Source organism: Gossypium arboreum, chromosome 13 (assembly GCF_025698485.1).
Source record: "Gossypium arboreum isolate Shixiya-1 chromosome 13, ASM2569848v2, whole genome shotgun sequence".
In the NCBI taxonomy this organism is placed as follows: Eukaryota; Viridiplantae; Streptophyta; class Magnoliopsida; order Malvales; family Malvaceae; genus Gossypium; species Gossypium arboreum.
This window is the reverse complement of record NC_069082.1, coordinates 11,138,665-11,210,753: the sequence shown is the minus strand read 5'-3', so window position 1 is coordinate 11,210,753 and position 72,089 is coordinate 11,138,665. Positions and strand designations below refer to the sequence as shown.

Sequence of the window (72,089 nt, the reverse complement as noted above, 5' to 3'; positions counted from 1 at the left end):
CATTCTTAACAAAATTTTATCAAGCTTAAATCTCCATTCCATTATTTTAAAATGCAAACATTACTCAAATGTTATCTAAATTCACATTCGGCAACTACACATACACACAAGCTGATTTCCCCTTATCATCTAATCCACCTATATGAACATTTAACTAGCTCAAACTTCACCTATCCACAATTACTCATTAAAACACAAAGACAACAAACATTCCTTTCAAATTCTTCCATGGTCGATTGCTCATATCACCACAAAATTCAAAATTTTGACATGGGCTAAGTAAGGGACTTAGTAACTAGCTTAAAATATGCTAAAATTTCAAGAACTAACATGAATTACTTACCTTAATTCAAGCTTAAAGGTGACCGAATGGTTTAGCTCCCTTTTCTTTCTTTAAATTCGCTAAGAAGAAACAAAGATGAGCACTTTGTTTTCTTCACCCTTTAGCTATTTTACTTATCTTTATTTTATATTATAAAACCATTTAGTTATTATAATACTAATATAAAATACATATATTTTGTATCAAATATCATCATGGCCGGCCACTATCTCAAAAGTGGGGAATTTGACATGCAAGTCCACATTTTTTTTAAACCATGCATTATTTGACCACTACAATTTAACCTATCACATTTTCAAAGTTTCACACATAAGTCCTTTTTAAAAATTTCACATCCAAATGACAAAATTAAGACATGATACTTTCACACATGATACTTCACATATAATAAACATAGAAAAGAGCATTTAAATAATTTTGTGACTCAGTTTTGTGGTCCCGCAACCACTTTCCTACTAGGGTCAAATTAGGGCTGTCACAATTTCTTTGTGTTTTCTATTTTTTCCAAATCCGTGCCAAAAATGAGCATGTCATCTACATTTAAGCAAATTATGACACCTTTTCCATTTTCAAATTTGCTATATATACACTTATCGGATTCATTTATATTTATTTTATAGCCATTAGCTAAAACAACATTGTCAAACTTTTGATGCCACTGTTTTGGTGCTTGTTTAAGTCCATATAAAGATTTAACAAGCTTACAAACCTTATGCTCTTGTCCTTGAACAACAAATCCTTCCGGTTGTTCCATGTACACTTCCTCTTCCAATTCACCATTTAAAAATGCAGTTTTAACATCCATTTGGTGAACAACCAAATTATATATAGAGGTAAGTGATATTAAGAGTCTAATTGTATCAATTCTTGCTACTGGAGCATAGCTATCAAAGTAATCAATACCTTGTTTTTGTGTAAAAAGTTTGGCTACCAACCTTGCTTTAAACTTATCAATGGTTCCATCGACCTTCATTTTCTTTTTGAATATCTATTTACAACCTATTGGTTTGGAACCCGGTGGAAGATCAACTAAGATCCAAGTTTGATTTCCCATTATTGAATCTATCTCATAATTTATTGCTTCTTTCCAAAAAGCAGAGTCTTGAGATTTCATTACCTCTTCAAATGTCATAGGATCAAATTTCGTATTGTAACAATAAGGTATCTTATTGCATATACTTTCACCTTTTCCTTCTACAAGAAACATAATGAAACCTGGTCCAAAATCTTTGACCTTTTTAATCCTCTTACTTCTTCTTAATTCTTGACAAGATTCATCATTATTATCAATTTGTTCCAATGGAATCTCATTCTCATTTGAAAAATGAATCAATTGTTGTGGCTGTAATTGTCTTGATATAGAATTAAATCTATTTTCATCAAAAATAGCATCTCTTGATTCAATAACAGTATTAATTGAAATTGAATCATTTGGTTCAATTACCATGAACCTATATGCCTTGCTATTATGTGCATATCCTATAAATATGCATTCAATTCCTCTTTCACCTAACTTTTTACGTTTAGGTGTTGGGACTTTCACAATAGCTCTACAACCCCAAACTTTCAAATAATTAAGGTTTGGTTTTCTTTTTTTCCATTGTTCATAGGGGGTTTTTTTAGTTTCCTTATTAGGAACTCTATTCAATATATGACAAGCTGTTAGAACAGCTTCTCCCCAAAAACTTTGTCCAAGACCTGAATATGATAACATTGAATTTACCATTTCAGTCAAGACTCTATTTTTCCTTTCAGCTACACCATTTTGTTGTGGTGTGTAGGGGGCTGAAACTTGATGGATAATCCCAATGGATTCAAAATAACTTGGATTATAGTATTCTCCACCTCTATCCGATCTTAAGCACTTGATAAATGATTCATACTGAAGTTCAACTTCAGATTTATAAACTTTAAATTTATCAAGTGCTTCATCTTCTGAATGCAATAAATATACATAACAATATCTAGAACAATCATCAATAAAAGTAACAAAATATTTCTTTCCACCTAATGTAGGAGTATTATGCATGTCACATAAATCACTATGTATCAAATCAAGCAATTTTGTATTTCTTTTAACCTTAGGGAAAAGGTTTTTTGTAATTTTAGTTAACATACATGTATTGCATTTTCCAATATTATTATTAAAAACAGAATTAAATCTAACTTATACATGTCATTCAATTTCTTATAATTCAAATGACCTAATCTATAATGCCATAAACAAAAGACTCAACCATATAAGCATAAATAGTATTTTTATTCTTATTAATAATATTTAGTTTGAACATACTCTCATACATATACTCTTTCCCTACAAAAATTCCTCCCTTAGACAAAATAAACTTATCTGCCTCAAAAACAAGTTTGAAACCAAACTTATTTAACAGACTTCCAGACACTAAATTCTTTCTAACTTCTGGTACATAATATACATCATTTAAGGTTAAAACATTTTCGGAAGTGAATTGTAGTTCAACAGACCCTTTGCCTTTGATTGCTGCGGTGGGAGAATTTCTCATGTACAAGACATTGTCATTTTCCCATTTTGTGAACTTTGTGAACATGCTTTTGTCTTTGCACACATGTTTGGTTGCTCCGGTATCAATCCACCATGTATTATCATCTTGAGTCATATAAATTTCAGATATTATTGCAATGAACTTTTCGTTATTATCAGCCTTAGAAGATGATTTCTTCTTTAAAAATCGACATTCATTCTTGAAATGTCCCTGCTTACCACAATGATAGCATGAGCCCTTTTGTTTCTTTTTGAACTTAGGTGCTCTATCAGTCTGTTTGAACTTTCTCTTGAATGGTTTGTAGTCTGTACTTCCTCCGTAACATGCACTTTGGCATTTTTAGAATTTAGATTCTGATCTTACTTTCGATATTCTTCTTCAATACGTAGATGATTTGTTAAAGCCTCAAGAGATATTTCCTCTTTCTTATGTTTTAGACTTCTTTTAAAGTCTTTCCAAGATGGAAGAAGTTCGTCTATTATGGAAGATACAACAATCATTTCATCCATTTTCACATCATATTGCTTGAATTGATTCAGCATCTTTTCAATATCACGGAATTGTTCTATAACAGAATGACCATCAACCATTTGATAATTATTGAAACGACTGACAAGAAATTTCTTACTTGTAACATCCTCGATCATGTATCTTGTCTCCAATTTGTCCCATAATTCTTTAGCGGTGACCTTGTTTTGGTAGGTGTTGAACAAACCATCAGATAAACCATTCATATGTGGCCCAAGCACATGTAATCAGCATTGTCCCATTTTTGTCTTTCTCGAGTTGCAGCAGCAGATTCGTTTTCAGTCTCGTCAGGTCTTGGAGTATCCAAAACATAAGCAATCTTCAAAGTTGATAATAGGAAGTGCATCTTTTTCTGCCATCGTCGAAAATTGACACCATCAAACCGATCAAGTTTGACAAAATTGGAAGCCAACTCCCTTAGTGTTCCACTTTCATGAGTTGTGGTAGTCATCATGAATTATAACCTTAAAATTGTTAGTACAAAACTTCGGTTAGGAAAATCTCGAACACACGAACGGAACTCAAATAGACGAAGAAATAGGACAAGGCTCCAAGACGTGCATTAAGCCACTATCTTTAAGGTTATATTTGCCCCCACCTATCTTCGATGTGCAAATAAGTTCCAAGCAAATTAACCTCGAGGATACAATGAAGCCAATGACTATTTGCGTTTTGCACTGATGAGAATAGTCTACTACACACTGAGCAATATATGACAAGAAACTCAATTTCTATAAAGAATTTCTGCAGTAATACTTTATAGAATAATCTAATAATATTAGATAAGGAAGGAAGGAAAGAAAGAATCTTAGAATTTGATGGTATGATTTCCAAATGAAATCTCATTTCTATTTATAGGAATTTTCCTGTCTCTTCATAGAGACATCTTTCATCAATAGGTGTCTTTCTGAATAATAATGTATTTAAAATTATTCATTTAATTTTAACTATTCAAATAAATTTATTTAAATAGTTATAATTCTTTTCAAAAATCAAACAATATAATCTTTTAATTAATTACACCTATTCATTTATAATTATTGGAACACTATAAATATTTGAAAATGTTCCAACAATGATTGGCTAATAATAAACATGACACGTGGATAAATAGGGGACCAACATGTGTCTTCCTCTTTAAAAGTTTTATAATTTTTTAGAAAAACTAAAACATTTAAAAAGTCTATAAAATATATTATAAATTTTAAAAATTAAATATGTATAATTCAGAAATAAAAATAAAAAGACTTCATAATTTTTTTTAAAATTAAGTTTTCACAAAATATAAAAGATTCACGAAATATTTAGAAAATTTTAAATATATATAGCTAAAATTTTAGAAAGTTAAAAAATTTGAAAATTTAAAAATAAAAAATATTTAAAAATAAAAATATATATTTTACAAATCTAAAGCATAAAATTGATCAGTCAACACCGATCAATGCCTAATCAATGTCGATGATTTTTGAATTTTTATATTTTTCCATTTGTTTTAATTTATTGTAGTTCTTTGAAATGAAACAATTATTTTGAACTTAAATTTTTATATTTTTTATTTTCTAAAATTTTACCTAATTTTTTATTTCTTAACTTATTTTTAAATATTTTTGAATTGTTTATATTTTTCGTGTTTTTATAAATTTTGAAATCTAAACTAAGCTTTTCTTAGAAAAATGTATTTTTATATTTTTAAATTTTGTTCACTTTTTAATTTTTTTAATTCTAAGTTTTTTTATTTTTAGAATAATTAAAGAGAAAAACATGTCATTCCGTTATTTGTCCAAGTGTCACACCCATGGTTGACTTGTAGTTCAAAAACAAACGGTGTTAACAGTAAAAACCAATTTGTATAACGAATGCCAACCTTATGGACTAATTTGATCCAAAAGAAAGTTTAAAACTCAATTTGAAAAAATTATCAAGTTCAAAGACTAATCTATAGCCAAAAACAAATAAACATGTTGACTAAAAGTACAAATAATCATTAATCCTATTTTCATAGAATAAAAGCTATTTGCAATGACCAATTTTCATAAAATTAAAACTATGAAAAGTTAAAATACAAATATTATTCTTTTTAAATCTTAATTTATATGAAATAATGGTTAAAATTTTATTAAACATTCGCTTAATTCAATTTAAATCGTGTGATTCCATCCATGCACCCAAAAGATTTAATTAAAACTTTGAAACATTGCTTGTAAAGAACATAAGAAACAAATGATAATGATGGAATAAGAAATAAAAACCAAAATGTATACAATTTGAAAAGAAAAAGAAAACTTTACTAAATAATTGTGACAAATACTTTGGAGAAATGTAGTAAAACTATTACCGTGTATATTGTAATTTAAAAGAGTTTTTATTGATATTTTTACTCCAATATATATGGTAACAATAGTATGGTAATTGCTTTATATATATATATATGGAAATATGTGAAATTGAGGTGGCATACTTTTGGAATGGTTCGGACGGCACTATACTTGAAAGATTGAGCTATGTTTGTCGTGACCTTGATAAGTGGTTTAAGTGGGTTCGTAGAGAAAAAAGAATTAACGTGTCCTCTTTACGCTTTCTTGTTGCTCACTTGTGTTTGCTAACCTCGTCAGATGATGTGTTGGAAGAGATGGTGAATGCTAAATTGCAGATGAATATGGAGGTTGATAGAGAAGAGATTTATTGGGAACAACGGGAAAGAGCAAATTGGTTAAAAAATGGGGATAGGAACACTGCATTTTTTCACAAGTTCGCATCTCAAAGGAAGTGGTTGAATCATATTAGTTGCCTTGAAGATAGTGATGGTCGAATTGTTGAAGGGGATGTGGGAGTGGGAAGGATTGCACATGATTATTTTGTTAATTTGCTTTCAACGCAAGGTGTCATTGATGAGGAGGATATTCTCTTGGGCGTTGAAAAATGTATCACCGACTCCATGAATGCTGATTTAGATAGACCATTCACTAAAGAGGAGATCTTCGGTGCTTTGTTGTCGATGTCGCCTCTAAAAGCTTCGGGTGAGGATGGTCTAGAAATGGTTTTCTATCAGCGTTTTTGGCCTATCTTGGGAAATGAAGTGGCTTGTTATTGCATCGACCTTTTAAAAGGTGAAGTTCCTATAAACTTTATTAACCATATGCATATTGTATTATTTCCAAAAGTAAAGAATCTTCACAGTACGATGAATTTTCGTCCCATAAGCCTTTGCAACGTAATTTATAAGATTGCTTCAAAGGCTTTAGTGAACCGGTTTTAAGAAGTTCTTTGATTTTGCATTGATGAGGAACAAAATGTATTTGTGTCGGGGTGTCTCATTTTTGATAACATTGTGGTCGCTTATGAAATTCTCATTTCCATGAAAAACAAAATACTGGGAAAAGAATGGCCATTTGCTCTCAAGTTGGATATGAGCAAGGCATACGACCATGTTGAGTAGCAATTTATTGAGGTGATGTTATTGAAAATGAGTTTCTCGTTTGATTGAGTGGAATGAATTATGTAATTCATCATGTCAGTTACTTACTTAGTTGTGTTTAATGGGAGGATGGGGGATGTAACACCCCCTAACCCCAAACCTTCATCGAAATAGGGTTACGAGGCACTACCGGACTTATACACTAGCATTTATACAAAACCGAGTCATAAATTTGCATATTAAATTAAAACTTCTCAAATTACACTATAAAGTCCCTAATATGGGTTTACGAGGCCCAATACATACTTTAAAAGTAATTCGGGATTAAATCGGCAACTTTAGAAATTTTACCTTGAAGATAGGGGCACACGCCCATGTGGCCTGAGACATGGCCGTGTGGCCAGCCCTAGGGTTCCCATGGCCGTGGGGCCAGGCCGTGGGCAGATCTGACTTGCACACACGATCGTGGGAACAGCCCGTGTGACATAAACAGAGAGCCACACAGCCAAAGCACACGCCCATGTGACTTGGCCGTGTGAGAACATGATTAGTCACCATTTTTAAGCTATTTTCACATGCTAAACACATCTAATTCATGCCCAAACATTTACTAATAGTTCTGAAATCAAATATCATTCATTATACTATTCAAACTTAGCAAATATTCATTCATTCACTTCAATACCTCATAAGAATTACGTACCACAATTCATATCGAAATTATACTAAATTATCATACTAGTCGAACTCATGTAAGTTTAACTTCCAAAATATGCATATTCCATATCATGTTTCAACATCTTTCATGCTCATTCTTATCATTTAAAAAATAAAATCTTATCAGCCTAGGTACATGCCAATTTACCAAAAGAAAGGTACTTCACCATTTTGAGTTCGAGATTGGCTTGGATGCTGAGTCCTTAACTTTCTTTCGTACCTAATTCTACGTACGGAAAAACAAATCGTACGCTGAGTATACACTCAGTGGTATTTCTATAAACCAATACTTAACATGCATTTAAAACATAACTATAAATTCTAACAATAAGAACTTTATAAATTACCATTCAATTAATCTTAAATTACAATAACACTTATTAATAAAATCGTATTCAATAAGATCATTTTAACAGCCCGTTTTTACGATTAACCGAAACAGTGGTTTCGGGGCCACCAAATCCGACGAGTAGTTTGTAAATATTATATTTAATATTTACGAGTTAATTGTGATTTTAAAAAAATGTTTTTGATATTGTGTTATTTGTTTTATAAGTGATTTATTAAGTTTAAGTGGTATGACCTTAAGGTCAAGTGGGTTTAGGAAATGAGGTATCGGGACCTCATTTCTATAAACCGAGTCGTAAATATTTTTATAAATATTTACGGAGTGGCAAAAAGATGGTATTAAAGTTTCGTTGAAAAATTTTATGATTTCGATAGTTAATTAAGCAAAAAAAGACTAAATCGCGTAAAATGCAAAAGTTGCATTCTAATTATTTAAGTGTTTATTTTCCATGTTTTACTAAAGTAGAAGTCCCTATTTATCAATTAAACCATTACTTTATGATAGTGGAGATTGGTGGTTTGGCATATATGAAATTATGTATTATTATAAAGGACAAAAGGTAAATGGAATATTAAAATGTATTAAATAAAAATAAAACATAAAATGGCCACGCAAATTTTATTTCTTGGCCGAATATGGAGGAGAAAAAGAAAGCCATTGAAGCTTCCTTATTTTCAGCACTTGCATGAAGTGATTTAGGTATGTTTTGTGTTCGGTTTTTGATAATTTTTATGTTTTTGAGATCGTTGCTTCTAGCTAGCCCGTATCTCTGATTTCAAAACTGTTAAAGTATTTGAATGTTTCCATTGTTGAATGCATGAGTATTTTGATAGTTGATGATGGAAAATAAATTATTGTTGTTGGATATACATGTTTTGTAAAGTGAATTTTGGTAAAAATGTCAATTTTGGATTAAATTGTGAATTATTGAAATTATATGGTTGAAAGTGTGAATAAATGAAAATATGGGCTGTTATGAAGTTGTAGTAAATTTGGCTAGGCATGGGTTTGGCCAAAATTGAATGAATTTAATTTTTCGAGCTTAGGGACTAAATTGTAAAGAAGTTGAAATATCAGGGGCAAAAATGTAATTTTACTATAAAATAATTTATGGGCTGTTTTAATACCATGCATATTTGGTTAAGCTTAATTATGGTTAAAAATGGTTAATTTGCATTTTTTTAGCTCAAGGACTAAATTGAATAAAAGTGAAACTTTAGGGGTAAAATAGTAATTTTACCAAAATATGAAATTGAGTTAAAATGAATAGAATATGAATTGTAATAGTTGAATTTGATTGATTAGATCAAGTTAAGCCTCGTACGAGTCTATATCGAGGGAAAAACGAAGTATCGGATTCGTCGATCTAATTTGTTGTTACCGCGAATGAGGTAAGTTCGTATGCAATAAGCATTGTTAAATTTATGTCTCTAATGCTTTAATATTGCATAAATTGTATATACGTGAATATTTTAATGTCTGATGACATATCGACAAAATGTGGCACTTAGTGTGCGGGGCAATCAAATATGGTACTCAGTGTACGAAATATTGAGAATGGCACTTAGTGTGCGAGATATTGAGAATGGCACTTAGTGTGCAAAATATCAAATGATTCAAAGGGAAATTATAAATTGTGATTAAATGATTAAATAAAGCAAAGTGAACAGGTATACATGCTATATTATATGAATTGTTTATGAGACGACTTTATAATGGTGATATTCGAGCTTTGAGCCTAGCAAGGTTTAAGTCGGTGAATAATATTATCAGCTTCGGCCTAGCAGGCTATAATGTTTGGTGAAATGATATCGGGCTTCAAGCCTAGCGTGCGTAAATGCCGGTGAATGAGTTCAGACTTAAAGTCTAGCGTGCTTTGTGCCGTTGATGAATTCGGGTTTAAAACTAGCAGGCTAAATGCCGGTGATTTGATAAAAGTCTAAGACTATGAGACCTTGTGTTAAATCGGCAATTGAATTCGTTCAATACATTAAGTTGGCCAGGTATGTGATATATACTTATGCATGTTAGATCGATTGGAATTGAATCATGAATGTGAAATGAGAAGCATAGATGAAAATGCCTATGTCATATATGTGAGTAAGGGTAAAACCATCGTAAATTATCGATAAGGGTGGGCTATGTGCTGAACCATCTTATAATTGCTAATTTGAACGGTTGTGTGCAAATCATTGAGCATGATGTATTGTATTGAGATTATGCTTAAGCGAAATTATAGAATTGTGATGAAATTGATTGGTGATATACATGTTTAAATAATGTGAATGCAAAGAATGTGTGAAAGAGTAAATTTGTAATAAATCTGTTTGGGACAGCAGCAGTAACATGATTTTGGAAAATCACCATAAATTGTGGGAGTTGATTTAGAAGCTGAATAAATTATGTAATTAAATCTTAATGAGTCTAGTTTCTTATAAAATAAACTGTGTAAGCAAAAGAATTGCTGATAATGAGATATTTGAAGTGGCGTGGGATAGAGTCAAATGACTTTGGGGTCCCTTATTTTGTATTTAGAAAATCATTATAATTTGTACAAAAATGTTTATAAGATAAAATTTATATGCTTAGACTCCTTAATTAGTCTTGTTTCAAATGAAATCAACGAGAACATATTTTGAATTTTGTACAATGAGAAATTTGATTCGTAGTGAAGAGTGGTTAGATTAGTCAAACAGTGAAATAGGGGAAACTTTAAGAAAAATCTGGTATTGATTGGAAAAACCAAAAATTATTAAAATTTTATGGATGAAAGATATATGAGTCTATTTTCATGGAAAATTAACGGCAATTGATTTGAAGTTTCGTAGCTCCAGTTATAAATAATTTAGTGATTGTTGCTCTGGAAGACAACTTGTAGTGAATTTGTGATTATGTTGTAAACATTGATAAAACTTGTTAATGAGTTGCTTATTGTTTTCTTATGAACTTACTAAGCATAAAGCTTACTCCCCTTTTCTTTCCCATATTCCCTAGGGTTGCCAGGTTAGCTCGGGTTGGAGGCCGTCAGAGATATTATCACACTGTCGAGTTAACGCTATTGGTGTAAGTAAATCCTAGTGTTTCGAGTCTATGGCATGTATAGGGTTTTAATGTTGAGTATGTGATATTATGATTTAGCCAAAGGTGTTGGCTTGTATTGATAAAGTGTTGTAGCCATGTGAATTGGCCTATGTTGGCTAATGATGTTGTGGGCCTAAATGTTTATTCATATATATGTATGATACTATATCTTGTGATGTGGCTTATAGTATGTATGCCTAGAGATTGAAATGAGATTCATTGATGAGTTAGTAACTGGTGTAAGATTTGGTGATTGGTAAATAGTTAATAATTCCTCATGAATGGTTTGTGGAAATGATTATGTATGCTTAGTGATGGACATGAGGTTCGTGATGTAATGATAGTTATGACTAGTATGTGGTAATGATGTGGGCAAATTCTATAATATTTATTGCATAAGAAAATGACTTGAGCACAACATGTTTGTAGATGTTTAAGAGCTCATTTATGCCATGTTGTATGTTATTGGATAAGTATGTATCTATGCATGTGGTGTGAGAGTGACAAAAGGCTTGGTAAATAGCCTATTTCTGGCCACACAGCCTGAGCATACGGGCGTGTGAAGCCTTAACGCAAGAGTTTTTTTCTAAGTTTTTCATGAGTTCTCGGTTGGGTCCTGAACCACCCCGGATGTATGTTTTGGACGTCGTAAGCCAGTATATGGGACAGATTGCATGCAAAAAGAAAAGTTTTTAAATTGAACAAAATTTTATGGCCCGATTTTTGTGTGATTGATTGAGTTTTTAATTATTTGAGATTTCATGGCCCTGTTTAGTATGGAAGTGTTAGTAAAAGTCAGGTAGCACCTTGAACCCTGTCCCGGTTTCGGATACAAGCGAGGGGTGTTACAATCATGCAATAACAACTGTATCTTTTAGTGCTCAGTACAGTAGTTTTTCCCTTACATTCATTTTACATCTCTTCCTTGTAGTTAAGCAATTCATATATATTTATATTTCATGTCTTTTGATAACTTAAACATTTGTAAACCAATCACAGTCACTTAATCGATATCAGACAGTCTTCAGTACTTTCATTTACCCCTATTAACATTACTCGGACTTAAACGGATACGCAGATCCAACCCACACACCGGGGATAATATACAGTGTTTCATCGACCGAAATCGGAATACACCGTAGGGTAACAGTAACAGTAACAGTCATAATTAGGTACGAAGTACCTCTTCGGAACGAATCTGGAACAGACACAGTAGTCGACACATATAGTGTCTCATCGACGCACAGTCAAAATAACCCTGAACACTTCCAATCTTATGGCATGCCAATTGTATCCGACTAGCCCGACACTATTAATAGGGTATTCAAATTGTTTCATTTCAATACAGAAGTAGTGATAGTTTCCATCATATCATTCATTATACATTCTAACTATTAAAAATAACAATTACATTGTATCAAATCATTAAGCATAGTTTATAGAAATCCAAACCAAAATTCTCGGGTTTATTCGATATCCTCGTTCACTTTCTCCTTTCCCTTTTTTGATGACGTTTCCGTTGCTACGTTGGCTACATAAAATTTAACATTTAAAATTATCAATATATGTTATATAATAACACACTCTTTAATTTCCATGTAACTTTTACTATATTTCCAATTAGGTCCTACCACCATAACCATTCTTTTTCTTCAAATAACCTTATAAATTTAATTTTATACCTACTTTAAACAAGTTTCAACTCTTACTATTCAATATAAAACATCAATTCTACAATTTAAACAATTTAGTCCCTACTATAACAAAACTTATATCTATCTTTACAATTCAATCCTTCTCCCACTTCTAACTTGAATTTCTATCAATTAAACTAATAATTCTTCCATTCATTCAACTTAATCAACACCTAAAATTTCAATAACTTTCTAAATTTCAACAAAATTCAAATAGTATTTCTTCCTAGGATTCCATAGACACCAAAATTACAAGAAAAGGGATTAAATTGACTTACCACTTAAAGCTTGAACCTTAAAACCCTATTTTTCCTTTCTTTTTCTTTCTTTCTTTCCCTACTATTTCGTCCTTCTTTCTTTCCTTTGTCTTTATTTTATTTACTTTAGGCTTTATTATATTATTATAATATATATTTTATATATTAAATATCTTATACTTAAAATATAAGTAAATATATATATACATACATTTGTACCAATTAAAATAACGCACTTGTATTTATACTTACCACACACTTGTCACATAAGGCTTATTTGCTAATTTAGTCCATTAAATTTTCTCTATTCCACAATTCAATTTTTATCCTTTATTCAATCTAGTCCTTTCACTAACTTAGCCTTAAATCAAGCTAAATTTACTTAATTAAAATCTAATTAACCTCTGACTTAACTTCGTAAATATTTCTAATAAATATTTACGAATCTAATTTTCAGAATCAAAGACTCAAAAACTCATTTTTCCAATGACCTTAAAATTTGGGTCGTTAGAGGGGATAAGTTTACACCATCTCGAGGTCTTAGGTAAGGAGATCTTTTGAACCCATACCTTTTCTTAATTTGTGAAGAGGGCCTTTTAGCTTTGCTTAGGTTGACGGAACGTAGTGGTGTAATAAGGGGAACAAGAGAGGTGAGAGGTACTCTACGAATTACTAATTTATTGTTTGTAGATGATAGCCTCATTTTTTTGGGATGCCACAGAAATGGGAACATCGAATGTCTTGAAGGTGCTTCAATCATACGCTAAGTGTTCAGGTCAGCTAGTCAATTTTGAAAAATTCAGTGTTTTCTTTAGTTCAAATGTTGACATGAGGAATAGGTTGGATGTGGAGAAAATTATGGGGATTCGTCATGCTGACAATTTGGAGAAATATTTAGGTCTACCATGTATGGTAGGTTAGAATAAGAAGCGGGTCTTTGCTAGCCTAAGGGATAAAATTCGAAGTCAGATATCTTCTTAGAGTATGAGGCTGTTATCTATGGGTGGCAGAGAGTTATTCATAAAATCTATTCTCCAAGCAATCCCAACATTTGCAATGATGTGTTTCCTCTTGACACAAACTTTCTGTAAAGAAATTAAAGGCATCCTAGCTCAGTTTTGGTGGTAGAAGACGGCTGACAAGAGAGGCATCCATTTTTGTAGTTTTTCGTTTTTTAGCAAACTGAAGGATGATAGAGGGATGGGGTTTAGGATCTTACAAAGTTTAATGTCGCCATACTAGCGAAGTAGGGGTAGAGAATCTTAATGCATCCTACATTATTGATGGCACGTATCCTAAGGGCCAAATACTTTTTCAATACAAGGTTTCTTAGTGCTCAGTTAGACTTTAATCTATCACTCATTTGGAGAAGCATCTGGAGTACCCAGAAATTAGTTGAGATGGGGCTTAAATGGAATATAGGGACGGGCAACAGCATTAACATTTGGAAGGATTGTTAGGTGTCAAAGTCTTTACCTAGAAGAGTTCAAACTCCTAGATCGGGTAACATTAAGAGGGTGTCTGAGCTAATTTTGCCAAATGGAATGGATTGGAATCGAGATTTGGTTGACTCGTTTTTTGTAGCTAATGATACAATCCTCATTCAAGTATTCCTTTACCGTCCGTTCCTCAAGAGGATTGTCTCGTTTGGGGCAATGAACGCTCGGGTATCTACTCTGTTCGTAGCGGATATAGTTAATTACTCCAACCGCCAACTCCTTTATCATTTGGTCATAAAGTTTTCAAGCAAATTTGGGCAACTAGGTGTCCCCCAAAAATCAAAATAGTTTTGTGGAAATTTGTTCATAGTTTTTTAGCCACTAGATCATGCCTATACAACAGAAGAGTTGCAAATAATCCAATTTGTTTGAGGTGTAATTTTGATCACGAGACAGTGAACCATGTGCTAAGATTTTGTGCTAGTGCGAAAAATGTATTGGTAATCTTGGGTTACCCACTGCATGTGGTTAGTGCTCAAATAGATTTCCATTAGTGGCTTTCATGGATACTGAAGATGCATCATACAACAAAACATAATCAAATTTGTGTTACAATGTGGGCTATATGGTTTGCTCGGAATCGTATGGTGCATGAGGGAACAAACCAAAGTGTGATCCCTAGCTATTATATGGATTTGGTCTCTCTGATCCCTACGGACAGTGGTATAGCCTCTACTATTGAAGCTCAGTGGTCTCCGCTGCCTATAGGGTTGGTCAAAATAAATGTTGATGCTGGGTTTAGATTAAATCAAAAGAAAGTTGTAGTAGAGGTTGTGATTCGAAATGAAAATATAGAGATTATGGGGGCTTGTTGCAAAATCACTTACCTTGTTCTTTTGGTCTTTGTAGCAGAAGCACTTGCGATGATACACAAGCTCTGATTTACTAAAGATTTAGGTTTTCTGTCAATAATAGTCGAGGGAGATTTAAGATCTATTATCAGGAAGATTAACAACCATGAACAGGATTTCTTGGATATAAGTGCCCTTACTTAGTCCGCAAAGGAGATAGCGAAAGAGTTTCATGCCTGCACCTTCCACTTCATTGGCCGATCTGGTAATAGAACAGTGCATGCAATGGCGCAAGAGGGTTTAAGTCGAGATAAGGATGGCTTCTGGGTCGAAAAACCCCCGATGTTGGTAGAAGCGACGACTATAGAAGACTGTGGCCATCATGACCCACTATAGAACTGTTTATTCTCTTTTAAGGACAATTGGGATTTGCTATTTGAATACCCTATTTCTTGTTTTGATTGCTCTCTACTCAGTATTGTTAATGTTTTCTTTGAGCAGTCGCCGGTCAGAATCCCATGGCTAAAGGTTTCCTTTTCGTATTTTCCTTTTGACTGTTGATTCATTTAATTGTCTTTTTACTTTGTTTAATTCATCAATAAAGAGGCCGGCTTTTGAAATAAAAAAATTTATGATAACATTATTTCAGTAAGTTCTTTTTATTATAAATGGTAGTAATATTATGATAATTCTCTTTTTTTTAATGAAAATAATTGCTCTTTTATCTCTATATAATTAAAATAAGCCTTCTTTAAGAGCCATTAAGAGTTAATAAAGCTATTTTGTTACAATACATGTTTGTTTTACGGTTTATATTTGGGGTTCATGATTGTTCCTCTCAATAATGTTCCTTTCAATAATGTTTTTTCCAAGGTTCAAACTTACGTTCTTCACTTGAGAGTACAATATGCCTGGCCATCACACTCAACTACTTGTTGATAATTAAATTTATTTTTAATTCTTAAGTATTTGTATGGTTAAAATAGTATTTTTACCCATACATTCTTATTTATATATATTATAATATAAATCCAGCTCCAAAAGAAAACCTTTAAAATTAATATTTAATAGGGTGATTTAAGTATTTGAAAATTATATATCATAATTATAATAGTTTAGTTATTTTAAAAACTATAAATTGTATTTTTCCAATCTCTATTTGAACAAGAATGATAATTTGTTAATTTCTTTACTAACTAGTGTTCTTCATCGGGTTGGTTTGATAATGGTGGGACTAGAATGTAAACGCCAACACTTTGATCAAGGTGATCCATTTTTAGATTGATGCTAAATCTAGTCAGTGTTGCAATTACTATGAGTTTGTTTTTCTCCTATTTTGACATTTTTTGTAACACCCTCAAAGTATCCCTCGCTAGAACCGGGTTACGGAGCATTATCGAAGTTTACAGATTAAACAGATAGAAATTTCAACATTTCATATAACATAACATTCATGTCAGAAACCAATCAAACTCATACATACTATCCTTTATTCTGGCTCTCAAGGCCCAAAATACGCGTTAGAAACAAGTCGGGACTAATTCGGAAACTTAGGAAATTTTTCGAAATACATTAAAAATTTTCAAAGTTGCAGGGGTCACACAGCCATGTGACTCACATGGTCAATAGACACACCTATGTCTTAGGCAGTGTGGATATTCAAATTAGGGACACACGGCCGTTGCCCAGCCCGTGTCCGTGCCCATGTAACTCTCTGACTTGGTCACACGACCAAGTAACATACCTGTATACTAGGTCGTGTGAGCATACTGACTTGCATTCTTAAAAGATACAGTGGACACACGGCCGTGCCACCTGGTCGTGTGTCACACACGGTTGAGACACACTCCCATGTCTCTACCGTGTGGACAAAAATAGGTCATTTTACAAGCCATATTTCTCACCCAATTTGGTCCCAATTTGGTGTCAACTTACAATCATCATTATGCATATTAATAAGCCATATTATGACATCCAAAACAAGCAAAATAAAGTCTTAAACATATAGTATATTCACATACAACCAATATGCCCTTAAGCACCTCAAATGAAAATTATAAACATGTTTAATCATGTAATCCATGTAACCAAGAAATCAACCAACTTTTACGTATAATTGCATTAACACACAACATGTAAATCATTTACCAAAACTTAACATTTGGTACCAATTGTATCACTTATTCAATAGCCTCAAATACATATGCACTTACTATAGCATAGTATCGAATCTCACCAAGTTATAAAACATACCTCATATGCATATTCAACTACTATTTTACCTTCAATCATTCAACCACAAATCATTCCACACATCAACATTATAAGGCAAATTATACATATACCAAAATACAAAAACACAAGTCAAATAAATGGCTTATTTGAACAAAACACATATAGGCCAACATTTATCCAAAATAACCGAAACATGCCATTATAACCAAAATCAAAACATCCGAAAGTACCGATAGAACTGATGAATAGTGTGATATAACTCAGACAAGCTTCTAACCCAATCGAGCTTTTGATAATCTGTGAAATAAAGGATAAACAACTATGTAAGCAAGGAATGCTTAGTAAGCTCATACAAACTTTAAACATAATATTCCAATTCAATAATAAACTTTATATATTAAATATAAAGCTATACCAATGCCTCAAGATTTATCAACTACATAACCATTAACGCATAAATGAGTAAGTCTATCAACATCATATATATATTCATTTCTAACATAATAGGATTTTATAAACATTATACACCATTATTAACCTTTTCATAAAACTACGAATAACTTCCTTTACTTATTTTCCATTCGATTTACTAAACATAAACTTAAATAACAACATCAATTAACTAATTAATATATTTATTCATAACACGTAAGTTCAACCATAACATACATAATTTCTCATATATAAGTACATTATTCAACTCATTAATCCCTTTTCATCATATCACATTTCAATTATGAACTTACCATTTCATTTGTATAATACTAGACATAAGCATATACATAAATCATAATCTCAAGCTTGACATAAGCCTAATCATAATCATCAATACACAAGTTAGTGCATTTATGTATATAACTCATTTTCATGTTTCAAATCACTATCCCATTTTCAATTCTTATACAATATCATCCAATATCAATCATAGTATCGTTTTATTTAATTACCCCTATTAACACGACTCGGACTCAGACAGATATACAAATCCAACCAACACACCAGTTTGGCACCTGATGCCTCATCGGATAAATTTGAAGTAATATGTGCCCAATGCTATATACATTTGACACCCAGTGTCTCATCGGTTAAACCGAAGTAAATTGGCACCCAGTGCCTCATCAACTCGAAGTCGAAGAAATCCCTGAACTCTTCCTATCCTATGCCATGCCATCTATATTCGACTCAACCCGATACGGTTAATAGGGTTTAATTTCACTTCCAAATACAACCAATATCCAATTATCATATTTGCACACACACACATATATATATATATATATATATATTCCTTTCAATTCAAATAATCAACACATTCATAATTCATATACCAATTCAATCTATTTCAATTAACTATCAAATTCAACCTTTTTAATTCATACATATTAGCACATCATTTCAACATCATTTCGTACTATACTCAAATCGCATATGCTAACATCTTTTATTTGATTAACAATGTCCTAATTCACACAATTGTTATATAAATAGCTATTCACATATCAAACCAAAATTATTTATACATTAGCATTAGCCATTCAATAATTACCAAATCTTTCAAATTCATTAAACAATTTTACTTGTCGAGATTTTCCATACGAAGAACGACTTACGGATAAAAGTACATCATCAACAGAGTTGGTCCACAGAACACGCCAACAGAAACTCATAAGAGCTGATCCACCCAATCACTCCAAACAGAAAGTAAAACATGAGAGTTCATAACAAATGCTGAACCCCGGTTTACTTGGTTAATATTTTGATATCTCCCTCCAATACCATCATACACTAATTTACGAATATACTCAAATCTCGCGTTCCATTCAAACCAAAATCCAATTCAATATTATAATTTCAACAATAATTCATTTCCAACAATAGAATAAATAAATAATACCATTCATCAATTTATAAAAAAAATATTAAATTTTAACCGTATAAACTTACCAAGATTCAGGAGCATTTTGGTAATTTTCTATTTTTCTCGATTTTTCACCTAATCTTGATCTAAATTACTAATTTTATTCAATTCATTAATTTATAAAATAAAATAATCCATTTCATGTAATTTGGTCATTTTTGAAATATTTACAAAATTACCCCTAAAGTTTTACTTTTATTCAATTTAGTCTCTAAGCCCAAATCATGCAAATTAACTATTTTTAATGCAAACCCATGCTATCCAAATATTCATGGAATTTTTACACATCCCATTTTTGCAACAATTTCACAATAAACCCTTGTATTTTTACTATTTTAACAATTTAGTCCCTAATCGAGAAATTCATCAAAACCACTTGATAAAATACTTTTAAATAACAATTAATATCTAAAATTCATCATTTAATAACAAAAATCATATAGATTAATGGAAACTTCTAAAATTTTAAATAAACTGAAAAACTAATGTAAGGTTTAGTTGGACCTAATTGTAACAATCTCAAAAACATAAAAACTACAAGAAACAAGTAAGAATTGAACTCACATGATGAAAAATATGAAGAACCTGCTTAAAACTTTCTCTCTTATGGCAGTTTAGACCGAAACAAGAAGAAATGTTTTGAAAATTTTCAATTTCCAATTTGTTTCATTTTAATTTCAATTAAATTCCAATTTTGCCATTGGCTTTATTTTATTATTTTTCCTTCCTTATGCCACCTCAACCTTTTACTTTTGGTATATTTGCTTTATAAGTCCTTCTTCTTTTTATTAATCAAGCCATTTATTCTCTTAAATATTATAATTAGCAAGTTTTGCACCTTTTTCAATTTAATACTTTTTGATTAATTAACTATCGAAACGTTAAAATTTTTCAACGAAACTTTGATACTACCTTAATGACACTCCGTAAATATTTATAAAAATATTTATGGCTCAGTTTATAGAAACGAGGTCCCAATACCTCACTTTCTAAAACCACTTGACCTAATAAATCATTATAAAACACAAATTACTAATTCAAAAACCTTTTTAAAACCATATTTGACTCGTAAATATTAAATAATAATATATACAAACTTACTTGTCGGATTTGGTGGCCTCGAGCCATATTTCCGACACCACTGAAAATTGATTTGTTACATTTTTTCTACAAACTTTTGGAAATATACTACTGCAAAACAAAATCGTTAGTGATGACAGCAAATCAAACTGAGTGTAAATAAATAAAGCAATCACTATATCGTAAAAGAACCACTGCCTTAGAAGCAAATTCGCCCTGATCGGTGTAATCGTGTAGTGGATGTCACCCACTAAGGTTAACACAACACTTCATATCAGTACACCTGAATAAAGAAGGTGGAACACAATTGGTATTGCTCTTCTTGAAAGGAATCGAAACCGAAAAACAAAAGCAATTAGTCCAAAATCTAATAAAAAATAAACTAGAAGAAAATTGGCAAAACCACACTAGGTTCAATTCTTAGGAAAGATTGGAGGAGTCACAAATGGTCCCGCTTAAAACCCAATCTCCTAGACAGAATTTCCTCTCATGTAATTTTGCAGAACACCAGAATTTAGAGAACAGAAAGGGTAAAACGGTAAATTTGTAGAGTCAATTTCCTAAAAAATCTCAACAGTTAGATTCTGGTTCTGTCAAATCGTAACATTTTAAAAGCTAGATTTTGATTTTGTCAAATTGTAACTCTTAAAAAATATTTTTTTGTCAATTTCTTTTGATTACCAACATTCCTCCACTAATGCAATGTAATTTTTATAAACATGAAAAAAAAAGGGTAAAACTTGAGAAAAGCAACAGTGAAATTTGTCGCTTAAGTAGTATTTTATAGATTTGAATTAGTACATAGTGAAATGAGTGATTCTTCTCTTTAACAATAGCTGTAACGCCCCGTTCCCGAGATAGTCACCGGAGTCGAGTACGAGGTGTTAACGGGCTTAATTCATTAATTAAACATTTCAAACAATTTATTTTAGAATTTCCAGACAAGCTGGCTAACTGCGTCACAGTCGCTAAAAAAATCATATCTCGAGTTACAAAACTCGAAATCCAATTCCGTAAATTTTTCCTGAAACTAGACTCAGATATCTTCTTAATAACTTTTTTCTATAATTTTTGGTTGGGCCAATTAGGACAATTTATTAGTTAAATTCTCCCCTATTTCAGGGTTTGACTACTCTAACCCCTATGCACTACGAATTAAATTTCTTCCTGTACAGAGATCCAATGACTATGAAGTTTATTTCTATTAAAAATAGACTCAATAAGGTATCCATACATATAAAATTTGAGTTTAATTATTTTTACACAATTTATGGTGAATTTATAAAGTCAGAATAGGGGATCCAGAAATCGCTCTTACCCTGTTTCACCAAAACATAAATATCTCATAAAATACAACTTTTTTACCTATTTTGCTTCTTCCACATGAAAATAGATTCATTAATATTCAATTAAATATTTTATTCATCATCTAATTCTATTTCTACTATTTTTAGTAATTTTTCAAATTCACGTCACTATTGCTATATGACACTGTTTTATAGCCAATTTCATCATTTTATGGTTTTCCATAGAGTAGGTAATACATTAAGCATACATAACACTAAATATAAATTTTGATTATCCATTCCAATAGCTAATCATCAACAAGCATTTTCACATCACTCATTCACCATATCATAAGATTATATACACAAAAGGATTATAATGCTATACATGCCATATTCCCAAAATATGCAAGCCACTATACCGAGATGGTCTGTTGATAGTGCGAGTGTGCATCCGACCGTCTTGATCTCCAAGCCAGCTTGCCAAAACTAAAAGGAATGGAAGGGAGGGAGTAAGCATAAATGCTTAGTAAGTTCACATGTAAATAGCAAGTAACATAACCATGCAATAATACGAAGACCACATTTGCATAATATCACCAAAGCATTCATATTATATTTCTCATTCATGATCTTACCATATTATTGTTATATTGAAGTCTCAACTCGAGGGTTAAGTACATACCTGTACAAAGTATCCGTTCCACAACACTTACCAACTAGTCACTTTCATCTCGAGAATTCTTCCATTTCATTAGAACTTTACCCGTTGAACACAATCGGAATATAATTCGGATACAAGGATTTCATGCACGTAAGTGACATACCTGTAGCTAGACAAACTCAATAGCCTGCGGAAATTATGTAGCCAAGCTACCATGTAACCTGCCCGTAAGTGAACTCAGACTCAGCTCAACGAGTTCGGAACTCAAATATCCTAGTGACATGTCACTTGTTTTCTAATCTATTCCCAAGGTTCAAACGGGATTTTTCCTAGATTACACATATTTTCCCTCTTCCACGGAATGTCGAAACCGATACTCGGTAGCAATTCATAATTAACAAGTAGCACACATAATTTGCATATTACTCAATAATAACCACAAAGCATAATATTTCATGATATTAATCATCATATCATATAAATAACATTAAATTACTTAAAATGACAATTATGTTACTACATTTACACATGAACTTACCTCGTATGCAAAAATGGTCATTTTTACCATTTTGTCCACAACTTGTTATTTTGCCGATTTTAGCCTGAATTTCGATTTTCCTTGCTCTATCATTTCAAATATAGCCTAATTAGGACTCATATTATTCAAATCAACCCAAAATCATATTTTGGAAAAATTACAATTTTGCCTCTAAACTTTCACATATTTACACTTTTGCCCCAAATCTCGTAAATTAAACTTCACCCTATTTTCTTATGTTTTGTGACATGCTGATCATTTTTCCCTTCTATAGCAATATCCAATTCTACTCTAACATGTATTTATGAACATTAGGTATTTTTACCGATTATGTCATTTTAGTCGTTTTTACGTAAAATCACTTAGCAAAAGTTGTTTAACACAATCTCAAGCTTCATATTTTACCATAAAACATCAAAATTCATGCATATCATTCATGGGTAAATTTTTAAATATAAACCCTAGCTCAAAATATTGGTAGAAATAGGTAAACCGAGCTACGAGGATTTCAAAAATGTAAAGAACATTAAAAACGGGCATAGAAATCACTTACAATCAAGGCTTAAAAGTGTTGAAACCCTAGCTATGGTGGAGAGCAAAATTCAGTAGCAAATTATGGAGAAGATGATCATTTTTTTGTTATTTTTCCCATTTTATTTCATTTAATATCCAAAAGACCAAAATGCCCTTCCTTACTAAACTTTCAAAAATTCTATCCATGTCCAATTTTTGTCCATAAACTTAGAAATTGGTCAAATTTCTATTTAAGACCTCCTAATTAATATTTCAAAGCAATTTCATACTAGAAAATTCTAGAATGCAAGTTTTGCAACTTATTCAATTTAGTCCCAAATTTCAAATTAAGCACTTTATGCATAGAATTTCTTCACGAAAGTTTCACACAATCATGCAATCATATCATAGACCTCAAAATAATTATAAAATAATTATTTCTATCTCGGATTTATGATATCGAAACCACTATTTTGATTAGGCCATAATTCGGGATATCACAATAGCACTAATCTTGAACTTGTTAAAATAGGGGTTAACTCATGACAAACGACTAATCTCAGATCCAATTGATGTTCTGCGATAGATCAACAAGTTTTATCCAATACACCTTGGGATGTTGGTAAGTGCTCTAGAAAGACTGCCCAATGTCTTTCATAGAATGTGGCTAATCCTTCACACTTACGTAGGTGATTTCATCAAGTCTATCTCAATATAGACCACACAAATCAGGTCTATGAAATTATTAAGAGCATTTATTAAGCTCATCCTCTCAAATTTAAATTCGGTGAATTCATCAAGTCCGTCTCAATAGGACCACCCAAATATTAGGATATGAATTCATTAAGAATGAGAACTCAACCTTATGCATGTACATCGTTCGCTGTAGGGATAGTTAGAATGTACACTATGAGTCTTTCCATGGTTTTATTTGACTACATTGAACTTAGAGAATTAAGTTGGATATCCACCATGAATTAGTCAACCATTGGGCTTTAAAACCTATCCCTCTTGACAAATCAAGAACCATTTTTCTACATAACCTTTTGGTTCATGGATTAGCTAGGTTCCTTTTAACCTCACATACTCCAAAGTAAGTACTCCATTCTCCCATGAAAAAATCTCTACAAGTAGATTCCTAAGCCACTTAACCTCTTTCCCGGCTCAGTTAAGAGTTATAAACTCTTATTTCATTATGGAGCGAGCAGTACATGTCTATTTAGCAGACTTCCAAGAAATAATTGCTCCACCCAAAGTAAAGATATACCTACTTGTAAAGCCAACTTTGTCAGTTACCCAATTTCTATCACAACATCCCTTTAGGACTACAGGGTATCTGACAAATTCCAACTTCCAAGTTATTGTACTTTAATTTCATTCAAGACCATTTGGGAAAAGCTCAAGCTTGATAACTAGCATAGTAAATTGTGGACCATGACACTCTCTTACTTACTATGTCAATGCCCTCATCGACATGAAGCCATACTTTTAGTAACCTTGTTGCATTAAGTTGACGTTTCAGTCTCAAGTCCATTTTGGGCTTTCAAGGCCTAAAGTTATAATCCATTCAACGCGTGTTGGACATAGACTTGAACTTGGTCTCATTTTAATTGTTGGTGTAGTCTTGTATATGCCCATTCATTTATCAAACACTCAAACTCAATGCCACAACACATAATCATCAAGTTACAACCTTTAGGAACCTTTAATGGTATGACCCTTTGACTACTAAATATTACCATGTCTTTGATACTAAAAAAGGCATCCCACTAGATGTGGCACCAATCGTACTCTTGCGACATCCCGTTAGAGGTGTCCCTCTAGACATGGTTTATGTCAACCGTTCCTTGCGGCACCAACATGAAAGTTCTCAACATGGGAAATTCAGACACATTGGCCATCCCCAACTTAAGCCATCTCGGACCCTCCATGATCATCCCATTAAGTGTAACCATCTTGGCCAACCACAATACATGCAACACCACCAAACTAGGGCAATCTCAATCTCAATTTCAAACTTTAATGTTCATTCACCCAAGCTCTGAGACACTGCTCCTTTCTTCGCATAATCTCATACCTACTAGTTCTCTTATTCAAGCTCTCGGACTCCATAATCCTCTAGTCTACTTTAGTTAAAAACTCAGTGACGCTTGGACTAGCTCCACAAATCTTATGTATTAGTAGTTTATCATGGATAAGGGCATCGTAAGCCTTATCCCAAACACTAGGATCTAGTGATCCGCTCATGGTCCTCCGACCAACTCAAACCTAATGGACCTTCGAACAACTCAAAGTCAAAGGTCCTCGGACCCACTCAAACTCAAAAGACCTCTGACCATCTCAACTCAATCTCTCTATGTAACACCCTTAACCCGTATCTGTTGCCGGAGTAGAGCTATGAGGTATTATCGATCATATCACAATTCATATAATCATGCATTACATTTTACAACTCAAAATTAAATGACATTATTACTCGTAACTTGATCTAATATCAAACTTAAAATCATATCGTTCATAACTCAACTTAATTAAAACATGATCTAACATATGTCAAAACAAACTATATATGTATACGAAATATATATCTAACCATCAACTTTATTAATTTAACATCAAACCTATTATACTTTTAATATAAAAGACTTATGTATGTGCAAATTACATGTCAAACAACACAAGTTTCAATACATCATTATGCGGCATGGTCACATTAGTTAACATGAGTTTACATATTTCATACATTAATATAAGTTATCACATCCATTCGAATATACATATATATATATATATATATAGGCACTTAATCACATTTGAATAAGGTTTTATCGCAAGTCACATTGATGGTTTAATAAGTAACCAAACCTAAGAGATGCAACTATGTTTCACCAAGCCCAAACATATTTCACCATATTGACTTAAACCAATTTCAAGCAAATATAGTAACTTAATACCAAGTCACATGCTTAATAATGAATCACACACCCTAATCGAATTTACTACCACATATTTTTAGACATATAATTATCAATTATTTTACTAGCAACTTGTCCCTTAATTACCAAACCACAAACATCATATCATAGCATATGTATATATTTCACCCTTTACTAGTCGAATATAAAGGCACATCTATTACAAATTTCAAGCCAACTTGCGTGATAAAATACACATCCTATAAAGTCAATGTGGCAAACAAAATTCACATATGCTTCATAGAATTACGTACATGCAAACTTCAAACCACATTATTTACCCATAATGTAATAACACGGACAAATACCATATCATAGATAAGTTAATCCATTATATGCACAAATCTATACATAAGCATATACCTATTATAAAGTTGGTTAGAACCATCTTATTTATACCTGGTCAAAATATGGATCTTGCACACTATATAATAACATAACAAAGCATATTTATCTCACAGTCAAATCTAACTATTTAGTCTTTAACATGAAACTACTTAATTATACCCCTTTTTTTTTAAAGCATACCAATCAAATGATCACATACTTTCACCTAACAAGAATCAAATTCAAAACCTTTAAATATACCTAGGCATACATGTTACGGTCAATATGTTCATACCACATCCAAGCCATTAATCAACCTTAATATACAACGAAGCACATATCACAAATATTACTTATTAAAGCATAAAATACCATAACTAAAATAAACGCAAACCATAAGCAATCATAACTGATCCCAAGCAAGATGGTTAAGCCATTTTCGCATGGCTAATATATACATTCATTTCCAAAATATTTAACCTCAAAAACAGCCTATACATGCCATAATCTAAGTTTAGTTTAAAGGTACCAAAGCAGTAGATAGTGTGATGAGCTTGGCTGACAGTCCCCGAGCTTGTAGCTTGACTTCAAAATCTATAAAACAAAGTAACATAAAACACAAAATAAGCTATCGTAGCTTAGTAAGCTATAAGCAAATAAACAACTTAATAACATATTCAAACTGATATAATACTACATTCCCATGCATAATACTACCTTAGCCGAATGCTCCCATAAACATATTAACCAAATATCAATGGGCTTTCTAAGTTAAATTATCATTATGTAATCTATTTCACAAGTATACATATTTACATAAGCTAAAGAATTCAATTATAACATCACATACACAAACTACTTTCATAGCTGAATATATACATGATTACATATAAATGCATATCCAAGAATTATTTTCATAATATTCACACCATATGTTCAAAGTGAATACACTTATTTAAATTATGAAAGTTTATGCTTTATATCATATATAACTTATATTATCAAAAAATTTACATACTTACCTTATCATTGATAACTAACAAGCTAAATCATACCTGTCACTTCTTTTGCTCATTTAACACATCCGATCACAATTTACCTTTACCCGATGAACCATTCAGAATTAGATAGGACACTCAGATAATCACATAAATCGTACAATGCCAACGTCCCAAGCTTGGTCTTTGTAATAGCCTAAATTTCAACGATGTCGAAAATAGTGGTTCGAGACCATCAAATCTGAAAAATGAACTCGTAGATTATATTATTTAATATTTACGAGCCAAATGTAGTTTTTAAAAGATTTTTGGAATAATAAATTGTGTTTTATAAAGATTTATTTGGTCAAGAAATTGAGAAAAAGAGGTATCGAGATCTCGATGTTATAAACCGAGCCATAAATATTTTATAAATATTTACGGAATGTCAATAAGGTAGTAGTAAAATTTCGTTAGAAAATTTTGACGTTTAGGTGGTCAATTAAATAAAAAGGATTAAATTGGAAAATATGTAAAAGTTGCTAAAAGGATTAAATAGCTCAATTGTCAAATGAGGAAGGACCTAAAGTGAAAATAAGCCCAAATGAGATATTTTGGGCGGCAATAGTTGAGAAAAATCAGGAAATGGGTGAAATAAGGGCAAAATTGGAAAATTGTCAAAATTAGCTAAATAAAAATGGGACTAAATTGGAATATCTAGAATTATCTTCATTTCTCTTCATATTCATCAGCTGAAAAACAGCCATGGAAGGGGGTTCAAGCTGGTTTTCATGCTCTAGCTTGATGTAAGTTTAATTCTTGCTTTCTGCTTGAAATTTCTATGTTTTTGGAATTTTACAATTGGGTCCAACTTACTATTTCATTAGTTTTTGATTCCATGGCTAATTTTTAAAGTTTTTATGGATGAGTGCTGAAATAATATGATGGATAATCATAGAATTGAAGCTTTAATTTTGGTATATGATGATTTTATCAAGTAAAATTGATGGAAATTCATTTTAGGACCTAATTAAGAAAGAGTTTGGAATTAATGTCTAATGCTAAAGTTCTAATTTTTAGGGTTATGAAGAAGTTTAAAATGATAGACTAAAGTATTAATTGAGAAAAATTAGCTCAATTGAGGGGTTAATTGAGCAAGGACTGGAATTGTATAAACTGTGAAATTTGGGGCAAAATGGAAATCAACATTTTCACTAAAACTGTTTTGGACAGCGGCAGTAGTGTAACTTTGAAAAATCACCAAAAATTGTATAAATCGAATTATAGGATGAATAAAATATGAAATTAAATCTTATTGAGTCTAATTTCTTATAAAAGAAACGATGTAAGCAATGGAATTGTGAATCATGAGATATAATAAATTTTATGAGACAAGGTCAGAATGATTTCGGGTTCCCCTGTTTTGACTTTGGAAAATCATAAAAAATTGGAGAAAAATAATTAGGGACTTAAATTTATATGTTTAGAATCCTTAATGAGCCTATTTTCCATAGAAATAAACAAAAACATCATTTGAATCTTGTACGAGGATATAATTAATTTTAGTGAAGAAGAGTCGAAATCATTAGAGCAATGAGTAAGGGGTAACTTTAAAGAATAAATCAGTACTTATTGGCTAAACCAAAATTCTGAAAATTTTATGGTAAGAATTATATGAGTCTAGTTTCAGGGAAAATTATTTGATCTTAATTTGGAGTTATATAGCTCCAGATATAAATAATTTAGTGACTATGACACAGATGGACAGCTTGAATATTCATAAAAGTAAATAATAAAGATTATAGATAATGTGTAGCACCCCAAACCCGGCCCAGACGTTATGACCGGATCCGACATGCCACATCGAAGCGTTCAAAACATTTTATATTGTTGATCCAGAAAAAACTTACTTAGTGTTTTAAAAGATAATTTCATTATAGGTTAAAGTGAATGGAAGCTGTGCACCAGGTAGGAAACCGGAAAATAGGTGGTGAGTCCATCGGACTGCTTAAGTACCAAGCTTCCTTGGGATCCAATCCTAGACATGCATACCGCCATTTCCACACCTTAACGTCATAGATATTTCTAGGAAACCGATTTTGATTAAGTCATTTTTAGGAAAAGTGATTAATTTTGGAAAATACTCTCATTGCGGAAGCTTTGCTTGTTGTCGTATTATTTTGAAATCAATTGTTGTTTTTGAAAACGCGCCCTAAAGCTTTCCAACTTCAACAGTTAAAATAAGTAATACTTATCTTAGTAACACATATTACCACCATCAAAAATAATTAAAGCGGTCTTATTACATTTAAAAACCTAAAACTTCAAACGTAAAAAAAAGGATGTCCAGTTCACGAAGAAAATCAAACTTTCGAGCGTGTGGCCACTCAATTCCCTCACGCTCAAGCCCACGGTTGGGGATTTCTGCATGGATGAAAATAAAAGGGTGAGTTTGGGAAACTCAGTGTGTAAATTAACCCAACCATAGCCTATATCACTCAAACCACGAAATAGAATAAGTTGGCCTTAGCCTGCAATGAATTCGAATAAAGGCCATAGGCCCATAATGTAACGAAACAAATATTACATGTTTATGCGTAAACCCAACCATATCCAACCGTATACACCCCGTACCAACCTTACACCGTGTGGGGAGACAACTCGACCCACCCAACCGCTACACACCACGAAATTTGCAGCATGGTCGCTGAGCGAATAATGTGACAGAGTCACCAGATATGATAATCGTGGCGAGCCACCGTATCAGATATATGTGGCGAGCCACCAGATTAGATATTTGTGGCATAGCCACCGAACGCTTCCTCCATAATATAACCCATGTCCCCATGCAATGATATATAATCATGGCATACATCATACGTAATCGATCGTCATGCTTTTCACCAAAATTAACCCTAGGGGTATAATGGTAATTTTGCACCTAGGGGTATAACAATAATTTTCCATACATAGGGTATTATAGTAATTTAGCTACTTTCAGGGTTTTCATGCATATCCTAACTATTTACGTACTATCGTAACACTTATCGCAAGATACTTACGAATTGGGCCCATTGGCCCATGAACCCGATCTTTGGCCCATTAAGCCCAAATTATCAAAATGTACGAAATCGCGCATCTTGCAGTTTATTACTTTAGATTACCAAATATACAAACCCAACTATCTTACGAGCATTCGACACTCATAAATTCCCAAAATACCGACTTTTCACTTTTTCGCTTTTGCCAATCTAGTCTATGAGAGGTGTCAATTACACACTTGCTTGCGACGATATCTTGACGAGATCCACACACGAACCGCCTACAATTGGATTACTAACACGTTAATCTAACTATTCAAATACAAACTACGTATTAACCCCTTACAATATTCGCCAACCACACCTACAGATCATAGTAAGCTTATAAGAAATCAATAAGCAACTCATTAACAAATTTTTGTCAATGTTTACCACATAATCATAATTTCACCGCAAGTCGTCTTCCCGAGCAACAATCACTAAATCATTTATAACTGGAGCTACGAAACTCCAAATCAAGTTCCGTTAATTTTCTCTGAAAATAGACTAATATATTTTATCCATAAAATTTTAAGAATTTTTGGTTTAGCCAATCAATACCAGAATTTTCTCAAAGTTTCCCATGTTTCCCTGTTTGACTAATCTGACCACCCTTCATTACGAATCAAATTTCTCATTGTACAGAATTCAAAATATGTTCTTGTTTATTTTATTAGAAACTATACTCAATAAGCTTTAATTACATAATTTATTCAGCTTCTAATTCTTCTCCCACAATTTATGGTGATTTTCCAAATTCACGCTTCTTCATTGTCCCAAGCATTTATTACCAAATCACTCTTTCACACATACCTTGCATGCATGTTATTTAAACATGTATATCACCAATCAATCATCACATATCTATGACTTTTACTTAAGCATAATCTCCATTTCATCATTTTAAAGCACAACATGTTAGCTGATTTTTCCCTTTAACATCTAAGGCACATGCATGCTTATTTGTTTGGCTCAACTTCACCTATCTTCCATTTTTCATCAAAAGAACATGAAACAACAACCATTTCCTTCATTTTAATTCATGACTAAATGCTCACAACACAACTAAAAAGCAAAATATACTTCAAGAATTAAGGTAGAATCAAGAAGAACTCATGAACCTCAAAATAGAAGCAAGGTACCAAGAACTTACCTTCAATTTTCCTCTTCCTAATGACCAAATACTCAAGAGCTTTCTCCTCTCCTTTCTCTTCTCTAACTTTCATCTATGATGAACAAAGATGGACAAAACTTTGTTCTTTTCACCCCTTTTTCTTTTAATAAAACTTCATATTTCATCCATTTAATTCTTTAATACAAAAGACATGAAATTCTTATCATGAAACATTTACCTAACCCATTATCATAAAACATTTACCTAACCCATTATCATGGAACATTTACCTAACCTATTATCATTGAACATTTACCTAACCTATTATCAATTTGTACCATAAATTATGGATATCAAGTGTACATTTTGTCTACAACAACATGATGGCTGGCCACTTCATGTAAAATGGGAGGTTTGTCATGCAAATCCTCCTATTTTGCACTCCTATTTATTTGGCCACTTCAATTTAGCCAATAGCATTTTCAAACATTTTCACATAGGTCCTATTTCATAATTTCACCCCCTTTTTCTTATGGAACAAAAATTAACTAAAATTGCCGGGTTCTATCTTAAGTTTGGGCTTTCTAGAGGCCCACTAACATAATTAAACCTATGCCAACATTCACAGGATTCCCAAAAATTGGGGCGTTACATAATGTTACTTACAAGTGTGTTATATACATTAAGGATGTGGAATGGAGAGGAGGAGGAGGAAAATATATATGAATATCCAACTAGCATGGCTAATTTGCATGTTTTAGGCTTAAGGACTGAATTGAATAAAAGTAAAACTTCAGGGGGTAATTTTGTAAAAATGTCAAAAATCACCAAATTGAAGGGAATGAATTTTTCTTATTATCTAAATTAATAAATTGAATGAAATTTTCAATTTAAGTTCGGGTGAAAATTGGGAAAATGGTAAATTACCAAAATGCCCCTTAATCTTGATTTTTCTGCAATTTCGCCAAGTAAGTTCGTGTAACTTGAATTATATTCTTAAATGCTTGAAATGCATTTTTTTTATATGAATATGATTTGAATGTTCATTATATGGAAATTTATGAAACATTGATATATTTGAAAAAAAAAAGGGAAAAAAATCCCGGTTGAATGGAAGGAAAATTCGATGGATCTCTGAAAAGGAATTGACGGTAAAAGGATCTAGCCGGACGGGTGATCCTATCTGATATAGCCCTCCGAAGAATATGTGGAAAATGGATTTAGCCTGACGGGTAATCCAAATTAGGGTCTCAATTTAGCTTTGACGGTAATTCAGATCCAAGCTCATTAGAGTAATTGTCGTTGCGAGGATTTAGCTTTGACCGGTAATCCCGACAATACTCTATGAGTTTATATTACAAGGATTTAGCCTGGACTGGTAATCCCACTGTAAGGATGAGGTTCGCGGGAGCGTGCTCTCTGATATGGAATGTGTAAGACCATGGTTGAAAGATACCATGGCAACCTGATATGAAATGTGTAAGACCGTGGTTGAAAGATACCATGGCAACCTGATATGAAATGTGTAAGACCATGGTTGAAAGATACCATGGCAATGTGATATGAAATGTGTAAGACCATGGTTGAAAGATACCATGGCAACCTGATATGAAATGAGTAAGACCATGGTTGAAAGATACCATGGCAACATGACGGGAAAATGAATAAGACCATGGTTGAAAGATACCATGGCAACATGACAGAAAACGAGTAAAACCATAGTTGAAAGATACTATGACATCATGTCGAAGATAAATAAGATCGAGGAAGAGAAACGCTAAGATATCTATTGAACAATCGATATTCAGGTAATATGTATCAGATGGCATGGTTATATGAAATGGTTGTGTGAAATGTTAACAGGAATTGGTCATATGGAAATATATGTACAAAATAGTTGTATGAAATAATTAAAAGATAGATAAATGAAATAAATATAGGTACATGGAATTTAATTTATGTTAAGTTTAATACTGAACTATTACCAAATAAATATATACAAGATATAAGGAAATGATGGTGCATGAAATATTGATATAACGAAATGAATGATATATGCTTATGAAGAAACAGAAGAGAATAATATATTTTGTGACATGTACATATATAATTATCTTTGATATGTTGATATAAGGAAATTATGTAAGTTGAGACTATTATTAAACTCAAGTGTGATATGTTGAGAAAATAGGTATATCAATGTTGAATTTATATGAAATATGTGCAAGTATACTAACAATGTTGTTGTTTGACGCTTAGACAAGTGCCAAGCTATTGATTGAATGGTAACATGTTTAATTATAAGGAGCATTGAAATGGTAAGTACTTAGATGAAAATATAATTTAAGATTTTGCAAAAATTTTTTATGATCTCGATTTTATTCCAGTTGGTTTCTAATGTATGTTTTGGACTTGAGGGCCCAATAGAGAGACGTTATGATTATTTCAAAATATGAATAATAAATGACTCAAAATTATCTGAAAATGTTCAGTAAACTCCGGTAATGCCTCGTACCCTATTCCGGCAATGAATACGGGTAGGGGGTGTTACAGTCTTACATGTAACCACATATCGATGCCACTGTCCCAGACAGGGTCTTACTCGTAAACACATATTGAAATCACAAATCGATGCCATGGACTTACTCGCACACATATATCAGAATCCTATGTCATGACATATGTATCCTAGCTATTTCTAAGGTTCATACTGGGATTTCGGACGTCGTATATCGGTCGAATCGAACTCAGAAATGTAGTAACCATATTTAATCATATTCGCCATAGTATATTTAAATTCTAACATTTCATAACAGCATATAAATATAACATTAAATTAGCAATAAACACGTCTATTTGTTTATAAACTTACCTCAAACGATACAAAACAGAATTGGGCAGCTAGTCGACAACTTTCGTTTTTCCTTGATCCAAATCCGATTTCTTTGGTTCTTGATCTAAACATATTCAAATTAAGCTCATTCAAACATATTTTCATTCAATTTACTCCAAAAACACATAAATAGGCAAATTACCATTTTACCCCTGACATTTACAATTTTTACAATTTAGTCCCTATTGCACAAAACACAAAATACAAAAAATTTCCAAATACCCATGTTTGGCCAAATCTTACCCATTACCATACAAGTCCATATATTCAATTTATTTCACATTTTAGTCCCTCAAATTATTATTTTTGCAATTTAGTCCTAATTACTCAAAATCATCAAGAACTCCAATACAAAACATGTTAATCTAAAACATATCTTTCATTTTTCATCATCAAATAACAAAAATCACAAACTATAAACAATGGTACAATTCAAAATATTCATCAAAATAAAAAATTAAAGCTTGGGTTTTGTAGTACTCAAAGCAACGATCTCAAAAACGTAGAAATTTTCAAAAACCGACAAAGAACGAACCTTGATTTTAGCTTGGAAGATGGCCGAACTAGGTTTCTTATCCTTTCTTTGTTTTTATTTTCGGCTATGGTGGAAAGAAAGTATGAGCACTATAGTTTTTATGTAATATCTTATGATATATATTAACTTTTATTAGTAGTTTCCTAATTTACCCTTAATGACCTTATATTAAAAACATATTTTATAAGCCTAATGCCGTCCATATTAAAACAAAGGGTTTATTTACCATTTAAATTCCTTCACTTATAAAGTCAATAACAAATTAGCCTTTTACAAATTAAACTACCAAATTTTCTATTTACGCGATTAAGTCCTTTTATTAAATCGGGCACCTGAACAACGAAATTAAGTCACGAAAATTTCATAGATATCAATTCACACAAAATAAACACATAAAATAATTTTTAAATATTTTTCTGACTCAGATTCATGGTCCCAAAACCACCGTTTCGATTAGGGTCTAAATCAGGCTGTTACACGCTCAGCCTTCCAAGCCCATCTTGATTGCAATGATCCACTGGCCAACATAGATGAAGCTTGCAATCGCTCCAATGCTACTTAGGCATACTCTTACACTGCTTAGGTGCCTACAAACTGATTGCCTCAATAGGACACTTCACTTGCTCCAACGATCCTCAAGTTTACTCTAGCTTGTTGCCTATAAGAGTCTTCATTGGTTCTAACAGCAGGAAACAGAAACAATTTGTGTCTAAAATGTTGGAAATATACTACTGCAAAGTAAAACCGTTAGCGCTGATAGGAAACCGAACTAAGTGTAAATAAATAAAGCTATCACTATGTCGTGGAAGAACCATTACCTTAGAAGAAAATTTACCCTGATCGGTGTAATCGTTTAGTGGACGTCGCCCCTAAGGTTAACATAGTACTTCAATATTCGTGCACTCGAATAAAGAAGGTGGAACACAATTGGTATTGCTATTCTCAAAAGGAATCAGAACTGAAAAACAAAAGCAATTGGTCAAAAATTTGATCGAAAAATAAACTTAAAGAAAACTTGCGAAACCATACTAGGTTCAATTCCCAAGAAAGATTGGAGGGGTCATAGATGGTCCTGCTTAAAACTCAATAACAGAATTTTCCTCTCGCGTAATTTCGTAGAGCACCAGAATTTAGAGAATGGAAGGATGAAAGAAGTTGTTTTTTTTTCTCTTATTGTGTTCTACGAAAAAATGAGGCGAATGACCTCCTATTTATATTGTTTTCTGAATGAGCAAAATGATAAATTTGCAAAGTCAGTTTCCTAAAAATCCTCAATAGCCAGATTCTGGTTTTGTCAAATCGTAACCGTTTAAAAGTTAGATTCTGATTTTGTTAAATCATAATTGTTTAAAAATATTTTTTTCAATTTCTTTGCATTATCAACACAGACAATAACATTTATGCATCAACATATAGTGTTTTATCATATGCATTATATGTCATATCTATGTATTGATTATTTATAATTTATTGATGCGTATTTTTTTTTGGAGAAAACAATTATAAGTATAATTTCTTTAAAATTTTTCAAAATCATTATTCTATCTACAAGACACAAATGCTAAATCTGCATCAAAAATTGTAACACTTGATTCTACACGCAACCATTACTTTCATGTTTTTAAAATAGGGTAAACTACCAAAATAATTACTTTTGTTTCCTTTAGGTTATATTTTAATCACTTATGTTTAAAATGTTACGTTTTAGTCACTTACGTTATTGATTTGTACCATTTTAGTCACTGAGTCGTGAATTGTCGTTAATGGTGTAACGGTAAGCTGACGTGGCATGTTAAATCATCATTTTAAATGAAAATTTTAAGTTAAATTATATAATTGGTCCCTATATTTTTTCGTTTTGAGCAATTTAATTTTTTTATGTTCTTTTAACTTCTTTTTTTTTTTTGTTTTCCCATTCTCTTCTGTTTCTCCTTCTATTTTCTCCCCTTCTCCATTTCTTTTAACATATTTTTTCTATGTTTTCCATTTTTTAACATAACTTTTTTATGTTTCTTAAATAAGAAAAGGTGAAAGTTGAAACCAAAATAAAACTTGTCTCGCACATTCTCACCCCTATTACAAACCATCACCATCCACTTCCACTTTGACGAACCAATTCGAATCTCTCAATGACCTAGTCGACAAGCTCACCTCACTCGAAGAGTACACCAGTCGTGACTTATGGTGGTCTACCTTAAAAAAAGTTTCCTAAGCCTATTCCTTCGAACTCCTAACCAACCTCCACGACCATCTTATCTACCTTACCTACAACATTTTCGCCCTCTCGAAACTATATTGATCACAAATTCTTCAAACGAGCTCGACACTCTCAATGGCTAAAACAACCACCATATTAAACTTACCCTCAACTTTACCTAAACCAATTTGGTTCCATACTACTTTTCTCTCTTCGATTCATGCATGATCGACTTCCAATCAAGTTTGTTTGGGAATATCCAAGAAGGTTTAGATCAATTTATCATTTTCTTAGTTTTATTCGTCAGAAAATAAAAGAAAAGGAAAGGAATAATCTACACGATTCTATCAAAATATGGAAAAGGAAAAAAATTGTTTTGAATATAAAGAATTCAATTTATGTGTAGATTTGATTAAGGATATGGTTTTTTATATTGGCTAGTTATATCTAGTTTTAGTTTCAAAATTAGGTTATATTCAAATTGAGATTTGATTAAGAATGGTTGGTATTTGATTTTGATTGAAATTCAATTTAGGAATCATGTGAAAGAAACAAAGACATGGTTTATTTGGTGGGCAAGTATTATGGTTTTGCAGTGAAGAATATAAGAAGGGAGAAAAATAAAAGGGAATAAGGAGAAGGAAAATAAAGAAATAAAAAGAAAAATGTTAAATTTTTCAAAAAAAAAGAAGTACAAGGACTAGTTGTGTAATTTGACCTAAAATTTTAGTCTAATATGATGAAATAACGGGCCATGTCAGATTTTCGTTACACCATTAATTGCAGTTAACAACTCAATGACCATTTTGTAATAGAACGATAACTTAAGTGACTAAAACATAACATTTCAAACAAAAGTGACTAAAATGTAATATAAGGTAAACAAAAATGACTATTTTAACAATTTACCCTTTAAAATAAATAATTCAAATTGACAATATAGGCTAGATTTACAAACTCCAATTCTCCCGGTCCTAAATCGCATAACCGGAACGGTTTATATGATACACTTTGACTCGTCCACTCAACCCAGTCATCTCGCCCGAGTCACTCTGCTCGTTCTTATGCCATCCCTCTCTCACTAAAAACAATTCACGGTCCTCAAACCCCTAGGTTTTACCATTCTCTCCGCCACCACCGTCAACCGTCTCGATTACGAGCCCCCACTGCCGGCAATGGAGCCGATACCGACCGAATCGGATCACCCGAGCGGCGAGGATTTTGTGCACATCGACAACCCTAACCCTAATGTCGTGGACGCATTGAGCGATAGCATCGTGAACGTTGAAAAGGAGGAGGAGGAAGAAGAAGAAGAAGAAGCAGCAGCAGCAGCAGAAGAGATCCGAGACGAGGATAATTACGACAGAAACGATGGCGATGTTTCTAGGAGCGAAAGATCTGATTCCTCGGAGAGAAGGAATGTGGAGCTCCCGGAGGAGATTGCGAGGAGCGTGATGGTTCTCTCGTGCGAATCCTCTGCTGAGGGCGGCAATTGCGATGTGTACTTGGTTGGGACTGCGCATGTCTCCCTGGCACGTGCTCGTCATGGTTTCTGTTTGGTTAACGAGAAAATGTTGGAAATTGATAGAATTAAAAAAAAAAAAATCTTTTAAATTAACTGAAGATCATCGGTGATTTCTAGGATGTGCGATGAGTATTGTAGGAGGAGATTGATATTTTACTTCTTGTGGTTTTGCAGGAATCGTGCAGAGAAGTTGAAGCTGTAATCAGTTATTTGAAACCACAGGTGCTTCTCTTCTGAAACTATCTATCTCTTGATTCATGGATGGATCATTTCGCAGGTTAGCTGCCTGCGTTTGTTTGTAAGGTGACTTGAAATTCACCTAACAATTAACTTGAACATCAAAACTCACATGCATTTTCTTTTTAAAATTGGTTTCCCACAGGTTGTTTTCTTGGAGTTATGCTCAAGCCGAGTTGCAGTGCTTACTCCACAAAATTTAAAGGTTTGTCCTTTGATATTGTTCTTTCTTTACTAAATTCCTTGCTTGAAGGGAAGGCTAACACGATGGTGTAGATATATTGGAGGTTGGTTATTGAAGAGATAATTTTTGCTACCGTGTTTTCAAGCTTGCTGCACTCTTTCGATATTCTTGTGAATGCCCTAATTATCTTTGCATAACATAGTTCTGACACTGGGCTTTTGTTTTGGTTGCAAAACTGTTCGGCTGGTGTAGGCTTTAATATTCTGCTGCTAACCTTTCTTCTTCTAACTTGAATCTACCAGGTACCAACCATGGCAGAAATGGTAGATATGTGGAAGAAAAAGCATAACATGTTCGGTATCCTTTATAGCTGGTTTCTTGCTAAGGTGCTTGTCTCTTGATTGTACCTTTTGTCTCTATAGTTCCTTGGGCATTGTTGTTCCCTAATCAAGTAAAGCAAATTTATGTGTCCTAAATCATTACTTAATACTGGTAGGTTGCCAGCAGGCTTGAGGTTTTCCCTGGGTCTGAATTTCGTGTGGCATTTGAAGAAGCAATGAAGTATGGTGGCAAGGTGATTCTTGGTGATCGTCCTGTGCAGGTAAGATATTTCACCAGTTGCTGTGTGTGATTGCTTCATGAAAACAACATTGTCTAAAGATGTTGGAAAAACTCAATTGTACATACAACAATCTAGCTATGTTCAGGGGAAAGTTGTTGAGAAGGTGTTGATGTTTTTTACATTATGTTCTTCGATAAATGAAGTTGGACCAGCAGTTCTCAACTAAATTGCTTTATGAAACCATAAACACCTAATGTTGGTTGCATGATAACGTGCATAAGTCTTCCAGCATGCTAAATATGGTGTCTTTGTGGTGCTACATATGGCAGTGCTACCGCTTTCTCAACATTTCATGCTATGGTAGCAGTTTATGTACATTTATTTTTAATCTTGGCCTGCAAGCATTTTGAAAGATTTGATTGGATGAAACAGGTTACGTTGCGCAGAACCTGGGGGAAAATGCCACTTTGGCATAAGATTAAGTTACTGTATTCCTTACTTTTTCAAGCTGTCTTCTTGCCCAGCCCTGAAGAGCTTAACAAAATGGTGAACTTTCTTATTCTGTTAGTTTGTCATCAGTCTATTTGCTTTCTTTACATTTGGAGTTATGAAAACAAAAATCCTTATGATGCTATATATTTTCTTTTCTTTTTTACATTCAGCTGAAGGACATGGATGATGTTGACATGCTGACCCTTGTGATTCAAGAAATGAGCAAGGAATTCCCTACTCTAATGGAAACTCTTGTACATGAACGAGACCAGTTAGTATTCGTTTGCTCCCTTAGATGCTTTTCAATTTATCTGTATTAGATTTTGTTACTCGAGCTTTTATTTCTTCTCAAGTGCCTGTGTCCATCACGTATTAGAACATGGATAAAAGAACATGACTAGCCAAATATATATAAAAAAGAACTTAAGAGAAAATGAGCATACCTTCTTTGCACAGATGCCCATGTCTGACACATCGGCTCTGGGTAACATTAATATTTCTCTTTTGGAGACTTTCTTGACTGCAAATCTAAATCGTACGGTTTTCTTCTTTTTTGTCGTCAAAATTTATAACCATTCAAGATTAAGTCTGCTGGTGTTAAGTCATTATGAAGCCATTTCTTTTTATGATATCTGAAGTACACATTTTATACTTTTATGTTAAATATTGTGTTTAATCATCCAAATTTTGCATAAACATTCAGGTTCATGTCATCCACGTTACTAAGAACAGCGAGTGAGCATAGTTCAGTCGTTGCGGTGGTCGGTAAAGGCCACTTGCAAGGAATTAAGAAATATTGGAAGCAGCCTGTTTTGATAGATGATCTCATGACAGTTCCTTCAAAGAAACCGACAGTTTCAACCGGCAAAATTCTGGTATCGCTGGGCATTGCGGCTGCCGGTGTGGCTATCGCATCAGGCATCTATCTTGCAGGAAAGAAATAATCCACTAATAACATTATTGATTGGGCAAAACTAGAATTTTTGTGGAAAATCTTGCCATAAGCCCTATAACCAGTTTCTTTCACAACTAAAATTGGGACCCATCGAAAAACAGGTGCTATATACATGTTTTTTTTTTTTTTTTTTTGGCATAGATATAATTTTTCAAGGCAATTTTATTATTTTGTATCCATGTTTATATTCATAAATTTCGTTTTTAGTCTTCATTATATTCTAACTACTTTTCTATATTTTAATACTATTTGTTATTAAATATTTTCAAAGCTTAATATATATTTTTTGTCTGAATTCTCCTAAAACCAAACTAGAAATCTTATTACACGATATGTATGTGAAAATCACAATTTAGAATACAAATGTGTGTTTAAAAATAACATACAATAAACAATAAAACTTATGATTTGAAGTTAATTGATTATAATAACATATGAAATATGTAGTATATTAAAATAAAAATTAGATTAAATTATTAAATTATGAGGAAAACGAAATTTAAATATATAAATATATTAGATAGACAAACAATATTAAATGGATCACAATTATGCAGTGCAGTTTATACCTCGTAATTTTTAAATTACAATTATTTATTGTGGTTTTGTCATTAATTGTGAGTTAATATTAGTTTGACTTGTGATACTAATTTAAATAACAACCATATTAATAAAAATAATGTTTTAGTTGAATGGTAAATTAAAGTTTGATGTGAATTTAAATTTCACCATATGTATATTTAAATTAAAGTTTGATGTGAGTTTAAATTTCACCATATGTATATTTTTTAAATGAAAAAGATTAAAGTACTTTCAAATAATATAATTTATTTTAATTATGGGAGAACATTTTTTTGTAATTTAACAAATACTAATTTAGTAAAACACTTAAATAATAATATAGAAGTATAAATATATAACTTATGGAGGTAATAGAATGTGCATGATATAATAAAAATTTATAAAAATATTAAAATGATGTTTTAGTTGAGTTTTAAATTAAAGTTTTTATTGTTGCAATTGATGTGGATCTCATTCTCACTTTGAGTAAATTTTTATTGTTTTTTAAATGAAAAGACTAAAGTTTCTTGAATCCTATATCTTATTCTAATTACATGAGAGTATTTTCATATTTTACAATTGAATTAGTAACTCGATTGAAGATAACGCTAACTTAATAAAACACTTAAATAATAGTAAATATTAGCATTTGGAGATAAACGTATAGAAATCAATTACGTGTCGATATTACTCATATCGGTTGAAACTTTCCATTCTATTAATAAATCGAAATGTTGTTGTGTGAATTCTAGTTTGTATTAGTTGAAAACGAGATTAAAAGAGAAGTGAGAGACATGAATCCAACTATTATATCTAATAATTATATAAAGTTTTAAATTAATCCTTTGCTTTTAAAATAAATTAGTATGGTTTTTACTTGGTTAATTATTTTGGGCTATCCACATTTTATGTTGGTTAATTATTTTTAAGTTAAATTTTAATTTATGTTTTATCTTTATATTTGAAATTTGTTTTTTATAATTTTCAAGAAATTAGTCTCTTTATATTTCAAATTTTAAAATTTAAGTTTAATTTTTAGTACTAAAATTTTCTAATAAATTTGTTGGCGTCACATTCTAAAATTAAAAACATCTCCACTTGATAATAATAGTATTGTTATGGACCTAACTTTAATGGAGAAATCTGACAGTAACAATTTTTAAATTTTATATAGACTGATTATAAAATTAAAATATAAAGATTGAATTGAAAATAGAAATTTAATCATTTTTATGTAAAAAATTAAAATATAAAGATTGAATTGAAAATAGAAATTTAATCATTTTGTTAATAATGTAAAAGAACACTTATAATAAAAGAACAGCCTAAATAGTAATATACATCCGAGTGATTTAATTTTAATGAAATATTTTCATTAAATTTATTGTACGTTCATAATGTATATTACTATTGGTGAGCATCATTTAGAAAACCTTTGTAGAAAAATGAAATCTAAAATTTCAAAAACACAATCCCAAATTTTGTTACAAGAGAAAGTGAACTACCAAAATCTCATATTTACAAGCTTAGCCAAGAAATGTTTCCCCTTTTTTTCCATTTCCCTTGTGTCCGTACAAGTCCAACTACCTTTGACATTCGAAATACTCTCAATTCAACGGCCAATCTAAGCTCTCATTATCATCGCTTACAGTCCAAGCACCTTCCCTAATCTCCTGATTCAGTTGGTGCCAGCCCCAACCCGTGTAACCAAAGAAAAACCAGTAGTCGCTCATCGACTGATTTCCGGCCTTTAGCTTTTCGATATTAGCAACCGTGGCAAATTGGTCAAGGAAGTAGATACCTGGAAGTACTTCAACGTACTGCACTTCACTAACTCTCCTACTTAAAGTAACAAAGGGCATCCCACGTCTTAAAACCGGGCCTCCAAAAGACACAGGAGCCTCTTTTAGGAACTCTAACCCTTCTTCAAGTTCATCTAGAGCGTCCCATCTGATTTGCTTGTTAAATATCAAACCCTGAAATCCAGTTTCTTCATCCACCTTCACAATGATAATCTTTGAGTTATCGAACGGGATGACCTCGAGAAGTTTATCGGTGGCAGTAAGGATTGAACCAACAACCACCTTGGATGTGGCTTTATGCGAGCCAACTGACATGGGCGACCTCGACTTGCCCCCGTTGTATTTCGAATAGGCAACTTGTTTTGGGTTCTGGTTTTTCAATATAACTTCATGAAATTTGTCCTTTGCAAATTGACCTTCTTCATTAGCTGAAACTCCAGAAGAATCCTTGAGTATAGCCTGATTCTTCACAGCTTCAGTGGTCGTCAATAAAATTCCTACCAAAACCAGGGAGAACAAAGTACACAGTTTTCTCTTAAACAGGAAAGGAAAGAAAAAAAAAATAAACTGCAAAAACAAACAACACCTGTTCAATGCTGCCTTCATACAGTGACTAGAGGTTTGATTTAGAACCTCAACCTCACTTATAATCGTGTACTATGGATGAGTGTACCTAGCAGGTCCCTGTACTACAGGGACTAAATTGATCCATTTAATGGTAAAGTGGACAAATTTTATCTGGTCCCTATAATAGGACTTCGTAGATACATTCACTGTTTATTATGTATAGGTTTAGAGAAAACTGAACAAACATAAATGAGCACTACCAGCAATACAAACTCAAATGATTCAGTTCATTGCACAGGGGCTGAAAATGGAACTTAGAATTCAAATCCTTTAAAGCTTAAATGGAAAACAGAACATGCTTTCCACCATCAAGCCAGAGAAGCATTTGCCTACCAAAAAAAGCATTAAAAGGAACAGCTAGAAGAGTCCTTTCTTCATTTTCAAGGACAAAATTAAACTTCATTCTGAGAAAAATTATACCAAGGTTCTTAGAGTGCCTTTACTGCTATTGTTCCCTCTTTTGAAAGCACGGCACCAATAACATCTAGGCCTAGTGGCAAGATTATTGTGCCATGTGGCATGAGAGCTTGAGTTCAACTCCTAGCAACCCCACCCCTTACCCCCAATTATCAAAAAAAAAAAAAAAAAAAAGCACAGTAAGTGCCAACTGATGGTTTATCAATTTAAAAAGAACAATCATGTTGAGGAGGCTGAGACAATCTAACTAAGAAGAAATGGAACTAAAAATGCGAACACTAGACGCATGTAGGTCAGATAAAGGAAATTAGAAGTACACCAAAAAAATGTACTCTATAGACTCTATACTAACAGGAAATTTTAAAAACGGAAGAAGGGAAAGAGTGTGCACGAACAACAGTTAAAAGAAGGGTGAAAACATCAAAGTTTATCAGTTCCCTTCAAAGATTAAAAGATGCACAAATGAATGATGATTCAGAAGTTACCTTTCTCACCATATAGATGATGGGAATTACTTCCATGATGAGCTATAAACTTGATTATATTAGCTACTGACACATCTCCATTGTAAGAGATAACTGCTTCAGTTTCAGCAGGGAATAACATCAGAGCAGGATAAACTTCCCTCTGCAAAGCTCAGGTTTATTGAAAGTTCAGAAAAAATATATCTATCTTTTTCATTTTGCAAAAATGGATTCATACAATCTCAACATAGTAAGTTATAGGTTGATTGGGCCAAAAGTACCATATTTCACAATGAATCAGATATGAATATAACTAACCTGGTTTACTGATTTTAGGATTAAACTGCAGTCGTTCAATGTGCAATCCATCAGGTAGATGAGTGGAAGTTTCATATTATTCATCGAGTTGTCTGCCACAAATATATCACTTGTCAATATGTAAATGTCAAGGAATAATACCAGTTGGGTCAAATGTTAAAAAGCTTGAGTCTTGTGAATAGAGAAAATAGCGTTGGGAAAGCTTGCCCCCCAATTAGAAGTCTGCCTGGCTCGACTTCCAAATTAATTGGGGATCAATGTGGCTACCAGATATTAGGGGGTCTCAAACCGAAAAATATATAATGAACATTTTCCCATTTTAACACATTCTACCAGACAAACAAGGGGGCAAAAAAGGGCCATTTGTCTCATAATGAACAATTTTATTTGTCAAGTTGACAAGAAGAGAACCTACAGATTAGGCCATTTGTCTCATAATGGCTCAAAAAGGGAATTTCTGAACAGGATTACAGGACTGCTGCTCAAAACATAATACAACTCCAAGACAAATCCCATTGAAAAACTTAGCCAAATGTAGCTCCCAGCTTTATGTGCCTATTTACAAGTTATCAAATTTTTATTCAAGATATCATACAATATTCTTATTTATTAATGCATATCAGGTCATATGACTATTTCAATAAGGAATACACAAGAAGCTATAGGTCTAAATATGACAATAAGAATAAAGTATCTAATATTAAAGTAATTATAAATGCAAAAAGCACGTACCAGCATCAAACACTGTTTGCTTTTTCCCAGAGGCACTCTTCATCATTTTCATGTAACCCGTTATGGCCCGATATACTTCACGAACAACCAACTCCATTCTCTGGCAAAAGCCACACCAATTACTACTAAAAAGTACCACAACATCCTCACTGCGAGCATGGGCGGAAGTTCCACTGTTAGATCCGTTAGACCCAAAAACAAGCTTGGACAAAGTATGCATCATAACTTGAGGGATGGAATCTATTTCATGAAAATCGAGATTAACAAATGGAGGAGAAGTAGACTCCCTGGGGCTGTGGACAGGGGGAACAGAGCGTTGATATGGAACAAGACTTCCATTAAGATAGTCATGAAGAAATTTAGAAATTAAAAAATAACTGAAAATTGCCTCTTCAGAGTAGACATAATGGTGCTGAGACCCAGGATCAACTAAAACCAACGACGGAATTGTTAACCCACCAGTCAAAGATTCAAGTAGCCGAGAGTTATCATCACATAAGAAAAAAGAACCCTTAAACTCTAGAACATGAGGTTCTTGTTCCCCAGACTTGTCTATCTCTGAAGAAATTTTCTCTTTTGCCTTCAAATCCCCCGCTATATCAAGCTGAAGACCTTCCAAAAGTTTGTCAGCTTCTATGGATATGAAAAGTTTACTTTTATCGGAAGAAATTTCCTCATCCTCCTTGTATTGAGAAGAAGCTTCATCAACTTCAACACCAATTGATTTTGGTTTTTCCTCACTCACCAAACCAGACTCACTTTCCATTGGTATACTGTGTGGATCGACAATATCAATTAAAGAAGCTTTCTGGGATGGTGGCGGCAAGACATCATTAGATTGGCCTTCTATTTGTGATGGTACTTCCTGGGCTGTTTTGATGTCAAGATCCTCTGATAAAAGACGAAAGCCTAATTCCTTTGCAAGTGAACTCAATTTTGATTCCTTCTTTCTCTGAAGAAGATAAGTTAAGATCTCTTGCAAAGATTTACCTTGCAAATCTGAAGCTAAATTATCCAGAGCAACATGCTTACCCTCATTTATAATCATGAATGACATCCTATCCTTCAACTTAATCTTCTGAGCAGTTTCAGAAAGCTGTAGGCTTGGATGTCCTGTTTTACCCTTATAAGCTAGGAGTGATGACTTTTCTTTATGATCAGTATTTTGTGAACTCACCCAATCTGATATCTGGTGGTGAAGTGCTACTTCTCTAAACGCATCAAGAGCTTCCCTACTTTTTCTTCTAGTTTCTGATGTCTGAGATGATCTATCCACAAAAAGAATTACTGATGGCCTATTTCCAGGTAAAGCAAGCGGAAGATCTTGGCCAACAAATTCTAGCTACATTGCGTGGGAAGTATGTGAGAGACAGAGAGAGATATACACTCAGAATAGGAAAGACACAAGATATTAAAATCAATATGAAAAAGACAAACCACGTTGTACATAAAAATAGGAACTTATATATATATATATATATATATATATTCACGTGAAATAGGCAAAAAGTGACAGTTGGATTGCCTCCTTTGTGCATGAAAATCCATTGTGCCACATGCATACAAATTATATTGATCTTGCTCATAGTTAACAAACAATTGTTATGAAGCCCTGAACACAATTAGATCATACTAAGTGAACAAGTTCCTTTAATCCAATTAAAAGTAGCTACAGTAACAGGCAAAAAGGATACTTTTAACTAAAGGTTAGAGCATTTGGAGTAGAGCTAGGTGTAACAAAATTCTCGGGCTAAGATGCACACTATTCAGGTGTCCTACCCAAAGTAAGGGAAAAAAATAGCTACTACAGATGTGCCGGTTTTATGTATTTAGTGGCATGCAATCAACCTAAGATTATTCTTTCCCATTAAGTCTACAACACCATAAAAAAAGAAGCCATAAACCTAGTTCGCTTTGACCACAAGCTTTGGGGGCACTGAGAAGTAGAAAACTTCATACCTCGCGAACAACTGAATTGTCTGTCATGAGGGCATTCTTGAGCTCTTCCTCATCTTTAATAACCTTTGAACAGCCAGGGCATCCTTTGAAGTACAGCACTGCCATCCATGTACCAGAATCTTCAACGCCAAGAGACGACACTAATGATGTATTAGAAATCAACCCAAATCTAAGTCTTTCTTGAGAAACTAAGAACTCTCTTCTAACAGCAATCAACTTCGAGAAAAATGAATCAAATTGCTTATACTCTTTTAAAGTACAGTTCAACCCAAGATCAAGTTCCATATTTTCACTCTCCGTTAAAGAAACTTGGTCATCTACCATGCTAAACCCAGTAATCCAAGGAATCCCACCAATCCCATTTTCCACATCACATTTCAGCATCCCACTTCCCACTTTCTGAATTTCAAAATAATAAAACCAAAAAAAAAAAAAAGTTTAGGCAACATTATCTCCAACCCAAACCCAAAATTTTCTTTTTCATTAATTAAACTAAATTAAATATGGAAATGAAATGTAATCAGAAACTACCAGCAACCTTAGGCGTCAAATCAGTTCCAGTCCCATTGTTTTTCACCTTATCCACTAACTTGGGTGACCAACCGCAAAATTCAGCTAAAATCAAAGCTTTGTCAGTGGAGTTTAGAAACATTTCCAGTTCCTCCTGAGAATTAAGGGGCTTTAAAGGAAGTTCTTCAGGTGAAGCAACTGATATATAAGGATGAATAGAGTTTAATATGTTTCGAGCTCGAAGCTTCCCTTGGTACTTATACGATACGGAGTGATAATAATAAAGAACCGTTATCCCATCCGAAGCACCAATTGAATCGGCCAACGTTTTCTCCATGTTCCTATGAATTAACATTAATTTCAAAGAGTCAAACTCCGTTGACTTATCTGCAACCAATCGGGACACCTCCCTCATAAGGGACCGGGACTCGCCGCACCCTGAAAAAAGAGAAGAAATGAGGAAAAACGTGATCGCTGATTACAATTTGAATCATATTCATATTCGTAGCCGTAAATTGAACTGTAAAAGGCAAATGATTTTGATTGAATTGAAATGAAATGAATGTCTAGGTTACATGGGACGGTGACGAGGATGAGGGTGTGAGGGTGGCGACAGATCTGAGAAGAGTAGTTCAGTTTGGTGAGGATCTGCCATTCCCCTACGCCGTTTGAAGCGCAATCAACGGCTGATAACAGCGCGAGTGAAATTATCGAAATCGGGATCAACAACAAGTACTTCATCGCCGTCGCGATAAATCACGCAGACACCGCCGCTTTTCTCAATCAATGAAGACCCGACAGTGTTTTGGGTCAAATATGTACATGGATTTGGAACCCAACATCTATTTCAACAGATAATTGGATCGGACTGGGTAGGGTAAAAATTGAGTACTAAATCAAAAAATTGTTATCGTTCAGGGTCTAATCGTGATTTAAGATTTTCATTTTCAGTGGGTTAAGCATAGCTACGTTAATTCTTATCTAAACTTCGAATTTGATTAATACTATCTCAAACTAAATTGATTTTATTATAAAAAAATTTAAAATTTTAATATCATCAATTTAACTTTAATTGATATTACTTGAAATTTATTCAAACTACAAACAATATTAACTCGAAACAGCTCAAAATCACCTAAATTCAAATGACCTGAATGATTCGACCTCGTAATGATTTGATTTGAAAAACATTGAGTGTGAATCTAAATAACTCAAACACAAAATAATCTAATCTCAAAATTATTCAAACTCTAATCTAAATCTAAATGCTTTTGAATTAAAATGACTCGAAAATGTTAAAACTCAAATTGATTGGACTAGAAGCCACTTTGGTTCATCTAATTAATAGGTTTAATTGTCAATTAAATTTTAGCTCGATTGGTATCGACATTATTGTCAGTACAAAATAGCGTTGGCTCGAATGTGTTGAAGCACATTATACTTTATTTAAAGGTTAGGTTAACAGGTCTAGTTTAAAATACCAATATTAATGTGAGACAATTTGAAATTTGAATTGAATAAAAAGGTTGCATGTTTTACCTTATCACCTATACTAGATTATAACTCGATTCATGATGCGAGCAAAATAATTATATGAAAAAAATAGTTAGGAATAAAGTAACATTTCACCCCTGAATTTGACAACTTTATCTATCTTGGTACCTTAGCAACTTTACTGATGAAGTGATTAAACTCAGATTATTTAAATTTTCTCTTGATGGGAAAGCTAAGGGTTGACTCAATTCTCTTCCCCATGCCTCTCTGTCTCCTTACAAGGCTATAGGCGAAGATTTTTAGAATATTTATTGCAAACTTCTGTACAAAATCGTGAGATTTTATTAAAGTGAAAAATTTTAGAATTTTGTTGTTCGAATATTTTTTGTGCTGAAGTAAATGGTTTTATGTGAGTTATCTCGTTATTAGTTGTATACAATTTTAGGTACATAAAATTTTTAGACTTATTGCATAACGTATTTAGTAATAAAATTATAGAATGTATGTCTAGGGATCCAAATAATTTTATTTAATTAGAAAATTAGCCACAAAAATTTAATTAAATGAAATTATTTATTTAGTAAGAATCTCATAAGGTTTATAGAAATTAGATGTTGCATAATGATTTAGCAACAATCTTGAATAATGTTTAAGGATTAATATCTAGCTAAGTGATTTTCATAATTTTATTTAGTTAAAGACTAGTCACAACACCTTTAGTTAAATAAAATTATTAAAGTTAAAAATCACATACGGAAAACATAGGTATTAAATCTCATTACATAATTTATTAAGATAAAATTATTAAATAATTTTTCATGAGTTACCCATAAAAATTATGAAAATGAATTTAATAATTTTTATCAAAAGGATAGTAAATAATTCTATCATAAAATGGATCTAATTGAATTAAAAATTTAGCCCACAAATAGTTTTTATGTCACTAGATTCATTATTTTCATAATTTGCATTGGTAAATTATGATTTATGTTTGCCTCAATTTTTTGTTAAGCATGTATGTTCATTTGTTTTGTAATTTTACAACCTGTGAATATATATGATAATAGAGTAGATATCCCTGAATTAACTAATTAGAACTTTAAGTTATGGAAGGAGAGTATTCTTCTCCAATTGGGGTGCTTGGATATTGATTATGTTATAAGGAAATTTGAGCCACATATTACTGAAACCAACACCTAGGTTGATCTTGTTTTGTATGAAAAATAGGAGTAATCTAACCTGTTAAGTATCATGTTCATAAAGAGTAAGGTTCCTAATGATGTTCGTGGCTCAATTGAACATTATGAGAATGTCTAAGAATTATTAACGGCTATTGAAAAACAATTTAGAACATCTCAAAAGACATTAACCAACACCCTAATCATGAAGTTCCCATCAATGAAGCTCACTACCGTTAAAGGTCTACGTGATCACATCAACAAGATGAGAGATTTAGCAACTCAATTAAAAGCACATGAGGTTGAAATGTCTGAATCTTTTCTAGTGCACTTTATATTGAACACTCTTCCACCTCATTATGGGCCTTTTAAGCTCTCCTATAACACACATAAGAATAAGTGTTCTATCAATGAGCTTTTGACCACGCGTGATCAAGAAGAGGCTAGACTCGTACTGGAGATATGAGTGAGTGCATTGATGGTTACTCAAAGAAAGAAGACGGTCCAAGCCAAGAAAAATGGGAAGGCAAAAATGCAACTCCCAGCTGACATAAAGAAAGAATCCAAGTGTTTCTTTTGTAAAAACAAGAGACACTTAAAGAAGGATTGTGTCAAGTTTAAAAGTTGGCTTGAAAAGAAAGGTAAATCAATCTCACTTTATTTACTTTGAGTCCAATATGGTTGATGTTAGTTACAACACATGATGGATTAATTATGGTTCTACAATCCATATATCGTATTCTTTATAAGGATTAAGAAACCTGAGGGAGTTTGTGGGAGTTGAATGACACATCTATTCAGAAAATAAGATAGAGTCACATGTGGAAGCAATTGGAATATGTGAATTAGTGTTTAGGAGTGGCTTTGTTTTAATTTTAAAAAAAGACCTTTTATATTCCCAGATTTTCTAGAAATTTACTCTCTATTTCGAGACTTGTATCATTTGGTTATTGTTTTAGTTTTTCAAACATTGGTTTTAGTTTATTTTATAAATCTGAACTTGCTGAGAATAGTGTTTTATTTGATGGTCTTTATTCTCTTAATTTGTAAAATAATGTCACTTATAATGTTATGCACGTTCAAACTGATACTAAATGTTGTGTTATAAATAAAGATTCATATATTTTATGGCACCGAAGATTATGACATATCTCCATTAAAAGAATTAAGAGACTAGTAAACAATGTGTACTTAGTACTTTAGGTTTTACTAATTTCAATACTTGTATATACTGAATTAAGGGCAAGCAGACTAACAAGTTAAAGAAAGGTGTCAATAAGAGTTTGACCATATTGGAAATCATCCACTCTAATATATGTTGCCCAAATATGGATGTGCAAGGTCAAAAATATTTCATCACTTTCATAGACGATTACTTACGATACATGTATCTCTACATGCTTCATCACAAAAGCAAAGCATTAGAACCTTTAAAGTTTTCAAAGCTAAAATAGAGAAACAATGCGATAAACAAATCAAGATTGTGAGAACCGATAGAGGTGGTGATTATTATGTAGATACACTGAGGATGGATAAACACTTGTTCCATTTACGAAGTTTTTTTCAAGATAATAGTATAGTGGGCCAATACACCATGTTAAGCTCACTTGACCAGAATGATGTTACGAAAAAAAGAAACCGAACTTAATAGACATAGTGCGAAGTATGTTTAGTAGCTCTAAGCTACCTAAATCCTTGTGGGTTAAAGCTCTTAAAACAACTATGTATATATTAAACCGAGTTTCAACCAAGGCTATCTCAAAGACACCTTTTGAGTTGTTCAAAGGTTGGAAATCGAGTTTGCGACATATACACTTATAAGGATGCTCGTTTGAAGTAAGTAAGAAAAGAAATTGGACCCAATGACCATTAGTGGGTATTTCATTGGATATGTTGAAAGGTCCAAAGGATACAGATTCTTTTATCCATCTCATAGCACTAGAATTGTGGAATCGAGAAATGTAAAAATTTCTTGAAAATAACTTAAGTAGTAGGAGCGATCTGTCTCGGGACATGATTCCTATAGGTCAACCTTCCACCTCAAGTGAGAGATTGGTTATCATACAAAGCACCTCTCAAGCTCAACCGGGTGTTGAACAACTAATCAATGAAAATCCACAAGCTGCTGAAAACACTTCAGTAGATCAAGCTATTCAAGAAAATCTAGAAATCATTGAACAATTAGTTTAACAACATGATCCACAAGAAAATGTTGGTTCAACATTGAAGATATCTACTAGAGAAAGGAAATCAACAATTTCTAGTGACTATATTGTGTATCTGCAAGAGTTTAACTATAATATTGGAACTGAGAATGATTCTAATTCATTTTCACAAACCATGAGTTGCAAAGAGTCAGAATTGTGGTATAATTCTATGAAAGAATAGATGAATTCTATGAAAAGTAACGATGTTTGGGATCTTATGTCATTGCCTAAAGGCGTAAAATACATTGGATGTAAATGGTTCTTCAAAACAAAAAAAAACTCAATGAGCAACATAAAAAGATATAAAGCTAGACTGTTGCTAAAGGATTCACTCAATGGGAAGGAATCAGTTATATTGAGACTTTCAGTCCTATATCTAAGAAAGATTCCTTATGCATTGTGTTAGTATTAGTAGCTCATTTTGACCTTGAGTTGCAACAAATAGATGTGAAAACTGTCTTTCTCAATGGTGACCTAAAGGAAGAGGTATGCATGAAACAACCTAAAGGATTCTCCTTTAGTGATGGTGAACACTTGGTATGCAAGCTAAAGAAGTCTATATACAGATTTAAACAAGCTTCCCCCAATAGTGCTATTTAAAGTTCCATGAAGTTATCTCTTCGTTTGATTTTGTTAAGAATATCATATGCATATACCAAAAGGTCAATGGGAGTAAAATTTGTTTCCTTATTCTATATGTGGACAACATTTTACTTGTAACAAATGATAGGGGTATACATGAGGTGAAACAAATTCTTTCTAAAAATTTTGATATGAAAGTTATGGGTGATGCATCTTGTGTCATTAGCATTAAGATTTATCATGATAGACATCGTGGTATCTTAGGTTTATCTCAAGATACTTATATCAACAATTTTTTAGAAAAACTTCGGATGAAAGATTGTCCACGTAATAGCCCGATTTTAACTAAATCAGAACAATGGTTTCAGAACCAGAAATCTGAGATCGTAAAATTATTTTAATATTTTTTGGGTGTTTAAAGTATGTTATTTGATATGTGTGAAAAATTCGTGATTTAATTTTACTGATTGGTTAGTTAATTTAATAAAAGGACTAAATCGCATAAAATGCAATAAGTGGCATACTAATTGTTAAAGTGTTTATTTGCCATGATTTATTTAATTAGATGTCCTTATAATGTTATTTGACCAAGATTAAAGTAAGTGGACATTTATGGACAACCATTAATTAATTTATAAGTTAAATAGATATGGGTAAAATGGTAAATTTTGTATTACTGTTAATAAATCAAAATAAAACAAAAGGTTAGTGGAGTGTTCATCTTTGTTTGCAGAAATTTGAAGAAGAAAGAAGACAACCATGGCTATTTAGGGTTCAATCATTTGAAGCTTCAATTGGTATGTGAATTTTGTTTGTTTTTGATAATTTTTATGTTTTTGAGATCGTTGCTTCGTATATTAGGTAGCCAATGCTTTAATTTTTGGATTTGATGATGAATTTCTGAAATTCCATTGATGAATATTCAAGATTTTTGTTGTTTGATGATGAAAAATAAATATTTGTTGTTAGATTTTCATTGTTTATTAAGTGATTTTTGATAAAAATGATTATTAAGGATTAAATTGTGAAATTTGTGAATTGAGGGGTTAAAATGTGAAATAAATGGAATTAATGGGCTGTTAGGGACTTAGGGAAGATTTGACCATGCTTGGGTATGGTGAAATTTTGTGTATTTTGTGTTGTTTTGAATTAGGGACTAAATTGTAAAAATATGAAATGTTAGGGTCTTAAGTGAAAAATGCCCATTTTTGTGTTTTTTGGTGAAATTTAATGAATATTTGATTAAATAAGTTAAATTTGAATTGATTTAGATCAAGAAAGAAAGAAATCAGATTTGGATCGGAGGAAGTCAAAAGTTGTTGAATAGTTGTTCCAATCTGTTTGTTTCCGTACGAGGTAAGTTCATATGCAAATAAATATTTTTTAAATTTAAATGTATATATTGCCAAATTGAATTGTATATTTATATATGTTACCGAATTGAATTGAGCATTGGAGGACTTGTTTCGAGCATGAATTGATTGAGTTACGAAGTTGAAAGCCCCGTATGAACCTTAGGAATAGTATAGGATACTGATGTCATGACATTAGGACTTTCGAGGTGTGATTACATGTAAGACCCTGTTTGGGACAGAGATATCGATATGTGATAACATGTAAAACCATATCTGGGATATGGCATTGTATGTGATATATGTGTTTCCGAGTATCCTTAACGATTTCGAATGGTTCAACGGGCAATGTCAAAACAAGACCGAATGTGAAATTGAGCTAAATGATTCAGGTACGTATGAAGTTTATATGTTCATTGAAAAATAAGGTAAGTGAAGTTACTTAACGTAGTAATATGGATTATATGAGAAAAGTAATTGTATATGTGTATTAGATTAGTTAAATGTGGCCTATTCGAATTGAATTATTAATGTTCTCGTGATGATTTATTTGCTTATGGCTTACTAAGCTTTCAAAGCTTACCTTGTGTGTTCTTTCATTGTTTTATAGATATATAACGCTAGCTCGAGCTCGGGGATCGTCAAAGATTATCGTCACACTATCAATCGCTATTTCGATACTTTGAAAACTTGTACTTATGACATATGGCATGTACAAGCTAGTTTTGATACGGTTAGTTTTGAATTGTGTATAAATAGCCATGCGAAAATGGCTTGATAATGATGTTAATGTTTGTGAATAATCGACCTTGTTAATTAGCTCATTTTGGGAAGTTTGTTTGATGGTATATTTTGCATTTGTGGATAGTTACAATTTGGTTTAAGTGATGGTAATGTGGTTAATTATTCGGTTAGATGTTAATGTTGGTATGTGTTTATATTTGCTATGTAATGACTATGCTATGCCATGTGAATTTGGCTATTTGGTATGGCTTATTAATGACCTATGTTTTGATGTATAAATTGCCTTGTGAATTGGTTTGTGAATTGATGAAAATTACTTTGGTCATTTTGTAAGATAAATTATGATATATAATATATATATTTACATTCGGCTAATAATAGGTAAAATAAATACATATGCCTATGACATGTTTGTTTGTGGTTCGATATTTAAAGGTCAAGCTGTTGGTTTAATGCTTAATTACGAAATGTGTTATATATATGGTTTGTTTTGTCTTGATATGCGAATGTGCATAGGTATATAAAATGGTACGCTAGTAATCAGTTAATAAAATAGATGTATGCAAATGGATGTCTTGATATATGCTCGGTATATGAAATGAAATATGTTTGATTATAATTTAGGTATTCGAATGCCATGAAATTGATGGACATATGCTTTGAACATTGAATTTATAAAGCATAAGAAATATGGTATTGATGTATGTTAGTTTGGTTCGAAATTTGAACAGATAAATGAAATTTAAATAGTTGAGTTTTGAAGCATAGTTCATACATGAGATGCGATTAGTAAGGTATGATTGTTTTAGGTTGGTTATGTACCTTAAATATGTGAATTTGTCTTATAGGAAATAAGAGGATGGTTGTTATTTGAGTTTGAAAATTTTATAAAGGAAATGATATTACTTTGTGCATAAATTATAATAAATGATTGTTCGAAACTGTGTTTTGATCGGTAATGCCTCGTAACCCTAATCTGGCGACGGATACGGGTTAGAGGTGTTACAGTCCACCAAGTGTTGCTCCTGTTGTAAAGGGTTATAAGTTCAATTTGAATCAATGCCCAAAGAATGAACGTGAGAGGGAGCAAATGAAAAACATTCCATATGCTTCTGTTGGTGGAAGCCTAATTTATTCTCAAGTCTGCATAAGACCTGACATTGCATTTGCAGTTGGAATGTTGGGAAGATATTAGAGTAATCTAGGTACTTACCACTAGAGAGCTGCAAAAAAAGTTTTGAGATATTTTAAAGGGACAAAGGACTACATGCTTACGTACAAACAATCAAACAATTTGAAGGTTATTAGTTGCTCAAATTCAGATTTTGTCAACTGTGTTGATTCACGTAAATCAATATCAGATTACATATTTATGTTTGCTTGTGGAGTTATATCTTGGAGGAACGTCAAGCAGACTTTAACTACTACTTCTATTATGAAGGCTGAGTTCGTTTCATGTTTTGAGGCTACCTTATATGAAGTATGGTTGAAGAGTTTCATATATGGGTTTAGACTTGTGGATTTGATTTCTAGGTCGTTGATGATATATTGTGATAATTCAGCTATTGTCTTTATGGCTAAGAACAACAAAAGTGGAAATCGAAGTAAACATATCGATATTAAGTATTTAGCTATAAGGGAACGTGTAAAAAGAAAAGAAAGTGGTCATTGAGCACATTAACACTGAGCTAATATTAGCTAATCATTTGACTAAAGGCATGCCACCACACAAATTTAAGGACCATGTTGTCACTATGGGACTTGTTCTTACCATGTAAATTTTTATTATAATAATGATTATAAAGAAACTCTGTTAAGTTTGATGTTTCTTATATTTTGTGCACACATTAATTTGATTATTTCGAGAAATGTCACTAAAATTTTGACTTGGAATAAACATTAGGTTTATTCATTCAGAAATTTGAGCTAAAGTGTTGAGAAAGTGATACATGGAAGATATTACTCAAATTCTAAGAGAAATTATCGCCATGATTCATGCATTATGTTTCGACTTTAAGTATTCATGGGTCATATGAACCAAGTGAAAGAATGTTGGAGTTGGTTCGTAGAAAAACCTCCCACATTCTCATATTTTGTGGGGTCACTCCCACATGCCCACATTTTGTTGCCCATTACTTTCAATTTGTGTGATATTGGGGCATGTGATTGGTGATTTTTGATGGGGAACCACCACTATAAATATCCCCAAGCATAAGGTCCCTAAGCACCAAAAACAAATTCTGAAAACAATTCCATCTAATGATGTTTCTGAGTGCTTAGAAGACTTTGGCGATTTTCGTGTTTTCGTATGGCTAAATACGACATCCTCATCAGTTGTTTGACGCGCTCAATCAATGGTATTACAATATCTGAATTTTGACATTTAGTTCAACCAATGATCGAAAGTATTTATGTTCAATCTTTTCTGCTGCACTTAAACATTTAAAGCATTATTTATGCTTAGATATTAAAATATACGTATATTGTTATGAATATCTTATTAAGTGGATGTTCATCATGATCAAGATAAAGTTTTAATGTACTTTAAATTCTAATAGTTTTTAGAATTAGATCTCTACTTCTTTTATACTTCTATGCCTGTAAACAGAGACTCCGATGAAGCATTGTAATTATCCCTTTTGATCAATAAAGTTCATTCTCTATTGCTCTCATATTTTCTTTGTTCTTTATTCTCCCCATCTCTCTTTATTTTATATTACGTTATCAACATGATCTTGCTCAAAGTGATAGTTCCTTTTATCGACGATCAAAATTATCCTCCATGATTTTCAATTTCTTTGACAGCAAGATGCAAAGTTTTTACAGGAAGTTTCTTTTATTTAATGTTTCATATCTGATTATTATTTTTCATTCTTCTTTCATTATATGTGATCATTGTTTTGGTTAACTTATTTTTCTTCTTGTTCTTAAGGATGATGAAAGATTTGATATTGTTATCTTTATGAAATCAAGAATATTTTCAAACTATCTCATACCTTCTAGTGATAACGAAAATGTTAAAGATTTTCAGGTATATTTTACTATGTTTTATTTATTGTTTATTATAATTGGAGACTGATCCTGACAACATGCATAGATAGATTTTGATTTGAAATCTTACGCATGTTTGCGATGGTAATTATGAAATAAAGAATCTATTGGGATGTTTATAAGTTTGTCCTACTAGATTTGTTGCATTCCCCGAAGCGAATGTAAACATAAAGAAAATAAAAGATATACTAATAGACCACTAAAACTGGGAATATAGTAATAAATAAGAGAACAATGAGAATTCTCAAGATAACTCTGTAAAGGGAAAAGATAACTTATGTTATCAATATGTGATATGAAATATTATTGGCCACATATGTGGCGTATGCCCAAATATTTTGTTTTTATTAATATTCATTGAGGAATGATATGAAAATGTAGGAATGAATTCTATCATTATAGATAGAAAATATTTATCTTATTTGGTATTGAAACAAACAAATATTATCCCAATATTTGATAGTATAAAATTAGTTAAAAGCTCCGGAAGAGCTAATATATCACTATCTAAAAAGCACAAAATTTATGATGGTTAGCATTACTTTTAAAAGTTATTTGTAATAGATCTCATATTGAGATTGTGAATGAGGAAAATACTATATTTCATATGAATAAAAAGGGATTGAGTTATTAATTTATAATCTTTATGATATTCTTTTGTCATCATCCCTATTAAAGGGTTGAAAGCAAAATATTTAATTGTGAAAGATATACTCATGAGTAATAGAATATGATAATTCTATCTAAAGCTTATTATGGTTGGATGTATCTAAAGTTGCAAGTATTTTTTAAAAACTGTGAGTATAACTTTACAGTATTCAGAATAAGTTTTCAATTAAAATTACGTGGTAAAATATTACTGATGAGAACTTGCAAGAGAGAAAACTTATGTATGAAAAGTCATTGGTTATGTACCTGTTATACACGTAGAAAATAAGATTCACTCTCAAAGTTTGCTATTAATAGAATTTTGGGCATTTGAAGATTTTGGCATATTCTTTGAAGCGAATATTGCATACAATTATTTGAAAATTATATTTATTGACCTAGTGGTATTATAGACTTCACGTTGATTTAGACATTTCTACTAGTAAATGTCACAATAGTATACAAATTAAAAAGAATGAAAAATAAAATTATCAATTTGTTACAATTTAGTACAATTGAAACACATGCTAGAAGTTTACTAATACAAATGCGTTTACTACTTGGCGTGACCAATTAGACCATCTTGGATCATAAATGATGCGAAAATTAATTGAGAATTCATATGGACATTCAATTAAAGAACCAGAAGATTATTTAATTTAAACAATTCTCATTTGTTGTTTGTTCTCAATGAAAATTGATTATTAGAAACTCACTAGCTAAGGTTGAGATTTAATGTTTTGTATTTCTGAAATGAATATGGGCTCATTCATCCACCATGTAGATGGTTTTGATATTATATGATTTTTGTAGATGGATCTACAAAATAGTCACATGCATTATCAACTCACAACCTATTGTTTGCGAGATTGCTTGTTTAATTGATTAATTTCAGATTATGCAATTAAAATAATTCATCTTGCTAATGTTGGTGAGTTTACATCCCAAGTTTTTAATGATTATTGCATGTCAATTGGGATAAAAGTTGAACATCCTATAGCTCATGTTGACAAACAAAATGATTTAACTGAATTGTTTATCAAATGCCTCCAACTAATAGCTAAACCATTACTTATGAGAACTAAATTTCTATTTCAATATGAGATTATGTTGATTTAGGTGTTGTACGCATCAAGCCAATAAGTTATAAATACTCTCCATTACAATTGATTTTTGATCAATACCTAAATATTTCTCATCTTTGAATTTTTGTATGTGCGTTTATGTTCCAATTGCTCCACCACAACGCATAAAGATGAGTGAATCCTGAAAGAAAGTTAGGAATATATATTAATTACAAGTTTATTTATGATTACAATTTTGATTCGATAGTTTTCCCAATATTAGGGGAGAGAAATAATAACTTGTAATGAGTTAGGGGGAGAATAATTTGAACCAGAAGTTCAATAAGGATAACTCATTATAAGTTAACTGTTAGATGTATTTACAAACTTAATGAGAATAACCAAGTGTTATATACCATCTAATACTTTAATTTGATTCAAAGTCCTAGTAGGACAATCAATTGGAATAAATAATAGATTGATCGGTTCCAAATATGAAAATTATTCTAGATGGTCATATAGTAGAGACGGGTCTCCAGAAGAGACCCAAGACGTAACTAATAAGTAAAACTTCAAAAGAGATCCAGGAACCTGAAACTAAATTTTAAAATAATGAAAATAAGAGATCTCGATAAGTTATGTCAATTCGAGAAAATGTGGAACTGAATAATAAAAATGGTCGACAATGATTTTGCATGCAATATTATTATTAAAATAATGAAATAAAAGGAGGATCTTGAATAAATCTATTGAGAAATATAGATATGGAATAAATTGATCAAAATAGAAAGACTCAACTCAAGTACAATTAAATTCGAGGAGTTTTTGGACCAGTAGTCCAAATATCTAAAGGTATAAAGCCAATAAGGATGCAATTGAAATAGTTTTGCAAAAGCGGAATAAAAATATGAAGTATTTCGCTAAGCCCTGGCATTGATTATGAAAAGATATAATATTCTTTTGTGGTGAATGCAATAACCTTTAGATATATTATTAAATTGACAATTCATAAAAGATTTAACTTGCGTCTAACGGTTATTGTTATAATATTTTATAAATCACTATATATTAAAGTTTATATTAAAATCCTTGAAGGATTTAGGATGCTAGAAGCATATTGAAATTCTTGAGAAATTGCTCATTTATTGAATTGAAATAATTTGAATATATGTGTTAAATTTGACTTAGTGAATAGTAGTTGAAGGAGGATTATAAAATGATCCAAAATACCTATCTGTATTTTTATAAAAGAATCATGATTAAAGTTTGTTATGATTATTGTTGAATCTCCTGAAGAGATCAAAATATATTTTCCCAAATTTCCCTTACTCGTGACTTTTAAAAGAATAGTGATATAAATGGTTAGCAATACATTCAAATAGTCATTTGAAAAATTAGTATTCAAGATTGAATATGTAGAATATGAGAAAGTATTTAATGTTTTCATGAGGGGGAATAAATACGCGTTGTATTCTTTTTCCCTTAACCGAGGTTTTGTCCCATTGGATTTTCCTGATAAGGTTTTTAATGAGGCAGCATATTATGCGTATTATAGATCGTGTACTCTTTTTTCCTTCATTAGGTTTTTATCCCACAAGTTTTTTCCTAATAAGGTTTTAACGAGGCACATTATCTACCAATGGAATCCAAAAGGGAGTGTTTTGAATATCTTATTAAGTGAATGTCCATCATGATCAAGATTAAGTTTTAATGTACTTTAAATTCTAATAGTTATTAAAATTACATCTCTACTTCTTTTATACTTCTTATGTCTATAAATAAAGACTCTAATCAAGCATTGTAATTATCCTTTTTGATCAATAAAGTTATTATCGGTTACTCTTATATTTTCTTTATTCTCCGGGAATAACCTAATAAGCTACAGCTAAGGAAAATCCAAAATCGCTTACTTATTGAGGATTAAGTAGCACAATCACAGATAAATACAACACAATCCAATCAATTATTTACATCCCATTTTGAGTTTCTTATAAAATTAAACTTTTCATTTAGATGTATAATGCTGGATAATCGAAAAACGTATAAATCTTATCGTAAATTATTGAAGATATTTACTACAAATAAAAATAATTTATTTTAACGACTGATTACATTGGCCAAGGCTTGAAGTCTGGATTTTTATGTCAAAATACAACAACTTCAAATTTGTAATGTTGGGAGCTAATAAAATTATACGATTATATTTTGCTTTCCCAAAATTTATAATTTAAATTAGCATCCCAATCTAATTTTTTTAGTTCATGTGAATCCTTTAATAATCAACAATTTTGTTAAATAATATCATTAATTTATAGAAGTGTAGCAAAAAATCCTAAAAGTAAAATATATGAATTAAATCCTAAATTTTAGGATAGTAAAAGGACTAAAAAATAAATTGACCAATCAGCTATGCACGCATAAACGTCATTAAAGTCCTGATTGAATCCCGATTCTTTGAGATTCACTTCCAATTGGTCGTAGTTAATGCCACCCTGTAACTGTTACCACTATAAAACCTCTCAGCCCTCGGATTTATCTCTGTTATTCCACTCGCACATTAGCTGTATTTTCCAAATATTCCGTAGGGTATTTAAAGCCTTGGGATCTCCTCTGATTCCAATGTTCTCTTCATAAAAATCGAGCATTCAAAGGGGGACATACCGAGACTGCGAGTGAGAGATGGTGAGATCAATAGATAACTACAATGATGATCATCAAGAAGGGTGGGAAACAGAAGCCCTTGATAATGGTGATCAGCAATCGACGGATAAAGTATTGGTGGAGGCAGCTTTCAAAGGGACGCCGGTTCCGCCATGGAACAAGCAGATAACAGTGAGGGCCGTGGTGACTAGCCTTGTTTTGAGCTTGGTATTCAACTTCATTGTCTGCAAGCTTAATCTAACCACCGGTGTTATACCGTCTCTCAACGTCGCCGCTGGTTTGTTGGGATTCGCCGTCGTCAAAACTTGGACCACCGTTCTCGAGAAGCTTGGACTCTTGAAACAACCTTTCACGAGGCAAGAGAATACCGTCATCCAAACATGTGTCGTCGCCTCATCGGGCATTGCCTTCAGCAGTACGTATTCAAACCCAGACGACACTTATTTCTGTTTGCTGTTTTATATATTTATAAATTTTCGAGGGGAGTTGGATTCGGAGATAGTCTGCCAAGTAGGATTGTCCTTCGTCGGTAGCTCTAGTCATAGCATTTTCACGCCCTCTACCCTATATGCTATAGGGCACGGGCTCAAGTCTAATCATTCGTAATACTCATGGATTGCCATATGAGATGCATCCATTGATTCTCCACGAAACAATTTATAAATCTCTCTCGAAAGAGTAATTTGTGTATATTATATGTTTGTGTTTGATAAATTTTATAGGTGGCACTGCAAGTTACTTGTTGGGGATGAGCCCGCTTGTAGCAGGTCAAGGAGACAGTGGGAATACGCCAGAAAATGTAAAGAGACTATCACTTGGGTGGATGATAGGGTTTCTCTTTATCGTCAGCTTTGTTGGCTTGTTTTCTATTGTGACCCTCAGAAAGGTTATTTCCTTCACTTTCTTTTAGGCCTTAAAATTTTGTTATGAATTTGAAAACATGATCAGATTAATCTCAATTCCAATTCAATTTGATCATTATAACTTAACAATGCTAAACTGTTTCCAGATAATGATCTTGAAATATAAGTTAACATATCCTAGCGGGACAGCGACTGCATACCTCATCAACAGTTTTCACACACCCAAAGGTGCCAAGTTGGCCAAGTGAGTAGAATTTGTTCACACCTCTATAAATTTACACTATTTACTTAGGCTTGAGATGCATAGTTTTATCATTGCATGCAAACTGCTTCTTGCTTTTTGTCCCAAATCTTGTTTCATTGTTTCTCTTTGATTATTAATTGGCTTTTGTAGGAAACAAGTTGCTGTTCTCTTCAAAAGCTTTGCCGTCAGCTTTGTATGGGCGTTTTTCCAATGGTTTTACACTGCTGTTGATGGCTGCGGGTTTTCGAACTTCCCCACCTTCGGTCTCCAAGCATACGACAAGAAGTATACGTCTTTCTTTGAAACTCTATATTCGTGTCAACAGAACATTTCGAGTTGTTATTGGTTAATTACTGAAGCGGAAAAAACATATGATAGTCTCTTATTTACGTAAATATTTGATATTTGATGACTACTAAGTGGATTTATTACATGATAATTTGATTGTCTTAAAGGTTCTACTTTGATTTCTCATCAACATATATTGGTGTGGGGATGATTTGCCCTTACATGGTGAATGTGTCTATGCTTTTGGGAGCCATCTTTTCATGGGGAATCTTGTGGCCAATTATTGAGGGCAAGAAAGGTGTGTGGTATAGGGCTGAGCTTAGTCCAACCAGTCTCCATGGCTTGCAAGGATACAAAGTATATTTATTTGCTTCTTTTTTCTTGGATCTATCACAATAACCCCATTGTTATTAATAATTGTGCATATTTAATAACCTTGCCAGGTTTTTATTGCTATTTCCATGATGCTTGGTGATGGGCTATATCATGTTCTCTTCATGCTAATCAAGACCATACACAGCCTCATAGTTAAAAACTCCGGTAAGAAGGACTCGTCTGTTGTTGCCCCCGGTGCTTCGGCTCTTGATTCAGAGACTGCAGATTACGATGAAATTAGACGAACTGAGTTCTTCATGAAAGATCAGATTCCGAATAAGGTAGCCTTGTCGGGCTATGTTGTCCTGGCGATCATATCCGTCATTGTTGTTCCTTTCATCTTCCACCAACTAAAGTGGTACCACATTCTCGTTGCTTATGCCATTGCACCCATATTGGCTTTTTGCAACGCCTACGGTTGCGGTCTCACCGACTGGTCTCTAGCCTCCAACTACGGGAAATTAGCCATCATCATTTTCAGCTCGTGGGTTGGACTCAATAACGGTGGTGTCGTTGCTGGTCTAGCATCTTGCGGTGTGATGATGAGCATCGTTTCCACAGCCTCCGATCTCATGCAGGACTTCAAAACGGGATACCTCACTCTGTCATCTCCCCGCTCCATGTTTTTCGCCCAAGTAATAGGGACCGCCATTGGCTGCATCATGTCACCATTGGTCTTTTGGTTCTTCTACAAGGCTTACCCTATAGGTGACCCCAATGGCACGTACCCTGCACCCTACGGTCTCTTATACCGCGGAATCGCACTTCTCGGCGTCGAAGGCATCTCTTCACTCCCCAAAAACTGCCTCAACCTTGTCATCGTGTTCTTCCTCATTGCATTCGCCATAAACTTGATTAAAGAGCTGTTGCAGCGATACGAGACGAAGTTAGGGCTTCATCGGTTCGTCCCTAGTCCAATGTGCATGGCCATCCCATTTTACCTAGGTGGATTCTTTGGAATTGACATGTGTGTAGGGAGTTTGATTCTCTTCTTGTGGGAGAGGAGGAACAAGCAGCAGGCCACTGACTTTGCACCAGCCGTGGCATCGGGACTCATCTGCGGTGACTCGTTGTGGGGTGTACCGGCAGCTATTCTTTCCCTTCTTAATGTCAACCCTCCTCTTTGCATGAAGTTTCTCTCGGCCGCCGTAAATGCCAAGGTCGACAGCTTCTTGGAAGGAAACTAAGTTCCCATATTTTCTAATATATTGCTATGATCCACACAAATTAATGTAATGTACATTTGGCAGTAGCTATATTCTAGCAGGTCAGGATTTTTTAGGATTTTATCATAAGGTTCGTAAAACATACACTTTGAAAATTTGGATTTTGAGGTTGTGGGCATGGGTTTTTCTTTTTCTTTTTTTGGTTGGGGATTTATAGCTTGTGCTTATTATTTTAAGTATATGGTTAATATATGGTTTATCTTCTTCCGATTGTTGAAGCTTTTTTTCTTCTTGCAATCTTAAAAGTTATATCAATAATGTGTCATTGCATTTTGGTATAATTTTCATTTTTTTGAAATCGTAAGATTATTTTTATTTAATTATTTATTCATATTTAATAAATATTCTCTCTGTTTTATTAAATTTTTCTAATTTAATTTTAATAGTAAAATAATTTCAATTATACTCTTATTTAAAAATCTTAGGTGAAAATATGCTTTTTATTATTTTTTACCTTGAGATTTACTCAAAATATAAAAATTATATCGTTCAATTTTTTATTTAAAATATCAGTTTACTATTTTAATATTTTTGTCAAAATTTATTAATTGGACATGTTCATTAAATTATCTTTTATAACTTGACATATGATTGATAAAAATAAACATTTTAAGGGCCAGTATGACATTGTTGTTATGGTTGAGAAGTGTTTTTGAAAACTACGATTTAAAAAGTGCTTTTGAAAAATATTGTTTGAAACTGCTATGAAAAAGAAGTATGGGTAAAAAGTGTAGTTTGTTAATTTAAGGTGTTTGGTATTCTGTAAAAATGATGAGAAGTTAAATATTCATTTTAGACTTAGAAATTAAAAATTAAATTATATAATATAATATATATTAAATCTTTTAATAATTAATAAATTATTTGTAAATTTAATTATACATGAAATATTTTAAATATAATAATAAATAATATTTAAATAATTTAATATAATGATACTTAAATAAAAATATATTTTAAATAGTTAATACAAATAACAATATTTTAATGGCTTAATGATAAATTTGGCCACTAATGTTCGCATGTTTTGTGAAAATGACCGTAATTGTATTTTTGAGCCGTTTTAAGTCATCAATCTTTATTCTCTTTTTTCAATCTCCTTTTCTAATAGATTTAATGAATAAATTTAATATTTCAATATTTGTTTTCTTTCAAAAGGTTTCAATATTTCATACATTTTACTGAGAAGTTTTTTTTTGAGTTAATTTTTTAGATAATTACGCTTATTTTATTTAAATTAAGATTTTTTAATTTAATGTATTTTATTTATTTATTTTTTCCACATGTAATTATCTTATTAGGTTATCTAAGTAATTAATTATATCTCATTAAAAATATTCCACAAATGAAATTTCACATCATTATTGTTAACTTTTTAGTGGTATTTTCATTAAATTTATTAGAAATAACAGATTAAAAATAATAATAAATGTTGATGGCCAAAAAGGCTCAAAAATACAATTAGAGTTATTTTGACAAAACATGCAAATCTTAAAGGCCAAATTTATCATGAAGCTTATTTTAATAATTTATACTTCAAAACGCAAAAATCAAAAGCACCTAAACCCAACTTTTGTGTTTGGATGGAAAAATGTCCCAAATGTGTATTCCCAAACGCACCTTAAGTTGACAAATTTTGGTGAAAACTACCAACAACATAATATTGATTTGACTAAGATTTTGGATTAACAACATATTTTAAAATTTTTAAGGAAATTGTTTTTAAGTATATTTTAATAAATTTTAATTAATTAAAATATTTAAAACAATTGTGGTCAAATTTAAAATTTAGGTTTAATGCATAATTTGGTACCTGGGTTTGGCTTCCTAATATGGTATTGCGTATTTTTGGGTCTAATTGAAACATGTATTTAACAAAAATTTGGTACTTGAGATAACAATGTTAACTTTTTAGTGTTCAATTTAAGTTTTAGAGGCGATTTGATGAAAATTCATAATTAGCTAATAATATTAGCAATTAACTTTCATCAAATCAACTCAAAAGCATAATTAAATCACATTCATAGACTATATTTAACAATTGAAAGCAAAATTAAGTAAACTCACAATTAACACTAAATTTATTTTATTAATAAAATTATGATAAATTCAAACTTAATAATATTAATAACTAACTTTTATCAAATCAACATTAAAATCTAAACTAAACACCGACAATAACATTTTTACTTTTAGGTAGCACAATATATAATTTTATTAAATACAAACACTAATTTAAACCAAAAATAACATAAGTATTACATTAAAAAATGTCAAACTCGAGTATTTCAAGAAATTGATTGGGAGAATAAGTTTAACATTTTTAAAAATAATTTCACTGCTGAATTGATTTACTATCTTGAGTCAAATATCCAAATTCTATTAATTCTATTATTTTCTTTTAATGTACTCTAATAAATGAAATTTACCATTTATCAAATATTATTTTTTTCTTTTTTTGGTGGAAAACATAAAAATAGAATTACATCAAGTTGAATTGAACAAAAACATTATTAGCCTTATCTTGCCGAAGGAGCTTTAAGATTTTAATTGGGGCGCTATCATGAACTTGAAGACTTGATTTTCCCGCTAGACTTAGTTTCGCCAAACAATCTGCAACTTTGTTAAAATCTCAAGGGACATATAGGATGTGCCATTGCCCTTATGTTTCCATAATTCTTTGAACTCTCGTGAGTACAATAATACCAGAATCTGTCATCAAATTTTCTTGTAGGGCCTTGGAAACCTCCAAATTATCCATCTGAATCGTGGCTCTTTTAAATCATTTACTGAACATCATAAGTAAACCATCCAAGATTCCCTATAGTTCTGCTTTGAAGACTGAACATAGTCCCAAGAAATAATTAAACTCCAAGATCCAATTCCCCTGTTGATCATGTAAAACACTCTCAGCAGAAGCACTTCCATCGCTACTGACAACTACACCATCAGTGAACAAATTGACCCACGTATTGATCAATGGGTATCTGAGAAGCAATACTTTGAGGGGAGGGTTGATTGCTTCTATGACTGAGATCAAACTACTGCACCAAACTAATGGAAGCCTTAATAGTCTCAATAGTAGTCCAAGTGATGTCTTCAAAGATGAATAGATTCCTGTTTTTCCAAATACGCCAAGCAATTAGACGAAGAGACAAAATCAAATTACCTCTCGTTCAGACAGTCGCACATGAGAGACAAGATTAGGCCTAAAAGAAACATTAATTAATTATGCTTTGGGTTAATTGCATTAATATATAAAATACAAGTATTCATTTTTATTAAAACATACGATTCTATCAAAATTAATCTACAATTTTGAAAGTATCATTTTATTAAATTAATTTTAATTTATTTTACTTTTAACTATCTATATTATTATTTAAGTATTTTTCTGAGTTTACGTCACGTTCAAGCAGATCACCAACTTGATTAAGAAATTACGGATAGAGGTGAACAAAATCCGATTCGATTTGAAAACTTGATAAAAAAATTCAAATTTTGAATTAAATAGTTCGAGTTATTCGGATCAATTCGAATTAAAAATCAATCTTTCTTTTTAACTTGAATATTAATTACACAATTCGAGTTAACCGAAAATCCGAATAAAAAAAAGGGCAAAACTACGTCATTTTGATAAATGTTTATATTTTCTAAAGTTAAAAGTCAAAACCATTAAGTTAAAACTATTTTGTTTTGATAAATGTTTACCCATTAATTTAAAAGACAACCATTATATTGTTTATGTAGTTAAATAATCTTGTACTTTGTTTACTAGTTAAATAATCGGTCCATTTAAACGTAGCATTGAGTATAAATAATAGGATTCATTAACTCGACTTGATTTGACTCGAAGTTTTTTTACTCGATTCGATTTGATTAGAAAAATTTCAAATTGAGTTCGGTTGTTAAAATAGGATAGTCTGGAAATTTTTTGACTCGGCTCGATTGAATACTCACCCCTAATTACGGATATGCCTTTCTGTAATTAAAATAGGTTATACTATTTGAGGGTATTTTAGCTTTTTTTAATAAAAACTAATTCAAATATACATACAGTGAGATTTGAACCAGCACCAATTGGATTAATATTTCTTGTTTAAAAATGTCATGTGCTATTTAATAGAATTAATATTTTTATGATTTTACAAGTAAAATATTTTATTTGGAGTTGAAAAAAATTCATATAATTTTTAAAACTAAATACAAACTCTTGTTAAAATTTAGCATTGCTTATTTTATTGCTTATTTTTTAATAATACAAAAATTAATTTAATTAATTTAATATTGGAAGGATTAGTTTGATTTAATCCATATATTATATGTGTAAATATTGAGAATTAGAAAAAGAGATTAAATTGATACAATGTGCAAACATTGAGTTATAGCTATAATAAGAGGGAGTGAATAAACTGAATAACTTGGGAACTCGAGAGTTGAAATAGAACCAAGAATGAACTCGACTTATTGATCGTTAAGAGTAACAGACATGTAACAGTCTGGTTTTGACCCTAGTCGGAATAGTGGTTCCGGAACCACAAATTCGAGTCCGAAAAATATTTTAAAATTATTTTTTGTGTCTGTGATATGTGAATTTATGTCTGTGAAATTTCTGTGATTTAATTTGTCTGTTTCTATGCTTAATTATGAAAAAGGATTAAATCGCGTAACGTGTAAAAGTTGTCTGCTGTTTGTTAAAAGTGCCTATTTGTTTTGGATCATTAAAGGTAAGGTCCTTATGATGAAATAAATCCAATTATATGATAGTGGAATAAATGGTTTGGAATAATGGTTAATATGGTTATTTTAAAGGGTGGTTAGGTAAATGGTTTATTAATGTATATTATAATAAAACCAAAGCATAAAACATTTCTATTATGCTTCATCTTTAACGAAAATTAGAAGAAAAAGGAAGCCATTGAAGCTTCAAGGTATTCGACCATTGCATGAGTGAATAGGTTAGTCTGTTTTGTTCGGTTTTTATGATTTTTACGTTTCTGTGATCGTTGCTTTGTGTTCTTCAAAACCCATGTTTGAATTTCTGTTTCTGTTAAAGATTTCATGAAATGCTATTGTTGATATCATGAGTTTTGTGATGTTTTTGGATGAATTATAAAGGCTTGGTAGATGATTTATAAGTTTTGTCTTTGATTTTTGATAAAATAGAGCTATTTGGGCTAATTTGTGAAAATGAGATTTTGAAGGACTAAATTGTGAATTAAATATGTTATTTGGGCTG

General features: G+C 32.0%; 3 protein-coding genes across 4 annotated transcripts; 2 read left to right on the top strand and 1 right to left on the bottom strand.

The window, feature by feature from the left end:
• The first annotated feature begins 38,475 nt into the window (after positions 1-38,475).
• Positions 38,476-41,696, top strand: LOC108461561 (uncharacterized). The gene is made up of 8 exons (XM_017761432.2): positions 38,476-39,060; positions 39,228-39,275; positions 39,436-39,495; positions 39,777-39,860; positions 39,971-40,075; positions 40,469-40,582; positions 40,699-40,799; positions 41,232-41,696. Exons 1-8 carry the CDS (start codon positions 38,704-38,706, stop codon positions 41,470-41,472), a joined length of 1,110 nt encoding a protein of 369 aa, XP_017616921.1. The 5' UTR covers positions 38,476-38,703; the 3' UTR covers positions 41,473-41,696.
• A 1,782-nt stretch (positions 41,697-43,478) lies between these two features.
• On the bottom strand, positions 43,479-49,874 carry LOC108464115 (uncharacterized). 2 transcript variants are annotated; one of them, XM_017764212.2, is made up of 7 exons: positions 49,449-49,874; positions 48,902-49,311; positions 48,364-48,762; positions 46,405-47,746; positions 45,673-45,764; positions 45,376-45,517; positions 43,479-44,343 (listed from the first exon to the last, which is right to left on the bottom strand). In XM_017764212.2, exons 1-7 carry the CDS (start codon positions 49,612-49,614, stop codon positions 43,652-43,654), a joined length of 3,243 nt encoding a protein of 1,080 aa, XP_017619701.1. In that variant the 5' UTR covers positions 49,615-49,874; the 3' UTR covers positions 43,479-43,651. The 2 variants fall into 2 exon arrangements, with proteins under 2 accessions (XP_017619701.1, XP_017619704.1); XM_017764215.2 differs by lacking the exon at positions 49,449-49,874 and having other exon boundaries at positions 48,895-49,021.
• A 13,865-nt stretch (positions 49,875-63,739) lies between these two features.
• LOC108462224 (probable metal-nicotianamine transporter YSL7) lies at positions 63,740-67,068 on the top strand. The gene is made up of 6 exons (XM_017762200.2): positions 63,740-64,269; positions 64,577-64,740; positions 64,864-64,961; positions 65,112-65,246; positions 65,417-65,606; positions 65,693-67,068. The coding sequence occupies exons 1-6, from the start codon at positions 63,873-63,875 to the stop codon at positions 66,809-66,811; spliced, it is 2,103 nt and encodes a 700-aa protein (XP_017617689.1). The 5' UTR covers positions 63,740-63,872; the 3' UTR covers positions 66,812-67,068.
• Positions 67,069-72,089: the final 5,021 nt, after the last annotated feature.

What these genes read in the sequence shown, in the direction of transcription:
- LOC108461561 (XM_017761432.2), top strand. Translation starts at nt 38,704, where the DNA reads ATGGAGCCGATACCGACCGAATCGGATCACCCGAGCGGCGAGGATTTT. An exon ending in TTACTCCACAAAATTTAAAG is followed by an intron (nt 39,496 to 39,776) that starts GTTTGTCCTTTG and finishes TGAATCTACCAG; the next exon opens with GTACCAACCATGGCAGAAAT. An exon ending in CTTGTACATGAACGAGACCA is followed by an intron (nt 40,800 to 41,231) that starts GTTAGTATTCGT and finishes ATAAACATTCAG; the next exon opens with GTTCATGTCATCCACGTTAC.
- LOC108464115 (XM_017764212.2), bottom strand. Translation starts at nt 49,614, where the DNA reads ATGAAGTACTTGTTGTTGATCCCGATTTCGATAATTTCACTCGCGCTG. An exon ending in GAACTGATTTGACGCCTAAG is followed by an intron (nt 48,763 to 48,901) that starts GTTGCTGGTAGT and finishes TTTGAAATTCAG; the next exon opens with AAAGTGGGAAGTGGGATGCT. An exon ending in ACAATTCAGTTGTTCGCGAG is followed by an intron (nt 47,747 to 48,363) that starts GTATGAAGTTTT and finishes CACGCAATGTAG; the next exon opens with CTAGAATTTGTTGGCCAAGA.
- LOC108462224 (XM_017762200.2), top strand. Translation starts at nt 63,873, where the DNA reads ATGGTGAGATCAATAGATAACTACAATGATGATCATCAAGAAGGGTGG. An exon ending in ATCGGGCATTGCCTTCAGCA is followed by an intron (nt 64,270 to 64,576) that starts GTACGTATTCAA and finishes TAAATTTTATAG; the next exon opens with GTGGCACTGCAAGTTACTTG. An exon ending in CTCCAAGCATACGACAAGAA is followed by an intron (nt 65,247 to 65,416) that starts GTATACGTCTTT and finishes ATTGTCTTAAAG; the next exon opens with GTTCTACTTTGATTTCTCAT.